Source organism: Panthera onca, chromosome X (assembly GCF_046562875.1).
Source record: "Panthera onca isolate mPanOnc1 chromosome X, mPanOnc1 haplotype 2, whole genome shotgun sequence".
In the NCBI taxonomy this organism is placed as follows: Eukaryota; Metazoa; Chordata; class Mammalia; order Carnivora; family Felidae; genus Panthera; species Panthera onca.
Genome location: NC_138357.1, coordinates 69,534,108 through 69,606,196, shown reverse-complemented (window position 1 = coordinate 69,606,196; position 72,089 = coordinate 69,534,108). Strand labels below are relative to the sequence as shown.

Here is a 72,089-nt window from a genome sequence, read left to right as displayed (position 1 = left end):
TATGCGTATATTATTTTTTTTTAGTGTATCACTTAGTTCTCTAAGTTTCCCCTCATACTCCTGGATTTTTTTATCCCTCTTTCTTTCAGCTTCCTCTTTCTCCATAACTTTATCTTCTAGTTCACCTATTCTCTCCTCTGCCTCTTCAAGCCGAGCCATCGTGGATTCCATTTTGTTTTGCAATTCGTTTAAAGCGTTTTTCAACTCCTCGTGACTGTTCCTTAGTCCCTCGATCTTTGTGGCAAGAGATTCTCTGCTGTCCTGTATACTGTTTTCAAGCCCAGCGATTAATTTTATGACTATTATTCTAAATTCACTTTCTGTTATATTATTTAAATCCTTTTTGATCAGTTCATTAGCTGTTGTTATTTCCTGGAGATTCTTCTGAGGGGAATTCTTCCGTTTGGTCATTTTGGAGAGTCCCTGGCGTGGTGAGGACCTGCAGTGCACTTCCCCTGTGCTGTGGTGTATAACTGGAGTTAGTGGGCGGGGCCGCAGTCCGACCCGATGTCTGCCCCCAGCCCACTGCTGGGGCCACAGTCAGACTGGTGTGTGCCTTCTCTTCCCCTCTCCTAGGGGCGGGATTCACTGTGGGGTGGCGTGTCCCGTCTGGGCTACTTGCACACTGCCAGGCTTGTGTTGCTGGGGATCTGGCGTATTAGCTGGGGTGGGTAGGCAAGGTGCACAGGGGCTGGAGGGGCAGGCTTAGCTCGCTTCTCCTTAGGTGATCCACTTCAGGAGGAGCCCTGTGGCAGCTGGAGGGAGTCAGATCTGCTGCCGGAGGTTTGGCTCCGCAGAAGCACAGAGTTGGGTGTTTGCGCGGAGCGAGCAAGTTCCCTGGCAGGAACTGGTTCCCTTTGGGAATTTTGGCTGGGGGATGGGCGGGGGAGATGGCGCTGGCGCCTTTGTTCCCCACCAAGCTGAGCTCTGCCGTCCGGGGGTTCAGCAGCTCTCCCTTCCTTTGTCCTCCAGCCTTCCCGCTTTCCGAGCAGAGCTGTTAACTTATGACCTCCCAGACGCTAAGTCACGCTTGCTGTCGGAACACAGTCCGTCCGGCCCCTCCGCTTTTGCCAGCCAGACTCGGGGGCTCCGCTTGGCCGGCGAGCCGCCCCTCCGCCCCGGCTCCCTCCCGCCAATCCGTGGAGCGCGCACCGCCTCGCCGCCCTTCCTACCCTCTTCCGTGGGCCTCTAGTCTGCGCTTGACTCCGGAGACTCCCTTCTGCTAATCCTCTGGCGGTTTTCTGGGTTCTTTAGGCAGGTGTAGGTGGAATCTAAGTGATCGGCAGGACGCGCTGTGAGCCCCGCGTCCTCCTACGCCGCCATCTTCCGGCACTCCCCCCCTGTACCACTTCTTTATCCATTCATCAAGTCTATGGACATTTGGGCTCTCTCCATCATTTGGCTATTGTTGATAATGCTGTTATAAACATTGGGTACATTGAAGTGCGTGTACCAGTTTCAATCTGTATTTTTGTATTTTGGGGGGTAAATACCTAATTTTTCACTTGCTGGATTGTACAGTAGTTCTATTTTTAGTTTCTTGAGGAACCTCCATACTGTTCTCCAGAGTGGCTACACTAGCTTGCATTCCCAACAACATTGCAAGAGGATTCCCCTGTCTCTGCATCCTCACCAACACCTGTTGTTTCTTGTGTTGTTAATATTAGCCATTCGGACAGGTCTGAGGTGATATATCATCATGGCTTTGATTTGTATTTCCCTGATGATGAGTGATCTTGAGCATGTTTTCATGTGTCTTTTAGCCATCTGGATGTCTTCTTTGGAAAAGTGTCTATTCATGTCTTCTGCCCATTCCTTAACTGGGTTGCTTGTTTTTTGGGTGTTGAGTTTGATAAATTTTTATAGAATTTAGATACTAACCCTTTATCAGATGTCATTTGCAAATATATTCTCCCATTCTGTAGGCTGCCTTTTAGTTTTGTTGACAGTTTCCTTTGTTGTGCAGAAGTTTTTGTCTTGATGAAGTCCCAATAGTCCATGTTTGTTTTTGTTTCCCCTGCCTTCAGCGACATGTCTAGTAAGAAGTTGCTATGGACAAGGTCAAAGAGGTTTCTGCCTGCATTCTCCTCTGGGATTTTGATGGTTTCCTGACTCACATTTAAGTCTTTCATCCATTTGAATTTATTTTTGTGTATGGTGTAAGAAAGTGGCCCAGTTTCATACTTCTGCATGCTGCTGTCCAGTTTTCCCAACACCATTTGTTCAAGAGACTTTTTTCCATTAGATATTCTTTCCCACTTTGTCAAAGATGAGGTGACCATATAGTTGTGGATCCTTTTCTGGGTTTTCTATTCTGTTCCATTGATCTATGTGTCTGTTTTTGTGCCAGGACCATACTTTCTTGATGACTACAGATTTGTAATATAGCTTGAAATCCGGAATCATGATGCCTCCAGTTTTCTTTATTTTTCAGGATTGTTTTGGCTATTCAGGGTCTTTTCTGGTTTCATACACATTTTAGGATTGTTTGATTTCACTCTGCAAAAAAAGCTGGTGGTATTTTGATAGGGAATGCAATAACTATGCAGATAGCTTTGGGTGGTATAGATATTTTACAATTTTTGTTCTTGAATCCATGAGCATGGAATGCTTTTTCATTTCCTTGTGTCCCCTTCAGTTTATTTCATAAGTGTTCTATAGTTTCAGAGTATAGATATTTTACCTCTTTAGTTCAGTTTATTCCTACGTGTTTTATTGGTTTTGGTGCAATTGCAAATAGTATCAATTCTTTGATTTCTTTTTCTACTGCTTCATTATTGGTGGATAGAAATGCAACAGATTTCTACACATTGATTTTATATCCTGCAACTTTGGTGAATTCATATATTAGTTCTAGAAGTTTTTTGGTGGAGTCTTTAGGGTTTTCTACATAGAGTATCATGTCATCTGCAAATAGTGAAAGTTTGACTTCTTCCTTCCCAACGTGGATGCTTTTTATTTCTTTGTGTTGTCTGATTCCTGAAGGTAAGGCTTCCAGTACTATGTTAAAATAGTAATGGTGATAGTGGACATCTTTGTCTTGCTCCTGACTGTAGGAGAAAGGCTCTCAGTGTTTCCCTATTGAGTATGATTTTAGCCATGGGTCTTCCATATATGGCCTTTATGATGTTGAGGTATATTCCATCTATCCTTACTTTGTTGAGGGTTTGAATAAAGAAAGGATGCTGTATTTTGTCTAATACTTTTTCTGCATCTATTGATAGGATCATATCCTTCTTATATTTTCTTTTATTAATGTGGTGTTTCACATTGATTGATTTGCGAATATTGAACAAACACTGCAGCCCAGGAGTAAATACCACTTGATCATGGTGAATAATTCTTTTAATGTACAGTTGAATCCAGTTTGGTAACTTCTTGTTGAGAATTTTTGCATCCAGGTTCCTCAGGGATATGGGCCTGTAATTATCCATTTTAGTGGGGTCTTTGTCTGGTTCTGGCATCAGGGTAATTCTGGCTTTGTAGAATGAGTTTGAATATTTTCCTTGAATTTCTATTTTTTGGAACAGTTTGAGAAGAATAGGTATTAACTCTTCTTTAAATGTCTGGTAGAATTCCCCTGGGAAGCCATCTGGCCCAGGACCTTTGTTTATTGGGAGATTTTTGATGACTGATTCCATTTTCTTTACTGGTTATGGGTCTGTTGGAAAATTTAGCACACTTACATTCAGAGTAAATATTGAAAGATATTAATTGAGTGCCACTGTCTTTTCTGTAGAGTTGGTGTTTCTGGTGATGCTCTCTGGTCCTTTCTAGTCTTTGTTGCTTTGGTCCTTCCCCCCACCCCTCCACTCAAACAGTCTCCTTTATAATTTCTTGTAGGGCTGGTTTAGGGTCACAAACTCCTTTAGTTTTTGTTTGTCTGGGAAACTATTTCTCCCATTTTGAATGACCACCTTGCTGTATACAGTATTCTTGGCTGCGTATTTTTTCCATTAAGCACATTAAATATCTTGCCACTCCTTTTTGGCCTCCCGAGTTTCTGTGGACAGATCTGCTGTGAACCTGACTGTATTCCCTTATAGGTTAAGGACTTTTTCCCTTGCTGCTTTCAGGATTCTTTCCTTGTCTGTGTATTTTGTGAATTTGATGATGATATATCTTAGTGATGACCAGCTTTTACAACAGTGGTCACAATGCCTAGGTATGGAAACAACTGAAATGTCTATCAACAGATGAATGAATAAAGAAAATATACAAATACAACAGCACATTATTTAGTCTTAAAATTGAAAGAGATGCTGCCATATTTGACAGCATGGATGAAGCTGGAGCACATTTTAAGTGAAATGCACCAGTCACAGAAGTATAAAATATGGCATGATTCCAGTGAAATGAGGCATCTAAAATAGTTAACAATCAGAGAGTAGAGGCTAAAGGGAAGAAAAAAATAAGGAGTCGCTATTCAAAGGGTATGAAAGTTCAGTTATGCAAGATGAATAATTTCTAGAGATTTTTTATCTCTAGATTGTGCTTATCATTAATGATACTATATACTTAAAAATTTAAGACTTCAGATCTCATGTTAAGTGTTCTTACCACAGTAAAATATATTTTACTTCTTTCCTTGTCTGTGTATTTTGTGAATTTGATGATGATATATCTTAGTGATGACCAGCTTTTTTTTTTTTTAATTTAATAGTAATTCTCTGTGCTTCTTAGATTTTTATGTCTGTCCTTCCCCAGAATAAGGAAGTTTTCATATATAATTTGCTCACATAAAACTTCTGTCCCTTTTTTCTTTGTCTTCTGGGACTCCTATGATATGAATACTATTATGTTTTAATAAATCGTTGAGTTCCCTAAGTCTGCCTTCATGATCCCTGACCTTTGTTTCCCTTTTCTTTACAACTTCAATATTTCCTTTAATTTTATCTTCTATATCACTAGTTCACTCCTCTGACCCCTCCATTCTGTTTTATGGCCTCCATGGGGTTTGCATCTCAGTTATAGAATTTTTAATTTTGGCATGACTAGATTTTACTTCTTTTATCTCTGCAGAAAAGGATTCTCTGGTTTCTTCTATGCTTTTTTCAATTCCAGCTAGTATCTTTATAATTGTTGTCTTAAATTCTAGCTCAAGGGCTCCTGGGTGGCAAAGTCTGTTGAGCATCCAACTCTTTTTTTTTTTAATTTTTTTTAATGTTTATTTATTTTTGACAGAGACAGAGACAGAATGCGAGTGGGTTAGGGGCAGAGAGAGAGGGAGACACAGAAGCAGAAGCAGGCTCCAGGCTCTGAGCTGTCAGCACAGAGCCTGACACGGGGCTCGAACTCACGATCTGTGAGGTCATGACCTGAGCCGAAGTCGGACGCTCAACCGACTAAGCCACCCAGGCGCCCCGAGCATCCAACTCTTGATCTCGGCTCAGGCCATTATCTCTCACAGTTCATGGGATGGAACCCTGCCTCGGGCTGTGTGCAGATAGCTGGGATCCTGCTTAGGATTCTCTCTCTCTCTCTCTCTCTCTCTCTCTAAATAAATATGTAAATAAACTTTAAAAAATAATAGTAAAAATAAATAAAGTAAATATGAGTTTGGACATCTTACTTATATCTGCATTGAGTAAATTCCTCGCTGTCATTTCTTCCTATTTATTTTTTGAGGTGGTAAATTCCTCCATCTTGTCATTTTGGAGGAAGAAGAAACAACAACAACAACAATAATAATAATAATAATAGAATTAACTAAATTAATTAAAAAATAAAATAAAAGAAATTAGATCCTAGCTGGGTTTTGGTCTGCTTGTTAAGAGAAGCTTGATAGAAAAAAGAGAAAATTTAAAAGAAGAGAGAAAAAAATTAAAAATTAAAAAAATAATAAAATAAAATAACTGGGAAAATTTTTGCTCTTTTGTATCCAAAAAAACAAAGGAAAAGTAAAACAACAACCACAACAACAAAAAACAAAGAACAGAAGCAACAACAGAACAAAATAACAAACAAACAAAAAAAAAAAACGAATGAAGGTAGATCCAGTTTCCAGTAGAGCTGAAACTTTTCGGGAGCCTATGGTCAGTAGACTAAGCTCATGGAAAGGATTTATGCTTCTAGGAGAAGCGCTTGCTGCTCTGATTCTCAGGCCAACTTGCCCTAGTGGAGTTGTGCCTAGAGGACATAGGGCAGGGATTGGTGTAACGGCTCTGTTCTCCACTCGGTGGAGGTGTTCAACACACTGGGGTTGATCACTATTGGTGGGCTAATGGTGAAAATGGCTTTATCCTATTCTCTAGTCTCCAGAGCAGGAAGTTCACAACCTCACGGACATACGATCAGTCACCCTTCCCGTGTCCCTGACTTCTCTCAGCTCCCTGCTTTCCCCTTGTCTGTGTCTGAGCTGTCCACCTACCCGGCAGTGCCTGTCTCCAGAGTTTTATCTCAGGCATGGCTGTATTTCAAATCCCTACACTTCAGATACCCCTGCAGTTCTGACCCTCAGTGATCTTCTGGGAGAAGGTCTCGCCACACTGTGGCCAGGGGCAGCTTGTCCCAGGAAACAGTTGAGTCAGTGTGCAGAGGCAACTGCTCAGAGTTTATGGTAAATCGTAACACAGACCCTGCTCCACTGTTTGCTGCCCTCAGCTGACATCTTTGTCCCTATGCAGGTAAACATGGTGGCTTGATGGCGCCCACCAGCTCTTTGCCTTGCAGGGTGGCAGTATCACTTCTACCAAACGCACTCCAACAGGGCAACGTCTTCTCCCTGAGCGACCTAGGGGATCCTCAGACTTCCTTGCCTGCTCCCTGGGCTCCGCCCTGCTTCCTCGCCTCAGCACCAGGAGGGGCTGAGCTCTGAAACCTCAGACTCTGTGCTCCGCTGTTGATTAAAAAAAAACTGGCAGTATTGAAACCTTCTTTTTCCCCATCAATGGTTTGGGGGAATAGTTTTCTTGTGCAGTCCCCAGTGCATGTTTTCACTCTTTTTCTCTAGCTGCTTTGGGGGGGGGGGGGGTGCTTTCTTGTGCAAACCTAATGTGCTGCTCTCTCTTCCCCTTTCTCCTCTCCGTGAAGACAGCTCCCTCCTCTCTGTGGCACTGCCCGTCTGTCCCCCAATTCACTTCTCTGCGCAACAAACCTGCTAAGCTCTCTCTCTCAAATTATGCAGATTGTTTTGTTAATCCTCAGATTGATTTCCTAGGTGTTCAAAATGCTCTGATGTTGATCTAGCTGTGTTCAAAGGATGAGATAAGCCCAGTGTCCCCTTACTACGCCTCCATCTTAATTCCTCCCCCCCATCTTGTACTTTCAAAAAAAAAATCTTTTTCTTGTATTATTGCATTAGTGAGTTTGATGTTAAATAGGAGGTAAAGGCAGACATGCTTACAGCTCTAATATTTATTATTTCTTTCATTCTGCTTATATTGGATTTACTTTGCTCATCTTTTTCTACTTTCCTGAAATGGAAGTTTATATAATTGCTTTTAGATCATTTTTCTAATACATGCATTTAATGCTATAATTTCTCTTCTAAGCACTAGTTTTGCTACATCCCACAAATTTTCATGAGTTGTATTTTTATTTTCATTTAGTTCAAAATATATTTTACTGTGGTAAGAACACTTAACATGAGATCTGAAGTCTTAAATTTTTAAGTATATAGTATCATTAATGATAAGCACAATCTAGAGATAAAAAAATCTCTAGAAATTATTCATCTTGCATAACTGAACTTTCATACCCTTTGAATAGCGACTCCTTATTTTTTTCTTCCCTTTAGCCTCTACTCTCTGATTGTTAACTATTTTAGATGCCTCATTTCACTGGAATCATGCCATATTTTATACTTCTGTGACTGGTGCATTTCACTTAAAATGTGCTCCAGCTTCATCCATGCTGTCAAATATGGCAGCATCTCTTTCAATTTTAAGACTAAATAATGTGCTGTTGTATTTGTATATTTTCTTTATTCATTCATCTGTTGATAGACATTTCAGTTGTTTCCATACCTAGGCATTGTGACCACTGTTGTAATAAACATGGAAGTGCAATATATCTCTTGGAGATCCTGATTTGAATTTTCTTGGATATATACTCAGAAATGGAATTACTGGACCATATAGTAGTTTCATTTTTTATTATTTGAGGAAACCCTATACTGTTTTCCATAGAAGCTGGACCATTTTACATTCCCACCAACTGTGTACAACATTTCCAACTTCTCCACATCTTCACAAATATTGTTTTTTTTTGCTTTTTCAAAAGTATTATTATAGCCATCCTAAGCAGTGTAAGGTTGCATTTCATTGTGTCTTTGATTTGCATTGCCTGGGTGATTACTGATATTGAATATCTTTTCATCCACCTGTTGGCAATTTGCATATCTTCTTTGGAGAAATGTGCATTCACATCTTTTATCCATTTTTTAATCAGGTAAATTGTTTTTTGATACTGAGTTGCAGGAGTTCTTACATATTTTGAATATTAATCCCCTTTCAAACAAATTGTTTCCAAATACTTTCTCCATTCCATAGATTGCATCTCACTCTTTTAAATGTTTGTTTGCTGTTCAAAAGCTTTTGAGTTTGATATATTTCCACTGGCCTATTTTTGCTTTTGCTTCTTATGTTTTTGGTGTCATAACCGAGAAATAATTGCCAAGCACAATGTCATGAAGTTTTCCACTTATGTTTTCTCCTAGGAATTTTAGTTTCAGATCTTATGTTTAAAACTTTAATCCATTTTCAGTTAAAAACTTTAATCCATTTTCAGTTGATTTGTGTTTATGGGGTAATACATGCACCCAATTTCATATTTTGATGTGGATATCCAGTTTTCCTGGCACCATTTCTTGAGGAGACTGTTCTCTCCCCATTGTATATTCTTGACACTCTTCTTAAATATTCACTCTTGACATATATGCATTTTTCTGCGCCCTCTATTGTATTCCTTTGATCAGTATGTCTTTTTTTAGTATACTATTTAAATTACTATAACTTTGTAATATATTTTGAAATCAGGAAGTATGATGCCTCCAGCCTTAATGCTAGCCTTATAAAATAAGTTTTGAAGTGTGTCTATCTCTGCAATTATTTGGAAAAGTTTCAAAAGGATTGGTGTTAATCTTTAAAAGTTTGGTACAGTTCTCCAGTAAAGAACTTTATTTGTTGGGAGGTATTTGATTACCAGCTCAATCCTGGACTTTTAATTGAAGGGAGGGTGATTACTATTTCAATCTCCACCCTAGTTATATTTCTATTCACATTTTAGCCCGGCTAGCTCAGTCGGTAGAGCATGAGACTCTATTCACATTTTGTGTTTCTTCATGATTCATTCTTGATAGGTTGTATGTTTATAGGAATTTATCCACTTTTTCTAGTTTACCAATTTGTTGGTGTATAATTGCTCATTGTAGTCACTTTTGACACTTTATATTATTTTGGCATTAGTTCTAACATTTTCTCTTTCAGAAATTTCTGGTTTTAGGGACATCTGGGTGGCTCGGCCAATTAAGTGTCCAACTTTGGCTCAGGTCTTGATCTCACAGTTTGTGAGTTTAAGCCCCACATCAGACTTTCTGCTGTCAGTGTGGTGCCTGCTTCTGACCCTCTGTCTCCCTCTCCCTCTGCCCCTCCCCTGCTCTCTCTGCCCCTCCCCTGTTCTTTCTCTCTCTCTCTTTAAAAAATAAATAAAATTTCTGACTATATTTCAAAATTTTAAAATTTCTCTTGAAACTTCTTTGATCAACATGTTATTTAGAAGTGTGTTGGGGCACCTGGATGGGTCATTCAGTTAAGCGTCCGACTTCGGCTCAGGTCATGATATCACAGTTCATGGGTTTGAGCCCCGCATCAGACTCTATGCTGACAGCTCGGAGCCTGGAACCTGTTTCGGATTCTTTGTTTCCCTCTCTCTCTGCTCCTCCCCCACTCATGGGCTGTCTCTCTCTGTCACTCAGGAATAAATAAATGTTAAAATTTTTTTTAAAAAAGAACTGTGTTATCTAGTTTCCAAGTAGGGAATTCCAGGTGTCTTTCACTTGGTGATATTTAATTCAATTCCGTTGTGGTTTCAGAGTATACTTATATTTATCTATAAAAATTACTTTTAATTGTTACTCTTTAAGTATAGTTCACATATATTATTATGTTAGTTTTAGATGCACAGCATAGTGACTGAACACTTGTATACATTATGCAGTGCTCATCACAATAAGTGTAGCTACCACCTGTTAACATACAAATTTATTAAAATATTTTGACTATATTCCATAAAATATTATTGACTATATTCCATATTTTTTATCCCCAAGACTTATTTTTTTATTTTATTTTATCTTATTTATTTTATTTTATTTTATTTTTATTCCTCTCCCTCTCTGTTTTTTTTTTTTTTTTAATTACAGTATATTTAACATAGAGTGTTCTATTACTTTCAGGTGTATAATTTAGTGATTCAACAAGTCCATACATCACCCAGTGCTCATTAAAACAACTGTACTACTTAATCCCCATTCCCTATTTCACCCATTCCACCCCACCCACCTCCCCTCTGCTAACCATCTGTTTGTTCTCTATAGTTAATACTCTGTTTCTTGGCTTGTCTCTCTTTTTTTTTTCCTTTGTTCATTTGCTATGTTTCTAAATTCCACAATAAATGAAATTATATGGTTTCAGTCCTTCTCTCACTGACTTATTTTGCTTAGCATTATACACTTCAGCTCCATCCATGTCATTGCAAATGGCAATATTTCACTCTTTTTTATGGTTGAGTAATATTCCATTGTGTGTATATGTATATACAAATATATATATGCAAATATACATGCAAATATATATATATATATATATATATATATATATATATATATGTCACAACTTCTTTATCCATTCATCTATTGATGGAAATGTGGGCAGCTTCCAAAATTTGACTATTGTAAATAATGCTTCTACAAACATAGGGATACATCTATTGCTTAGAATTAGTGTTTATATATTTTAGGGGGTAAATACCTAGTAGTGTGATTACTGGATTGTAGAGTAGTTCCATTCTTAATGATTGGAGGAAATTCCGTGTTTCCAGAGTGGTACACCAGTTTGCATTCCCAACAGTCCAAGAGAGTTCTCCTTTCTCCAAATCCTTGCCAACTCCTGTTGTTTCTTGCATTGTTGATTTTAGCCATTCTGACTGGTGTGAGGTGATACCTCATTGTACTTTTGATTTATATTTCCCTGATAATCAGTGATGTGGAGGATCTTTTCATGTGTCTGTTGGCCATCTGTATGACTTCTTTGGAGAAATATCTGCTCATGTCTTCTTCCCATTTTTTACTTGGATTATTTGGGTTTGGGGTGTTGAGTTTTACCAGTTCTTTATAGATTTTGGATACTAACCCTTTATTGGGTATGTCATTTGCAAATATCTTCTCCCATTCTGTAGGTTGCCTTTTAGTTTTGTTGATTCCTTCACTGTACACAAGCTTTGTATTTTGATGAATTCCCAATAGTTTATTTTTGCTTCTATTTCTCTTGCCTCAGGAGACATGTCTAGAAAAATGTTGCTATCGCTTGTATCAGAGACATTATTGCCTGTGTTCTCCTCTAGGATTTTTATGGTTTCAGGACTCACATTTAGGACTTTCATACATTTTCAATTTATTTTTGTGTGTGGTGTAAGAAAGTGGTCCAGTTTTATTCTTTTGCATGTAGCTGTCCAGTTTTCCCAACACTATTTGTTGGAGACATTACCTTTTTCCCATTGTATATTCTTTCCTCCTTTGTTAAAGATTAATTGATCATATAATTGTGGATTTATTTCTAGATTTTCTACTCTCTTCTATTGAACTATGTGTCTATTTTTGTGCCAGTACCATGGTGGCTTGATTTCTACAGCTTTGTAATGTAACTTAAAGTCTGGAACTGTGGTACCTCCACCTTTGTTCTTTTTTTTGTTTGTTTGTTTCAAAATTGCTTTAGTGATTTGGGGTCTTTGTGGTTCCATACACATTTTAAAATTGTTTGTTCTAGCTCCGTGAAAAATGCTGTTCATGCTTTGATAGGAATTGCATTAAATGTGTAGGTTGGGTAGTACAGACATTTTAACAATATTTGATCTTACAATCCATGAGCATGGAATGTCTTTCCATTTCTTTGTGTCATCTTTAGTTTCTTTCATCAATGTTTTACACTGTTCAGAGTATAGCTATTTCATCTCTTTGGTTAGGTTTATTCCTAGGTATCATTATTTTCAGTGCAATTGTCAATGGGATTATTTTTCTTAATTTATTTTTCTGATGTTTCATTATTAGTGTATAGAAATGCAACAGATTCCTGCACATTGATTTTGTATCCTGTGACTTTAATGAATTCAATTATCAGTTCTAGTAGTTTTTTGGTGGAGTCTTTTGAGCTTTCTACATATACTATCATGTCATATGCAAATAGTGAAACTTTGACTTCTTCCTTGCTGATTTAGATGCCTTTTATTTCTTTTTGGTGTGGCTAGGACTTCCAGTACTATGTTGAATAAAAGTGTTGAGAGTGGACAGTCTCATCTTTTTCCTCTTATTTTTTTCCTGTACTTAAGGGAAAAGCTCTCAGTTTTCTCCCTTTCAGTACAATCTTCCCTGTGGGTTTTTCATATATGGTTTTTATTGGGTTGAGGTATGTTCCCTCTAAACCTACTTTGTTGAGGGCTTTATTGTGAATGAATGTTGCAATTACTAAATGCTTTTTCTGCATCTATTGAAATGATCATATGGTTTTATCCTTTCACTTATTGATGTGATGTATCACATTGATCAATTTACAAATATTGAAATACCCTAGAGCATGATTTTTATTATATCAATTCTTTTAAATTTCTTATGGTAGATTTTAGTGTCCAAAATATGGCATAGCTTGCAGAATGTTTTGTGTGGACTTGAGAAGAATGTGTACTCTGCTGTTGTTAGATGACATATTCTGCACATGGTAATTAAATCTAGTTGATTGATGAGGTTGCTCAGTTCAACTATTTTCTTACTAATTTTTCTGCCTGCTGGTTTAGTTACTTAATAACTGTGGGGTGTTGAAATCTCCAACTGTAATAGTGGATTCATCTATTTCAACTTGTATTTTCATCTGATCTGCCTCAAATATTTTGGTGCTCTTTCTTAGATGCATATGCGCTAAGAACTGTTATGGTTTCTTAGAGAACTGACTACGTTATCATTGTGTAATGCCCCTTGTAATCTCTGATAATCATTCTTGCTCTGAAGACTGCTTTAACTCAAATTAACATAGCTGCTCCAGTTACCTTTTCATTAGTGTTAGCATATCATATCTTCCTCCACTCTTATGTTTAACCTATCTATGTCTTTAAGTGGGTTTATTGCCAACAACATATTTGGTTCTTCAGCATTTTTTTCCCATTATGACAATTTCTGTCTCTTAACTTGTGTATACCATTGCTGTTTAAAATTAGTATTCGTATTCTTGAAATATCTATTATATTTGTTACTGTTTTCTGTTAATTGCTCTGTTCCTTCTTTTCTTAAAATGTCTATTCATTTTTGAGAGAGAAAGAGAGAAACAGAGTGCAAGTGGAGGTGGGGCAGAGAAGAGGGAGACACAGAATCTGAAGCAGGCTCCAGGCTCTGAGCTGTCAGCACAGAGCCTGACATGGGGCTCAAACTCACGAATAGTGGGATCATGACCTGAGCCAAAGTTGGACGCTTAACCAACTGAGCCACCCAGGCACCCTTTTTTTTTTCTAAGTAAGGTCCAAGAACAGTGCAGAGCCCAACACAGGGCTTGAATTCATGACACCAAGATCATGAACTTATTGAGCTAAGATCAAGAGTGTGGCACTTAACCGACTGAGCCATCCAGGAACCCCTGTTCTTTCTTTTTGATTCTTTATCATTCACAGTTTTTCCACTTTCTCTGGTTAAAGTACTTATTTTACCTTCATTTATTCCTTCTGTAATGTTGTTTCTTTCTCTATCTAGGTCTGTTTCTGACTTACAAAAATTTCCCTCTTCATGAGGAACTTTTACCATTTCTTAAAAGGCATCTCTACTTCCAACAATTTCTTTCCATTTTTGTTGGTCTGAGAAAGTGATTATTTCTCCTTTACCTATGAAAGTTACTTTTGTTGGATACATAATTCTAGACAGGGGGTTTTCTTCTTTTATTGCCTTAAAATATTGTACTGGGCTTTCTTCTTGCTTGCATGGTTTCTGAAGAGAGATCCAATGTAATTCATATCCTTGGTGTTCTATAAATAAGTTTATTCCTTTAAATATCTTCAATATTTTTCTTTCCCTTTAATTTTTTTCCAGTTTGAATATGATACCCTAAGGTGTAGAAATTTTGCATTCTTATTGTCAGCTGAGATTCCTGGGTCTGTGGTTTGGTGCCTATCATGAATTTTGGGAATTTGTCCCAGTCATAATTTCTTTCTTTCTTTCTTTCTTTCTTTCTTTCTTTCTATCTTTCTTCTTTTCTTTAAGTTTTTATTTCCATTCCAGTTAGTTAACACACAGTGTTACATTACTTTCAGGGGTACAATACAGTGGTTCAACATGTCCATATATCATGCAGTGCTCATCACAAGTGTGCCCCTTAATCCCCATCACATATTTAACCCACCTGCTACTCACCTCCCCTCTGGTAACCATCACTTTGTTCTCTATAGTCAGGAGTCTGTTTCTTGGTTTTTCTCTCTTTTTTCTCTCCCTTTGCTCCTTTATTTTGTTTCTTTTTTAAAATTTTATTTAACTTCAAGATAGTTTACATACAGCATAGTATTGGTTTCAGAAGTAGAACCCTGTGATTCATCACTTACATATAACACCCAGTGCTCATCCCAACAAATGCCTTCCTTAATGTCCATCACTCATTTAGCCCATCCCCCCCTCTCCCCTCCAGAAACCCTCAGTTTGTGCTCTGTATTTAATTGTTATGGTTTGCCTCCCTCTCTGTTTTTATCTTATTTTTCCTTCCCTGCCTCTATATTCATCTGTTGTGTTTCTCAAATTTCCCATATGAGCAAAATCATATATTTGTCTTTCTCTGACTAATTTCGCTTAGCATAATACACTCTAGTTCCATCACGTTGTTGCAAATGGCAAGATTTCATTCTTTTTATGGAATAATAATATTCATATCTTCTTTATCCATTCATCAATTGATGGACACTTGGGCGGCTTCCATATCTTCAATATTGTAAATAATCCTGTTATAAACAGCATTATTCTATTTCTTTCAGTTAGTGTTTTTGAATTCCTTGGGTAAATACCGAGTAGTGTATTGCTGGATCACAGGGAAATTCCATTTTTAATATTGTGAAGAAGCTCCATACTCTTTTCCAGAGTGGCTACACCACTTTGTATTTCCACCAACAGTGCAAGAGGGTTCCTTTTTCTTCTCATACTTGCCAACACCTGTTTCTTGTGTTGTTGATTTTACTCATTCTGACTGGTGTGCGTTGATATTTCATTGTAGGTTTTATTTGCATTTCCCTTATGATGAGTGATGATGAGCATCTTTTCATGTGTCTGTTGGCCATTCTGTATGTTTTCATTGGAGATATGTCTGTTCGTGTCTTCTTCCCATTTTTAATTGGATTGTTTGGGTTTGGGTGTTGTGTTGCATCAGTTTTTTTATATTTTGGATGTTAACCCTTTATCGGATATGTCATTTGTAAATATATTACAATCCTGTACATTGCCTTTTAGTTTTGTTGATTTTTTCCTTCATTATGCAGAACATTTTATTTTGGTGAAGTCCCAATAGTTTATTTTTGTTTTTGTTTCTCTTACCTCGGGGTACATATCTAGAAAAATGTCAGCTGATGTCACACAAGATCCTGTCTGCTCTTTTCTAAGATTTTTACGGTTTCAGGTCTCACATTTAGGTCTTTAATCCATTTTCAATTTATTTTTGTGTATGGTATAAGAGAGTGGTCCATTTGTTGAAGAGACTTTTCCCCATTGGATATTCTTTCCTGCTTTGTCAAAGATTAATTGACCATATAATTGTGGGTTTATTTCTGGATTTTTTATTATGTTCTAAAGATATATGTGTCTATTTTTGTGTCTGTACTGTGCTGTCTTGATTACTATGGCCTTGTGATATAAATTGAACTCTAGAATTGTGATACCTCCAGCCTTCCTCTTCTTTTCAAGGTTGCTTTGGCTATTAGGGGTCTTTTGTGGTTCCATACAAATTTTAGGATTGTTTGTTCTAGTGCTGTGAAGAATGCTGTTGTAATTTTGATAGGGACTGCATTATATGTGTAAATTGCTTTGGGTAATATATATATATATTTTTTTTTAATTTTTTTTTAACGTTTATTTATTTTTGAGACAGAGAGAGACAGAGCATGAACAGGGGAGGGTCAGAGAGAGAGGGAGACACAGAATCTGAAACAGGCTCCAGGCTCTGAGCTGTCAGCACAGAGCCCGACGCGGGGCTTGAACTCACGGACCGCGAGATCATGACCTGAGCCGAAGTCGGACGCTCAACCGACTGAGCCACCCAGGCGCCCCGCTTTGGGTAATATAGACATTTTAGTAATATTTGTTCTTCCAATCCATGAGAATGGACTGTCTTTCCATTTCTTTGTGTCATCTTCAATTTCTTTCATTGACCAGTCTTTCATCTCTTTGGTTAGGTTTATTACTAGGTATCTTATTATTTTTGGTGCAGTGGTAAATGGGAGGGGTTTTCTTAATTTCTTTTTCTGCTGTTTCATTATAGGTGTATAGAAATGCAGCTGATTCCTGTACATTTATTTTCTATCCTGTGACTTTACTGAATTTCTTTATTAGTTCTAGTAATTTTGGGGGCAAGTCTTTCAGGTTTTCTATGTATAGTATGATGTCATCTGCAAATAGTGAAAATTTCACTTCTTCCTTACCAATATACCTGCATTTTATTTACTTTTGTTGTCTGATTGCTGTGGCTAGTGCTTCCATTACTATGCTGAATAAAAATGGTGACAGTGGACATCTTGTCTTGTTCCTGACCTTAGGGGAAAAGCATTCAGTTTTCCCCATTGAGTATGATGTTTGCTGTGGGTTTTTCATATATGGCCTTTATTATGTTGTATGTCCCCTCTAAACCTACTTTGTTGAGAGTTTTTAATCATCAATGGATGTCATACCTTGTCAAATATTTTCTCTGCATCTATTGAAATGAGTCATTGTTTCATTGTTGATTTTCTGTTTAGATAATCTGTCCATTGATGTAAGTGAGGTGTTAAAATCCCCTACTATTATTGTATTATTATAAATTAGTTCCTTTATGTTTGTTGTTTGTTATTAACTTTTATGTATTTGGGTATTTTCGTGTTTGGTGCACAATATTTGCAATTGTTGTATCTTTTTTTAAAGTTTATTTATTTATTTTGAGAGTGAGAGAGCACACGTGAATGGGGGAAGGGTTAAGAGAGAGGGAGAGAGAGAATCCCAAGCAAGTTCCGCGCTATCAGCAGAAAGCCTGATGCAGGGCTCAAACTCACATACCATGAGATCATAACCTGAGCCAAAATCAAGAGTTGGAAGCTTAGCTGACTGAGCCACCTAGAAGCCCCTACAATTGTTATATCTTTTGTATGATTGTCCCCTTTATGATCAGATAGTGCCCCTCTTTGTCTCTTTTTACAGTCTTTTTTTTTTAATTTTTTCAAGTTTATTTATTTTCAGAGAGACAGAGACAGCACAAGTGGGGAAGAAGCAGAGACAGAGGTAATGAGAATCCCAAGCAGGCTCCATGCTGCCAGCACAGAGCTTAATGTGGGGCTTGAACCTATGAAGTTGTGAAATCATGACTTGAGCCAAAACCAAGAGTTGGACTCTTAACTGACTGAGCCACCCAGGGTCTTTGTTAAAGTCTAGTTTGTCTGATATAAGTACTACTACTCTGGCTTTCTTTTCACATCTTTTTGCAGGATAAATGTTTCTCCATCCCCTGACTTTCTATCTATAGGTGTCTGTAGGTCTGAGTATCTTGTAGGCAGCATATAGATGGGTCTTGTTTTTTATGCACTGTGCCACTGTATGTCTTTTGATTAGAACTTTTAGTCCAATTACATTCAAAGTAATTATTGAGAGATATATATTTATTGCCAGTTTGTTCCTTTTCTGTTGTTGTTTCTGAAGATTTTCTCTGATCTTTTCTCTGCTCTCTTTCATGGTTTTGCCGAATTTTTTTAGTGATATATTTGGACTTCTTTCTGTTTATACTTTGCATATTTATTAGTGGTTTATGATGTGTTGTTACCATCAAGTTTATGTTTATAACATCATCTGCATATAGCAGTCTGTATTAAGTTGATGGTCCTTTAAGTTTCAACTCATTAGTTACTCATCTTTCCACATTTTAGGCTTATGGTGTCATATTTTACATAGTTTTTAAAAAATATACATCAAGTTAGTTAATATATATAGTGTAATAATGATTTCAGGAATAGAATTTAGTGATTCATCACTTACATATAACACCCAGTGCTGATCCCAACAAGTGTCCTCCTTAATACCCCTCACCTATTTAGCCCATCTCCTCACCCAAAACCCCTCCAGCAACCCTCAGTTTATTCTCTGTATTTAAGAGTGTCTTATGGTTTGTCTCCCTCCTTTTTTTTATTATTTTTGCTTCCCTTTCCTATGTTCATCTGTTTTGTATACAAATTCCACATATGAGTGAAATCATATGATATTTGTCTTTCTCTAATTTCACTTAGCATAATACACTTTAGTTCCACCCACATTGTTGCAACTGGCAAGATTTCATTCTTTTTTATTGCTGAGTAATACTCCATTGTATGTATATACCACATCTTTATCCATTCATCAGTTGATGGACATTTGGGCTCTTTCCACACTTTGGCTATTGTCAATAGCGCTGCTATAAACATTGGGGTGCATGTGCCCCTCCAAATCAGCACCCTTGTATCCTTTGGATACATACCTAGTAGTGAAATTGCTGGGTTATAGGGTAGTTCTATTTTTAATTTATTGAGGAACCTCCATACTGCTTCAGAGTGGCCGCACCAGTTTGCGTTCCCACCAGCAGTGCAAAAGGATTCCTCTTTTTCCACATCCTGGCCAACATCTGCTGTTGCCTAAACTGTTAATTTTAGCCATTATGACAGGTGTGAGATGGTATCTCATTGTGGTTTTGATTTGTATCTCCCTGATTGTGAGTGATATGGAGAATTTTTTCATGTGTCTGTTATCCTTCTAGCTCTCCTTCCATTCTGAATGATTGCCTTGCTGGATACAGTATTCTTGGCTGCAGATGTTTCCCACGCAGCACTATGAATGTATCATGCCACTCCTTTTTGGCTTGGAATGTTTCTGCTAAAACATCCACTGATAGGGGCACCTGTGTGGCTCAGTTGGTTAAGCATCCAACGTCAGCTCAGGACATGATCTCATGGCTCATGAGTTCAAGCTCTGCTTTGGGCTCTGTGCTGACAGCTCAGAGCCTGGAGCCTACTTGGGATTCTGTGCTCTCTCTGCCCACTGTCTCTCTCTGCCCCTTCCCTGCTCGTGCTCTGTCTCTCTCTTTGAAAAAATAAAGCAACATTAAAATTTTTTTTAATTCAAAAAAAAGGAAGAAAAATCCACTGATAACCCTGTGTGGGTTCCCTTGTATTGTAACTGTCTTCTTTGCTCTTGCTTCTTTTAATATTTTTTTCTTTATCACTATGTTTTGCCAATTTAATTACAGTATGTCATGGTGTGGATCTGCTTTTGTTGATTTTGTTGGGGATTCTCTGTGCCTCGTGGATCTGGATATGTTTCCTTCCCAAGATTAGGGAAGTTTTCAGGTATTATTTCTTCAAATACATTCTCTGTGCCCTTTTGTCTCTTTTTCTCTGAGACTCCTATAATACGAACATTATTACATTTGATGGAGTCACCGAGTTCTCTAAGTCTATTCTGGTTTTGCACAATTCTTTTTTCTCTCTTTTGTTCAGCCTAACTTTCCATCACTCTGTCTTCTAAGCCATTAATTTATTCCTCTGCTTATTCCATCCTGCTGTTCATTCCATCAAGTGTGTTTCTTATTTTTTTTTCATTGGACCCTTTATCTCTGTTTTGTTATTCCTTATTTCTGTGTTAAGGGTCCCACTGATGTTCTCCCGTCTTTTTTCAAGTCTAACGAGTATCCTTATATCATTGTTTTGAATTCTTTATCAGGCATATTACTTATTTTTGTTTTGCTTACATCTCTGGTTGTGGCCTTGTCCTATTCTTTTGTTTGGGACAAATTTCTCTCTCTTCTCATTTGTCTAAATCTCTGTGTCTGTTTCTGAGTGTTAGGAAAGTGATCTATATCTCCTATTCTTCACGGTAATGGATTTATGAAGAAGAGGTCTAATGGTTCCCTGTAGTGTAGTGTTCCCTGCTCCCCAAGGCCTGGTGCTCATGGGAGTGTCTCCATTGTATGTTATGGGCTCTGCTATTGTGTCCTGACTGCTTTATCATTCAGGCTAGTCTTCTACAGAGGCTCTCTTTCTCTGTTATGGGCAGTGTTTGGTCCCTGGCCTGAATGTGGTGGGGTTTATCTAGGTGTGCCCTGGTCTGCTTATGAAATGAGACCTGTTACCACTGCCACTGGAACCGAGGCTCCATAAAATTCCTGGGTCAGAAGACTTTGTGTTGGCAGCGGTTTGAGGTGGTCTTCTGGGGGAGGAGGCCCACCAGGCTGGGACTGAGGCAAGCATGACTGGGAAGGGTGGTTTTTCCAGGCTGTGGGTGGGGTAGTCGTGGTGTAAACAAGTAGCAAGGGTTAGCACTTCGCTTGTTCCTGCACGTGCTCCGTGGCTCCGTGCTTATGCTGAGGGGTGGGAGGCAAATGGCATCTGCCAGTTCCTTTGTTCCCAGAATGGCCTCTCTGTGAATGCTGCCTCTCTGGGACATGCTCTGAGGTGAGAAACTAACCTTCCCACTGTGTGCCCCAGGTACTCTTCAGATTGCTGTTTCCATGCTGTATGTTCACGGGCTGTTTGCCCTGCTTTTTCTCTAAGAGCAGCCCCAATTTCTTCCCAGTTCTCCCAGAGCCAAGAACATTGACCTTTAAAACTCCAAGCTTTAAGCCTTATTGGCTGCCAGAACTGACAAAATTTACCCCTTCTCACTTTCCAAGCCAATTGCTGTGGGTATTCATTTTCCCCTTGCAGTCCACTGTGTGCAAATCTGTCTCTGGCCTTTCTCTGCAACCATGGCTCTCTCCCCACCATGGCAGCTATAATCCATTTATCTCCCAAGCTGGTCCCCACATTTCCTACTTTCTTTGATGTGGCCTCTTCTCTACCTTTAGTGGTGGAGTCTGATCTGCCAGTCGTCAAATCAGGTTTTTGGATATTTTGGACAATTTGTTATTTAGTTGTATTTGTAGGATGAGGTAAGCCTAGGGTCCTCCTCCTCCTCCACCACCATCTTCCCCTGTGTATCTCCCTTTCTTGAAGGTGGTGGTTATTTGGTGATCCTGAGCTTTTCCAACTTTCTATATAAAAGTATGTGCCACCTTTTGGGATGAGCACTGGGTGTTGTATGGAAACCAATTTGACAATAAATTTCATATATTGAAAAAAAATAAATAAAAGTATGTGCCATACCTTTTCAACTCTATCACCTACCATTCTTACTTTCTAGCCCAATGATTGGCAAAATTTATCTGTAAAATGCCAGATAGTAATTATTTTAAACTTTTGGGTGATATGATTTCTGTTACAACTATTTAGCTATCTTGTTTTGTATTATTCCAGTTTCCTTTAATCCCTTTTCCTGTCCATTCAGAGACTGAAGGCCTTCTGTTCTCCAGCTTCCTCACAATCTTCTTTCAAAATATGATCTTCTCTTAAAAATGTATCCTTTAGTGCTAGGACAATAAATAAATTTCATCTTGCATGCCAACTCTTAAATTACTAATAGTAGTTACCTGAAATGCTTTGTAAGAAGGATTGTGGGGCTGCATCCAGTTGTTTTGAGTTATGGGAAGAAGAATGGGCTACTGTAAGAATGAAAATCAACACTTCAATGGTGTAAACAAATATTCTTCTTCTGACATGATGGTCCCAATGTAGAAAATTCTGGTCAGAGGGGCAACTCTATTTCTTAGTCATTCAGGGACTTACTTTCTTACCAACTCATTATATTTCCATCTCGTAGGGAATGATTGTCATCTGTATGGCTGAAGGTAGATAGCTATTATGTCTATATTGCAGCTGGTGGGAAGAGGCAATTATACACTAAGTCTTAAGAGCCAGGCCTACATAACGTTCACTCACATTTTAGTGGTTATAACAATCATCTGGATACACATAAGTGCAAAGTAGGCTGGGAAATGTAGTCTAGCTTAGCATCCACATGTTAAGCTAAGAAGGGGAGACGGTAATTTTGTGAGCAACTAGCAATCTCTAGGAACTAAGCTTACCAGGAATAAGTGCAAAAATTGTTTAATACTATCTTCCATGGGTTGGGAGAAAGAAACTGTGATGTATTTGCTGATCTTGCTTATGTGTGGAATGAAAGTCATGTTTTCTCTCCTAGAGTGTTCTGAAGTTTAAGTCAAATTCAACACATATTTGTTGAGCATCACCTATGGGCAAGGCACTGTTGTTAGATTCTGGCAGGTACAAAACCAAAATAAACATAGTCCCTGCTTTATCACATATTAAAGAATCAAAGACTCATCTCTAAATAATGGGATTTCAGACAGCTATGAGGAAGGGACTTGAGTAATGAGGCATTCTTGTCCCTTGGAAGTCACACCACACAGGCAATATACAGCTTTCCCTATATGTAAGCATAGCCCTATAAAAGCGAGATTGTGGTATTCCAGAGGTATTAAGAAATGAACAGAAAGCACTTAGCAAGGTAAAAGCTGTAAATACCAACGTGAGAAAGGATCAGAATACAGGCAAGGGTTATAGAAGCAACTAAAAGGCATTGGTACCTGGTTAATCAGCCTATCAAATAAACGTGCAGACTCTCCTCCCCAACAAATTAACATGTTTTGGGCTTCTAGCATATGGGAGTCCTTGCTTGATAACAGGGTCCTTCTCTGTCTTGCTTTCCTAAAGCCTGGTGCCCATTCTGTGACTTCCCTTACAGGCTTATGTCCTCTAACACTGGCCATTTCTCCAGCATGTATTATTCCAAAGATACATAGGTAAAAAACAAAACAAAACAAAGCAAAGCAAAACAAAACAAAACAAAACAAAACAAAAAAACCTGATGGAGGAAAAAGTGTACAGGGATTGGCGTTGGAAAGAGGGAATTGAGCACTGTTTTTGGCTCAATTAAGAATGGCATAAGATGGGACAAGTGCCTGACGTAACATAATCATTGATATTGACTAGAAGCATAATCATAATATTGACTACTCTATTTCTTTTTCTCCACGTGGTATATTTATACACTGTTTAACCTAAGGGCTGCTTGTAGATCATCCAGACTTTCTTCTGGTCATTGCACTCTCCTTAGCAATGTAGGGAATGGACAAGAAATAGAAGGGACAAAATAAAGGGACTTCTGATTCCAGATTAGATTTGGAAGGGAAGTCCATGGTTAGGGCTTTGCTTTGGCTTTTTATTAGCCTTTCCAGAATAGCTAATGGTATGACTATTGTACATTTGAGTGCTAGTAATCAATCTAGTGCTTAAGTGGGCCGTTGTTATTAGAGCTATTTTCTGTGAACCATGTAGAATTCCAGCACACTCTTTTTTTTTTTTTCTGAAAATGGCAGGATTTATTATTTATCCTGAATTTTCCCCAAAGTCAACTTGCCATCTATAGTAATCAATGGTAATTTCTATTTGGCAATAGTTAAGTCCCAAATCTTATGTCCAGCTTCTCAAGCCTTAGCTGACCATGACCCCCTTCCTAGAACCCAAAAATAATGTCTAGTTGTAATATCAAGAAATAGGTAGTATCTTTTAGAGAAGGTCTCCCCTTTCAGAGTGTGGATGAGCCAATATCAGTCAGTCACAGCTATATTTTTTCTCCATTCCTTTTTGAAGGCAAGAGCTTAGTAAAGACAAGATAGCTCAAACCACTTCTGTATCTTTCACTACATCTTGGAGCTCAAGAATAACTTAATTCCCAGCTAAGCCCTATTCTTTCTAATGATTATTCAAGCAAGAAGGGGTGATGTGAGAAGATGTATTTGGGATCATAAAACGGTTTCATGCAAGCTACTCAGACAACTACCTCTTTCTCATGGTCTTACTACCTCCCTGCAGACTCAGGTTTAAACCTTCCTCCTACACACCAAATACCATTGGTTGGATATTCAACCAGAGAAAGCCTCCAGTTCTTCAGGCAATAGCACCTGAGAGTACTCTAGCACAATGACTCTCACCTGAGCAAGTAAAAGGGTGTCCCTCAGACTGTTCTCAGTTCAATTCTTGCCTACCCGCAGCCACTTCTTGTCCTGTTTTGTAGTGATATAACAGTAAAAAAAAAAAAAGTATATAAAAAGAGATGTAAAAATGAGTAAGTGGAGCGAGAAAAAAGAATTTGATAGTTTCAGCCGCCTAGTAGTAATAGAAGAAAAATTATTTTTTGCTTGCTTCAGACCTTACCCCTTTCTGAACGAAAGGAAGTATGGGTCAGGATAGGAGGAAAGGGGATGAAGAGAACATTTTACCTTCCTTCAAGCTGTTCAGATTTCTTTGTATTAGGCACCAATACAAGGAACCACAACCACCCTGACTCAGCAGGGCAGGAGACATCATTTGCAGGACCCTCTAGTGTCTGGGAGATCAAAGGTTATGATCCTCTAATAGGGGATCTTTAATCACCCATTTTTGTCGATGTCTTCAGGGCTAGGAATTTATATAAATGCCAAAAGGAGATCCTTCATAACCCCTTCCCTTTCAACTACAGGTTCAATCCTGTTCCAAGATTGGAAGATTCATCTTAATTAAAGGTGCCTCATTCTCATAATTTGGAGGTCACTGCATTTTTTCCCACTTGATCTTTAACAGGATTTGCTAGGCAGTCTCCTGCATCTGCTTTGAGTTGAGGTAAAATATGAGTCCCCCATGAAGAGATATAAAAAATACTTTAAGTTTTGAATCTTGTCCTTTATAAAAGACTAACATATTTTTCACAATTCTCTCATTTGAATAGAATCTGTCGCCTTGGAACCATGTTATTACACACAGGAAAAATGGTAACTTCTTCCTTATAGATCTAAGATGACCATGTGCATAAAAATAGCCTTAAAATCATAGGCAAAATGTGGCTTCTCCAAGGCTTTTTGGCCTATCCTTTGGAAAATCCTCGCCATATGTCTTTCAACCCCCAATCCCAATAAGAATTAATTTATAATGAGCCAGGGTGAATTACCAAAAAGTAGTCATACCCACTTCAACCTTATAGTTAAATTATTATTTCTAGCATTCATTTGCTTACTATGTGGCAAACACTGTTGTACTTACATGCATTTTCTAATTTAAAACCCAGTACAATTCCATGAGATAGGTACTGTCATCATCTCCATGTTGAGAAAACAAAAGCAGAGATTTAATGACTTCATATTCAGTAAGTGGCAGCAGCAAAATATGAACTCAGGCAATGATCCCCAAAAATGTTGTACAATTGCTATAATGCTTCTTTGGGTAGTCTGTAAAATTTTATTTCTCCATAAACATAAGGACATGAAGTACTCTGCTGGAGGTTAGTTGTAATTAGGGAGCACTATTTCCAACGATAAGGTATCCATAATCCAAAGTCTATTCTCATAAGAATGTTTCCCTTCTCATAAAAGAGGCTATATGGAATATATAGTGAGAAAAGCACTAATTTAGACATAAGTGATCTTAGATCTGGATTCACCGCAGCTAGATTTCTATTGTGACACTAAGTTCCCTGGACTTCTGATGCCTCATCTTTATTATGTGCATTTATATACACAATATTTTTAGTGTTTTTTTTTTTTTTTGAGAGAGAGACAGAGACAGAGACAGTGCAAGCAAGGGAGGGGCAGGGAGAGAGGGAGACACAGAATCTGAAGCAGGCTCCAGGCTTTGAGCTGTCAGCACAGAGCCTAATGCTGGGCTCAAACTCGTGAACTGCGAGATCATGACTTGAGCTGAAGTGGAACGCTCAACTGATAGAGCCACCCAGGCACCTCTATATACAATTCTAAATACTCTGAGAATTACATGGCTAACACCCTCCTGTACAAAATCCAATGGAATTTAATTGAAGTGAGGGAATAAAATTTCCACACTGCAGATGCAACTATCTGCAGTAATAAAGGAGCAGTTTCTTAACCTCCAGCATTATTGCCAAATGTCCCCTGATAATGGGAGGGCAGCATAGTTCACCATTATAGATGGATCCCACATCTCTTCCTCTATTCTCAAAATGTAGATGTCATTCCAGGGATATTGTCAGAATCATTGACTTAAATTTTGGGGGGAAAGGAAAAGATGAGGGGATTTATTCTAAGTCTAGGAGGATGTATCTAATCATTTCCTGTAGATTATAAAAGTGAGGCCCTCAAAAGTCATCCTATCTTTAACATTCTTCTTCCATGTATTTTTCTTCTGAGAAACAAAGGTTTTTTTTTTCATTATACCTGTAAATTCTGCTTCCTCACCACCAAGTTCCCCACAGAAATGATAGGTTTTATGTAAGTAGTTATCCGCAAGTCTGCTTAAATCCAACTTCTTTCCTACCTTAGTCTACATTCCCCTATTCCTTTGATATTCTCTTATGCATTCAAATGATGAGAACTTTCATCACTTTAGCACTTTAGAGAAGTTATTATTTTGATCCAGAGTATACGTGGAAAAGAAATCAGAGTGGGTAAATGGAACATCGCCACTAGGAATGCTGGTTAGTACTGGAAGAAAGACTGTGGCAAAACCCAGGAGCTGAGGGCAATAAAAACCCCTCAAGAATTACCTTTATACAAGATATGGAAGCAACCTAAGCACCTACCATTGACAAATGGATAAGGAAGATGTGATATATGTATACAATGGAATATTATACAGCAATAAAAGTGGTGTGATCTTGCCTCGTGACAACATGGATGGACCTAGAGGGTATTGTGCAAGTGAAATAAGTAAAACTGAGAAAGACACATACCCTATGAATTCACTCATGTGGAATCTAAAAACAAAAAACAAAACGAAAAACAAAAAAAATGAATAAACAAGCAAAAAGCAGAATCAGACCTATAGAGAACAAACTGATGGCAGCCATAATGATGGAGGGGGGTCGGGAGATGGGCAAAATGGGTGAAGGGAAGTGGGACATACAGGCTTCATATAAAATGAGTAAATCACTAGAATAGGGAACATTGTCAATAATATTGTTATAACATTATGATGATGAATGGTAGCTCACTTGTGGTGAGCATAACATAATGTATAGAGAAGTTGAATTACTATGTTATACACCTGAAACTAATGTAACACTGTGGGTGAACCACACCCAATTTTTTTTAAAAGATCTCCTTTATCAAGCCAAGAGAAGCAATGTAGTTAAAAGGTTAAAAGTATGGAAACTGTTCCTAGGTTTCCCCATTTACCATGTAACTGTCTTAATGCTCCATCATTTGGCATAATTCCTAAGAACTGTATCAAGGTCCTTCAGTGGACTTTCACGGCCTCCATTTTTTTAAAACCCAGTATCTTAAAAGACACAGCACCACGTGGACCCTGTTCTGATGTAGAGCCACTCCACCCTGTTGATAAAAAGCCTTTGGCTGGCACCTGCAAGGTCTTTTGTCCTTGGAGAGGCAATAAACCCTCTTCCCATAGTACTCAAGGAAGGGGATTGTTCTCTCCCAGTGCACCCTTGAGAAACGCTACACCTCGCCTGGCGCGTTCTGGGGCCAGCTCCCTCCTCCCCAGGAGTGTGGCTGCTCCAGGATTCTCTCCGGAGGAAGTCGCACACTTTTGAAACCTCTGAGTTTCAGTTCCTAAAATTGTTTGCAAAATAAATGTATTCTCTAGACCAGTAGCTACATACCAAATGAAGTGTTTTTAACTCGCCCTCACTGATGAGGATTAAAGAAGGTTGTTTGCAAAATGGAAACTGGCACTCTCAGTATTTCTCATTCCCCAGTCGTGGTCCAGAGGTTTCCCTCTTGTGCTAACTAGATGCCAACTTTTATAAGCCCTCGCTTTTGACTGCACAGAAAGCGTTCCCTCCCCTCCATGCTTATGCTGTTTTATCTGCAATTCACATACACCTTGATCCTGCCAAGCCTTCTCCCTCCAAGTGTGGTGATCTTTCTGCCTCCGCAGATCAATTTCCTGGGTGTTCCAAGTGATCTTACCTCAATATAGCTGTGTTTGAGGAACAAGGAAAACGCCAGTCCCCTACTTCTCTGCCATCTTAAATCCCCTCTTCCTTCATCTTTTTAAAAGCTGCACCTATAACTAGCAGTTTTTATGCCCACTCATTGTGAACAAAATGGCTGGCTCGATTTTAGGCCCAACTTAAATTACACAATGTTCAAACTGAAATGCTAGGTTTCCTAAGTCTACTAGTTCCAGTAACACTACCTTTTCCAAAGAAATAACTGAGGAAAACTTATAACCAAGGGCAAAATAGCGACCTATTTAGGAGGATCAAGTTAATCTTGTTTGGCCTGGAACAAAACAGTAGAGGAGCACACAGTGATCACCTCATCCTTACCCCACAGAAAATATGAAAGGTGGAAAATACTACCAAATGCTTTGTCATTTTCTAAATATTGCTGCTGCCTCATTAAACTTGGCATATCTGACCTTTTTTCATTAAGCAAGACATGATGTTTTTTATTCCCTCTCCATCAGAGGATTGTAACTGAAAACTTTGAGGACCAATGGTACGACAAACCCAGGAGCAAGCAGAGCAAAATGACAGGGAGACTGGTAAGTCAGCCCATGAGGGAATCAGAGCTACCAAAGGAAACAGAGCCTTGCAGGACACCCAAGAATAACCTCAGGGAGCTCTTTCCTAACCTCTCCAGTTTCCCCACCAGCTTTCTCCCTGTCCCACACACCTAGTCTTGCAGGGAAATGAAAATAACCACTAAGGGCTACCTACGTACATTCCCTTTCAGAAGCAACACATCAGGATATGGGCCAATTTTATGATCTGACACCATACTCATTTATAAGGTTAAATGAGTTTCCCAGGCATCAGTATTAAAAGCACATGTACTGAAGTCACTTGGCCCATAAGGACTTAAGACTTTCTTCAAACACAATATTTATTGCCTGTAAGCACTGCAGGGAGTCATACACCTATGAAGTCACCAATCTAACATTTGAGTATTTAATCATTCAAAATTCTAGGAACACCAAAGATCTCTTCACCTACTCAGGGATTGGGACTGTAACTTCTTTAATTATAGTGATTTCCTGCCCAAATACATCCTACTTCCCACATCCTTACAAAAAGTTTTGTTATACCTTACTCCTATACCACCCTGTACCTCAATAATTTTTTGCTGTTCACATTTTTTTAATTGGGTTTCTACTTCTCAGTGTCGCTGACCAAAGCAACTGAAAGAATAAAGAAATGAGACCTCAAACCATGTATGTAAACTGGGTAATTAAGGTAATAAAAAAAAAATGAGATTACTAGCATACCTAGGAACAGTGAGGTAGAACTTGTCACATCAAAATACAAAATTTTCAGAACAGTACATTTTATTTCACATTAGACAACACATTCCCCAATTTGTCTCAGTTGTGACATGTCGATAGCTTTAGATTGCTTTTGGTGGTCACCCATGCTGAGCAAGATTTTTAATCTTCAAAACACTCAAAAATCAAAGATTCTGCATTTTCACATCAGTTCACAAGTCAAAGTGTATCTTCCCATTTATTGGAACATTTGGCATAGATTCCCTTTTAGGCAGAAGGGTAGAGATGAAGCCATTTCCTTTATAAATGTATTTGTTCATAATTTCATTTGTGCCATAAAAATTCAGATGATAGTATGTTCTTATTCTTATCAATAGCAGTAGTCTTAGGATGTCAGGAACTGTGAAAGGAAGGCTTTTAGTTACTTTCTCCTGTCTAATTTCCAATAATGTACTTCCCGACCCCAACTTGAAAATAGGGGTGTTACAGAATCCATCTGATACCACAGTATTAAAGGCCAAACAGTATTTCAGATATATCTGATGCCTAAATAAAAATGTACAAAGTGAAAACCAGAAACATCACACCCAGTTTGTCTTCAACTTTGTTCCCTCCACCAATTATCTTTTGCCATTCACCTATTTCCTTCTTCATTTACAGATGTAAACTAAAAGTTATATAAATTACTGTGAACAATAAAGTCCTCCTCTTTTGCAGTGAATGTTGACTTTAAAACTACCTTCTGATGGAGGTTACATTGATTTAATTAACAAATCCCATAATTATCTAACTCAAGGTTTAGTTGATAACTAGCTCAAAATTGTTGCTCAAAGACTTACAGAAATTAGTGGGGGACAAAGTACCATGTCTTCATCTCAATAAGGACTACTGATCGGAATTGCATTAAACTAAAAAAAGCAATCACCTAGTTAGACTTGGAGGTAGTAATGTTCTTAAAACCAATACAAAACACAGGCAGGCTGCCCTTAGAAACTGGTTTGACCTTTTCTTTCACTCTTCCTCCTATCCCACCCTCTGTGAGTGATTTAAAAATAGAAAAGGTCAAAACCCAGTTGGGCCTAGATTGAGGATTGTTGTTGATTCCCTCCAATTTTTGCCAATTACTTCCAATTTCTATTATTCTGAAATTTTAAACATGATAAAATTGTTAAGCTATTTTAATTAACTGATATTATTCCACTATTAAGAAGTCCTTTCTTGAACATGTTTTGATTGTGAGATTTCTAAAGGTTAAGTTGAGATACTATTGCAAAAGAGAAATCATGTCTCCATCTCCAATTATGTTATGTATTTCAAAGAGATCTATTTAGGCAGCACATATTTGTCAGAATGTAAAAATGTAAACAATTAAAAACAGACAAAACTGGTAAATGCATTTTAAAACCAATTGTGGCTAGAGTATAAGTGTTTCTCCAACGCTGGTACCAATGAGACTGGAATTTGGGAATTGTTTGTCATCCCCCCTTCTGTCCAGCAGTGGTCACAGTCATTTTTCATTAGGGATGGGCCAGGAAAAATAAAGTGTCTATTATAAAGAACGTTCCTGAAACTTAAAGAGCAAGCTCAATAGAAAACCCTGCTTATTGTAGTGGCCAGAGTGGTAGAAGAAACATGGAACAGCAATTAAAACCCACAACGTTATTTACAGACTATACCATGCCCCTAACCAGAAAACAGGCCAAAAGGAAAGATTTAAAAGTTCTCTAGGAAAGCATTTATTTTTTGTTTTTGTTTTTTTCATGTCTCTGGGGCTATCTGGGAACATAGCAAAGAGCTTTATACATAATAGGCATTCAAATGTACTTGTAGAATGAATAAATGAAGAAATGAACAGTAATCTCTTATATTCTAGTCTCAAAGCTAACTAAAAAGTATCTTTCAGTCAAGATCTTTTTTTGTTTTCTGTCTAGCAATTAACACAATGCCTTGAAATAAACACTTCCATTTAAAGAAGAATTTCATTCCTTTTTGTTTTGTTTTGTTTGTTTTTGTTTTGCCCTATTGCATCTCCAAGACACAATAAGTGCCTTTCTTACCAGATCTGTTCCAATTTAACATCACCTTCCTCAAAGTCTGTATAAAGGAAAAGTTCTCTCTTATTCCCACTCTATAAAACATGCCAAAGAGAAGGTGATCATTTGTTCTCAATGTCTTACTATCACAGCTGCTCAATAAACTGAAAGAACTGCAGTCTCTTATTAAATTAGTTCCTATGTTTCCACCATAAACTAGTGAGATTAAAGTACATTTTGGTCTAGGTCCTTTAAGTCTCTTCATTCTCTGCATTTGAGAACATTATACAGGGTAAATAAATTTTTACAAAATACAGAAAATCTAGAAAAAAATCTTTACTGCTCAAGTGGCTTCCTGACTCTATGCCAGGCCAATAAGCAAATATTTTTAAAACCAGTTGTTTTATCTTAATTCTCATCTTAAACCATTCATCTATAATCAAAACAGAATGTTAAAGTAATGAATTAAAGGACAAACCCTAAGCTCCCTTATTATCAGTCTTCTGGCTTCAAACTAGGTCAATGAGCAAGTGAAAATTAGAAAGAATTAGGAAAAAAGTCTTCATTTAACTTTAAAAGAATCATGCCTTATTTTTCTATTTTTTTTAATCTCTAAGGCATGTCAATAGGTTTTCTGGACCAGGCCAACTCAACTAATTTATCTAGCGTAATACTGTCCAGAAAACAGGCACTCAAATATCTACTTACAAATCAATGATGTTTTCTTATCTTCATCTATAATCTGTATTCTGATGCCCTTTTGACTTAGCCATTTCACTTCTCTTAGGACCTAAAATGATGTATTCCACATAAAAGATGCTCTAGGTTTATCATATGAATCTAAAATCAAACCTTAGCCATTTAATTTTAAGCCAGGCAGGGTGGATCTCATTCACCTCCACCTTCAGCATTCAACATTTTAAAGACTGATAGAGAACTATAACATCTTCTTTTTTAAAAATATTTCCCATCTCTTCAGTCTAGCTAGAGAGCAAGGACACCCTCTGATTCAGATATTATCTTTCCACAGAGTTCAGCATTTAGCATACTGCCTGGCACAATTCCATTTTTCCCATGTTTTTATTAAATAAGCTTAGTAGTGCTTAAGTAACTTTTAGTCTGGATCTCACTTATTTCCTTATTTCTCACTGGATTTCTTTATTTCTTCCTATGAACACCTCATAAGAATAAAATCATTTTTATATCCTAGGGCATGGCATAGTTCTAAGCCTCATAGAAAGTAATCATTCATTAAGCCAAGTTATTTCCTTATATCTGTATAGAACAGCAGGCTTGTAAATTTACACAGATCTCTGTTGTAAGTTCAATAATAATGATAATTTCTGCATCCCCGTTTGTTGTCTCCACAGATAAGAGAGAGTAAATAATCAATGTTAATTCAGCAGATATTGCTTATACATGTATGGCAGTTTAATACTTATAAATTGATTTTATACATTATCTGCTGCTACCCAGGACACAATAAAGATGGTTTATCTTCACATCCCTAATGCCTAGCAAGGAGACTGGCACGTAATAGACAATTATTAACCAGTTTTGCATTTACCAAATATTTAATCCTTTGCATATTATATTCAGAGTGTTTAATAGTTAAGAACTCTTCCTCAGATTTTTCCAACTTTTTTCATAGTATAATAAGTGTGATATAATTTTATAAGCCCAGTACTCAGCACCAAATCAGAAAATCAGTAGTTACACTTATATGATGCTTTAGAGTTCCCAAAATGCTGACACATGTATCGGCTTATTCTCAGCTGTAAGCACAATGAAATGATAAATCTTCGTATCTCTTTAGTGCCTATAATAGTGAGTCCACATAGTAAGTAACTGATATTCATTCATTCATTCAACAAGTATTTAAACCCTCAGTTTCTATAACTATTTATATTACCTTTGTCATAGTGGATGTCAGGAACACAATGAGAATTTTCTGGAGACAATGCCTATCTCACAGAAAGTTTTATTCACACAGAAAACAGCTAATGTCTTGTATTTATATAGCACTTTAGAAAGTGCAAGTGCAATCTCAATCATTACATTTACCTGTTACCTGGTAAAATATACTGGTGATAATTTAATTTGACATGACCATTAAAGTCTTGATTGATTAAAACAAGCAATGTCCAATTCTTTACATCTAATCTAGGACATAAGCCCCCCTCTTATTACTTGGAAGCATTATCTTAGATTTCAGAGTACCCAAAATATACCTGGCCCATAAAAGGCAAATAATATTCATAAACATATAACACACTGGTATCTATACAGTGCTTTAGTTTACAAAGTACTTTAATATGCACCTCATAATCTGACATTTTTAATTCCCTAATGAGGACACTGTTTTTCCCTTTGACATCTGTAGCACTTAGCATGGTATGTGACATGTTATAAGTTTTCACAATAGCTTAATCCCTTGTGTTTGCAGTATATTTTATGCTTTAAAAGCAGCTTCCATGTGTTTGCTTTTCTGCTACCTGGAATACTGTATTTTTACTTAAAATTACCAGAGCAGCAGAAACATGATGGCCACAAATATATGAATTATTCATTTATCAAACAATTCCTAATATCTGCATAGTATTACATACTTCTGACAAAGTACTTTATTCAGGCTTCTTTTAATCTTTGTATTCACAGTGTCTAGTAGAATGTACAGTAGAATGTACATACTGTGTAGTCAATATTCATTCATCAACTCTGAAACTCATAAATCTTTAAGTGCTTTACAGTTTACAAAGCACATTCACATATTTTTCTTCAGGTCACCTGGATGTAATAGTACATAATTATTGCATCCTTAAGTGTCTAGCTCAGGGACAGGCACACACAAGTATTATTCAGCACACAGTCCCTGGTATGTATATCAGGGATGATAGTATGGCCCACAGACCAAATCTACTTGGTTCACATGCTAACAGTAGTTTTTCTTTGTAAAGCGTTAATTTAAAAAAATGTGTCAGAGACCATATGGCTCACAAAACCTAAAATATTTACCATTTGACCCTTTACAGAAAGGGTGTGATGACCCCTGATTTACATAATGCTTCACAACTGACAGTGCACTTTAAATGTCAGCTGTGCATGGCTGCTGATATACTATTAATGAGAATGCCTTGCACTTTTTTCTCTGCTTTACAATGCTTTCACATATATTCTCAATTGTTTAAATTTTCTTCTCTCATGGTAAGGGGGGGAAATCAAGGAAAGGATTAAACCTGCTAAGTAAATATTCCCAAGTTCTCTCACCTTTAAACCTTGAGGTGGGTATTAAACCCAGGAGCAGTACTGGCACAGTCTACCAAATTATTAGGCCACTACTATGAGCAGGGAGTTCAAACTGCCTCCTTGGGGCCTCACTCTGTCCCAGGACCAATCATCTGTTTTTTTAACCATCACTAGGGAATCCCAAACCCCAGGAATCCTGCTCACCCAAGCTCAAAGAAGTAAGGTGTTTCTGGCTGGTGCTTCAACAGTCTGGCACACCTGGGTATTTCTTGTCTAATTCTTCTCATTGGCCTGGAACATCTCTTCACATTTTCTCTACATAGCCTAGCACCTTTTTTCCCACAACAGCCTGATGCTTGCCTTTGCTCATCAGCCTATAGCTCCTAAAGAAAAGGGACAACTGAAATACAATGTTACCTATATGTCTCTCTCATGTGAATTGGAGGCAAAGACAAACGGAAATTTAAAAAACAAACAATAAATGGCCCAAAACTGTGATAAAAATTGGCTTAAGACTGGACCAAGCATAATACTGCCAATGTAAAGATATGTTTCCTTAAGGTAATGGCAACATCTAAAAGGACATCTCAAAAAAGTAGGCTTAAATGGAAACATAAGAACTGTCAAGGGAGAACTGAAAATGTCCAAGAGCAGGAAGGATGGCAATAGAAAAAAGCTGGGGTTTAGCGTTCTCATCTTGGGATTTCCTTTGGTCTTGGGGCTTCTATCCTTCTTGGATTCTGTGTCATGGGCTTCTAGCTTCCCACCTAATTTAGCCTTGAGATAGATTTCTCTCTTTGACCTTCTGTCCATCTAGAGGCTGGAGTCCTGGGTCTTTATGTGTGTCTGGGGCCTTCCATCCTTGGATCTTAGATCTTCAAGCTAAAGTTTTTATCTTAGGTCTTAGACATGGTGTCTTATGTCTCAGGCTTTCGATGGGTCCCCATTCTTAGGCCTTCAGTCTCCTACTCTGGGTCTTTGGACTTCTATCTAACTCAAGTCTTGAACTTTCCATCCAACTCAGTCAGGTCTTCTATCCAACAAGGGCCACCTTTTTACATCATGGCTGTCAGGACTTTGGATGGTCTCAAGCCTGAAGTTTCCATCTATCTTGAGACAGGTTTTCCATTTTTGTCTTTAGGTCTCAAGTCTCAAACCATCTGTCTTTTACTTTGGGCCTTCTCTCCATTATGGGCCTTCCACTTTCTGTCCATCATAGGTCTTGGGTCATTTCACGGGGTGTCCTGGCATAACGAACAGCTCTGCAATGTGTATTTTGATAGTTGACACACTGTACCTATTGGGAAGGGGTTAGGAAGCCCCTTTGTCACAAAGACACACACATGATCATACAAATGCACAAAAATATGCAAGGATAGAGTACTGCATAAAGTCAAAGAGGGGGAAACACAGACTCACAAAGAGGCTGAAATACTCAAAGGTGAGTAGAAGGGGAAAAGCAGAGAAGAAACAAGAGAACAGAGATGAATGCTGAAATGGAAAAATCACAAAGAGCAAGGAGACACTGAGACAGAGCAGAAAAAAAAAAAACAGAGAAAAAGAGACACTGAGACAGAGCAGGAAAAAAAAAAAACACAGAGAGAAAAAGAGACACTGAGACAAAGCAGGACAAAATAGAGAGAAAATGGCCCAAGAGAGGCAGAAATTTGAGATAATGAGTAGAAAAAGCAGAAGGGAAGGCAGAATGAGAAAAAGGTGAAATGTGAAACCAACAAGAAGGGTAAGGGAAGACAAAAAATCAGAGTTCACAACAGAACAAGAAGAGAGGTATAGGCAGAACAAGAAATGAACAAAAAGCACACATCATGTGACACAGAGACACAAAGGGAAGAACAGTGAAAGAAGAGCCAGATCTAGGAGAACAAAGAGAATCACTAACAAAATGAAAAAACTGGAGAGAGACATCCAAGACAAGGCACAGACAACTCTTAGGAACAAGAAAATGAGACAAAGATACACAGAGAAGAAACTAACAAGAGAATCATGGAATGGCTGAGACACACTTTAGACAGAGAAGGAAGACCAAAGAGATTCAAGAAAAAAAAATAGACAAAGAAATACACACTTATGAGTGAAAGAGGTAAGCAAAGGTAGACATTCAGAGGAAGAGGGTAAGAAGTAAAGACAAGATAAAGTAAGGGGCACAACAGGCATATGAGAAGCATCACAAAAAGAAGACAACAAAAGAAAACCAAAAAGTGCATTAATAATTACAATAAGCTATCATCAGTACCAATACTACTTATATTACTAACAATAATTATTATAACAACCACCACCAATATAGATGTTTTCTATTTACAAACTTTTACCTTACAAATTTCTTACACAGAATCAAAACATGCCACTAGACGGTATTAATGGTCACCTGTATTGTGTCAAATGAACTTACAAAACTTCTTGGGTTGCCTTTTACTTACCATGTGCCAGACACTGTACTAAACACTTTACATACATGATTTCACTTAAGCCTCACATACGAGTCTAACCACAAACTAAATTGACAAAAGCCATACACCTATTGAGTAGCAGAAGATTTAAACAGAATGTGTACCTTTTAATATCCTGCTTCAATTGTTTACAAGGATTTTCAAAAGAGCCAAATAAGATGCCACGAGTGAATATTATGATATAGGGCCCTTAGAGAGCATCTAGTCAATCCCCTCACTTTATTTCATCACCTTTCTCCATCCCTTTAAAAAACTGACTTCATTTTCATACCCTTCCCAATTACAATGGCAACTTCAGGGACTGGGCTTCCTTTAACACTAAATCTTAACTGTAGTAGATGCTTTCACAAGAGAAGGTGAGAAAGAACCATGGAGAAAAAAAAAATTTCAGAAAAAAAACATTTTTTTTTGTTTTAGGCTTCTATAGTTTACATCTCTAAGAGTATTGAGGCATTTATGTGGTGAAGACAAAGAAAAAACAAGATGAGACTCAATTACTCTGACACAACTGTATGCAGACTGTAATACCTTTGAATTGCTTCAGTGAACCTAGTTGGTAATACAGGTTATTGGTTATCCTCGGAACTCACTTTTGGCACCCCCTGCACGTTAAACCATCATACTTCATCCTATACAAACCTGGAACAAACAACTATTAGCTTTAAAGTGATCCTCACAGGATTATAACACTAACAACTTACTTCATTCTGCTGTTCTAAAATGTTAGCATGCCAGGCATGTTGATCATCCTTTGATGTGTTCAAATTTCTTGCTCTCTGCATTGCTTTGGGGATACAATGATTTGGCAGATAAGAAGGGAACAATCAGAAGCTATAAAAAATGAGAGGGAAACAATGTAAATGCCATAAAGAAGTATTAACTGAGTACTAGGCAAGAGTTATGGGAAAATTCAAATTAATGAGCTATAGAAACGGGTCTCTACAAAGCTTAGAAACATAAAGTTGAGGTTTTTATGTCTTTAGAGATAAAACTAACACACGTTCTTCATTCAACAGAACAGGAAACTATGGCAAAAATAGGAAACTACCTTGCCTAATAACACTCACTGAATCACTGCAAACATCATCAATCCCCTTATTCTTTTGGTTGAATAATCTGTACAAAACCTATATAATCAGGGCTTACTACTTACTGATGCTTACCTCCATCTCCCAACCTACATCCCCTTAATCAGCTTCTCTTATCACCAACCTAGAGTATGCAGGGTCCTGGTTCTTTAGATCCTACATCCTAGATGTGTGGCGACAGATAACTCTGTGCCATTTCTGGTCAGGTTCCATCAACCAGCAAGTACAGCATAAAAAGATACAGCTCCTATGTATCTTCGCAAACAGTTTGTTTTTGCATTTTATCTCAAAGACAGCCCAAGGCATCTTGAAATATGTAAATGATTGTCAAGATTCCCCAATAGGGCCTCAAGAAAGACTCTGGGGACCAAAGGGTCCAAAATGATGATATGCCATGATCAATGGTGCAGATGCAGCAGTTGTTTCCCATGCTCTCCTTAAAGAAAGAACAATTTATGGGAGCCTGGGTGGCTCAGTCGGTTAAGCATCCAACTTTGGCTCAGGTCATGTCCTTGCGGCTGGTGAGTTCAAGACCCGCAACGGGCTCCATGCCTATAGCCTGCCTCGGATTCTGTGTCTCCCTCTCTCTCTGTCCCTCCCCTGCTCGCACTCTGTCTCTCTCTCCCTAAAAAATAAATAAACATTAAAAAAAAGAACAATTTAACTATAAGCCTCTACCACACACTAGTCCTACCCTAAACATCCTAACTCATGCAGCCTACTACTGTCTTCACATTATTTTCAACCATCTCACACCCAGTTGCTTCCCAGGTTAGTTAGGAAGCTGTTTTGACCAAAACATACACAGTTGATAATAATGGAAACAATGTTAATGGAAAACTAAGTGCAACGTAAAACAAGATCAAAATTAAAAGCTACTTATTATGCTTTTAGGGACAACTTACCCACCTCTGATGTGTGGTGGTTGTTGTGAGACTTCATCTTCCTACCTGGGCTCAGGAAAGAATCTTGGTAAAGCCTCCTAGCCTAGGGTTGTTGCCCAGTGATAGTGAGCTTTTCCCCTGGAGGATCCTCATGCCCCATCTCCACCTAGGGATCGTCAAAGGGAATGGGTCACTAACACTGTAGAGCAACAAGCCTATTCTTCAGAGGAAGATCTGGAGAAGAGATAAAAGAAAAATAAGTTACTGAAATGTAGAACACTGGAAAAGTCTGTCCCAATTAGCAATTAGTCATTAAATTAAACCTTGTCTGCCCTTTTCTTCAGATGGATTGAGGGGTGAAAATTTAAAACTGTGTAGCACTCCATATCCTACCTACCAGCCTAACAACATGCAAATGCTTTTATTCATTCCAGCTCCATTCCTTGCATTTCCCTTCATCTCCAAGAGCAATTTAAAACTGAATAACTACCCAAATTCCCATACCATGCTTTATTCTACAGTATCCACTGATGAGCATTTCTCTAGGGTGTATTATTAATATCTTGTTATTCTCATCATAAAATAGGATGGGGTTCAAGAAATCAAGGGCTTGAAAGTAAGAAAGGTAAAGTTTTCTCAACCAAGTGAGCCATCGAGTCACTTAGAAAAACTCCCACGTGATCTGACTCTGAGTTCTTTAAGAATTCTTCACATTGCCTCAGGCTTTTAAAAAGCACTATTTTAAGAACTGAGCAATCTACCTCAATCAAAGTGCCTCTCCATCTAGTTTTATATAGCATTTCCCTCTTTTAATTTTTATATCAAATATTAAGATACTGTAACAATGCCAAGGTAAACAAAACTGTTTTCTACTCAATCCACATAGTACATTTTCTTGAACAGCTCATATAAATGGGGCACCGCCAGAATCCCAGGATATTCAGAGAAATCAATAATGGTTACAGGCATATAAAACACCGGTTATAACAACATCTAAGCATATCTATGCAAAAGGAAAAACAAGATACAGAAAGCTAGGAATCCAGTAAATAGCTTACACAGGCCCTTGGGTCTCTGTTATTCTACCTTTCAGCAATTTTATGGTTCTTCAAATTAACAAATTCTCAACTTTTTAAAACAAGGGAATGACAGTGGCAATGGAATTGGGACTGCCAAAACAGGGCTAGGACACATATCAAGTTGGTACTATGCATCAACAAATCCTCAACACTTACCTACTAGTCTGTCAAAGGAATGTGGAAATAATTTCAATTTCAAGGCTTGCTAATCAGAATGGATAGGTTTGTTCTATCTTTCCTACTAAGTAGCTATGATATGCGAAAGGAAGTGATTTATTGTTTTGCGTCTCTCATTCTTTGTTTTTGAAATGGGGATCAAGTATGCTTGCCCTTATAGACCTCACTGGAGCTTAGCTCTGGAGGGATAAATGAAATAATAGGCCACACTCATCTGTAAAGTCAAAATATATGTGTCTACGACCAAAAAAAAAAATGTAGGAACTGATAAAAAAAAAACAAACTGGCTCATGTTCTGTGTTAAAAGCAGAGCTGCAAGAAGTTAAAGTCCATAAAGCCAAAGACAGAATTCCCATAATGATGAGCTCCCCAAACTACCTTTTTTTTTCCAGGTGGCCTGCAAGCCATCATCTTAGGTTATTTGGAGTTTATCCAGATTCTCAAAAGGAAAGATCTGCTGAATGTGAAGCTGCTTAGAGCTACTTGCAGTTCTCAGGTTTCACATGCTCAGAACATCCTTGAGAAGAAAGACAGGACTCAGGAAGACACCAAAACTGTTGAGAAATCCTCAACAATAAAAACAAAGCACTTTGTATGGTATGGTGTGGAAAGCACCAGGTATGGCTTCCAGATTCCTGATCAGGAATTACTATATGATAAGTACCTTTATATCAGTATCAAACAAATTCTAACAGAAGTATGTGAAAGATCACTTATTCAACTCTACTCTTTAGATAAGATATCCAGTGAAACCAAACCGGTGTTCTATGATGTTCTTTCTCAATATGAGCAGAATAGGCTTCAAAATCTCTTGGCAACATCCTTTCCCATCCTTATTTAAGATTAGATACTTTATCCCCTAATACAGGCTTCCAGTTAAACATGGCAATTCATGCATATCTATACATATTTATTCTGCTCCTTCTTGAAACCCCATTAATGATGGTAAATGGGCATTCCATGTACAAGTAAATTTACTCAAAGAATTTTTAAATTAATGGATTGAAGTACAAATTCATTTATACACACCCCAGTTAAGATACCTAAAAAGAAATGACTAGTCCAATCTCTCCAGATCTTCTGATCCACTCTGAACCATATTTACTGAGTATGGCTGCATTAGACCAAAGCCTTCTAGTTTTGTTATTACACTGATGACATGTTCAAGAAGCATTCCCTTTCCATTAAAGGGAAGCTAAAGCCAGAGAAAGTGATTACATTTTGGAACTGGTAAAAAAAAAAAAAAAAAAGCAAAACAAAAAAAACCATATTTTAGGATTCAATACTCATTGACAAGAATTTTAAGACTCTCAATCTGTCATCTCATAGTTCAACAAAACGTCAACATACTTTAGACCTAAAACCCTAGAGTCATAGCTGGCCAGCTGGTACAAGTACTCCAACACTAGCCAAGTCACAGAATCATCACAGCTAGAAGGGGTATTATTGATCATATAATTGGACATTTTCATTCCCTAAAGAAACTGGGAGCCCTGGAAATGAAATTCCATCAATGTTATACAACTAGTTAGTAGGTGGCCAAGTGGTACTTAAACCCAGGTTATCTCTCAATTCAGAGGTCTTTTGCCTGTGGGGTATGGGCAAGGACACTCAGGAGTATAGGAGGCTTCTACAAAATTTTTTACCACATTTATATTTCACCATAAAAATAGTCTAGATCATTTAGATGACTACCTTTAAATGGAAAAATTCCAGTGCCAAATTAGTGGCAAGTGGTACTACTTTTGTTGCCTGGAGTTTAAAGAAAAGGACAGAGGAAAACAATATATCAATGAATATTGTACCAAATGAAAGACAAATAGCACTGCTATGTGCTATAACAAGATCTTGCAGCAGCTTGAAAAGGGTAATAATTTGGTTAAGGGTATTAACAGCACATGAGAGAAAAGACATGCCATGCTGCAAAGAAGCAATACGATAATAGTAACATTTTCACATTTTAGTAGCCATTTATATACTATTACTTTGTATACTTGCTGTGTTTTACAGTTTTATTATCGAACTAAGCACAAAGACTTTATTCTTATTTTTTTCATGCTCTTTAGCTTAAAAATTATTTCCATGAACTCAGAAGGGGCATAAGAATTTTTTAAAGAAAAGTTTAATCAAATACAGCAAAATGATAATTGTAGAATCTAAGTGGTGAGTATATTGGTGTTCACTAAACAAATTTTTCAACTTTTCTGAAAATGTTCATAATAAATGTTGGAGGGGAAAGAGGAAAAAATTGAGACAAGAGCTCCCTACTGTCAAACTTGTTGTACAGATTTCAGAAACAGTGTCTCAAATATCTAACATAAAATATAAAAATTATGCTCAATAAAAATTAACATGTTACTACTCCATATGCAATACAAGTGACACATCAATCAGAACACTTAAAAATTAGCACACCAATTAGCTTGAATAAAATTCAGTAAAATTACAATGTTGAAAATTGCATTTGGGTTACAAATTGCCAGGAAAAAAAATCTACTCCTTGGGTCTTATGTAGGTACTTTGGACAGCTAGCTGGAAGTCACTAAATGGATTTTCTCTATCTTACATAGGAACATGCCCTTCTCTTCCCTCCCCGCCTCCAGTGTTCTCAAGGTACTATAGTTTATCACAAAAAAAATACTGAGAAAATAAATGCATACCCAAGAAACAGATTACCTAACTTTATTAGAGTAATTTAACCTGAAAATGAGGTGCAAAATGTGGAAATTGGGATAGAGCCTAGTTGTTAAGAAAGGTTTGTTTCTGCAACCTATTGTAAGTTTCAAAACTTAGAGAAACATTTAGGGTAGAACAGTCATATTTAATTTCAGAAACTTTTAATCAACCTATAGCTAAACTCTCCCTAAACTCAACCATAGAGGCAACTGTCAATGTACTCACCTACCCTAACATGAACATAAAAAAAAAAAAAAAATCCCCTAACCAAGCCAGGCTGTTGGAGTAGAAAGTAACAGATAATGCACGAGAGAAGACTATAATGATTCATGGGATAATGGGCTATAGTTGGAAATCTCTGTATAAACCCATGTTCAGCTGAAACTAGAGATTATTACACATATAAATACTAATAGATATGTACATATACATGAGTTAATATGCATATATATATATATATATATATATATACATCTTTTTGCTCTTATCAATTCAGAAGGTATAGAAGCAATAACACCCCAGTAGCAATGAGCACACATAGCACCCACATCTCAATTTCTAATACTGCTCTCCAATAAAAAGAATAGAACTCATTGGAGAAATGGTAGATTCTGGGATGAGAGACATACACATGAGCCTGCAGCATCTTGTAGTGCCAGAAAGAGCTCAAACAAAAAACAAAAACTCACAAGGATGAGGTTATATTCAAGGAACCAACTGAAAGAACTCCCACTGGCCAAAGCTGAAACAATATGAACCAAAATAAGTAATACTGAATCATTATCCAGCATATAAAATAAATATTCATGAGTCCACATTGGTATATGTGAATTATTAAATAAATACATAAACTGGGGGAGAAAAGATACATTTTCTATGCAGAAGAATTCCAAATAACTTATGTAGATACTCAACCATCAAAGAGGTGGAGCAAAACTCCCCATTCTTTAAGCATATAGTGACTTCCTTTCAAATACACTATGATAAGGGAAAAAGTAATTTTTTTAATATTTATTTATTTTTTGAGAGAGAGCGTATGTGAGTGAGAGTGTGAGCATGAGTAGGAGAGAGGCAGAGACAGAGGGAGAGAATCACAAGCAGGTTCCACACTCAGCACCGAGCCCAATGTGGGGCTCAATCCCACGACCTTGAGATCAAGACCTGAGCCAATATCAAAAGTCAGACGTTCAACCAACTGAGCCACCCAGGAGCCCCAGGAAAAAAAATAATTTTATATGTTAAGTGGAGAAACTTGGCAAACAGTACCTTAGCCAAGTGATAAGGATCAATATCAACAATGATATGTCATATTGATAGTATGTACTCAAGAAGTAAAAATGGCAGTCTATTTCTGTGGTCTTCCACCCAAAAACTCATGCTGAGTCTTGTCATGAGAAGAACATCAGACAAATCCCAATAAAGGGACATTTTACAGAATACTTGACCGTTAGTCCTCAAAATTGTCAAGGCTATCAAAAAATAAAGTCTGAGAAACTATCATAACTAAGAGGAGCCTAAGGAAGACATGACTACTAGATAAAATGTGGTATCTTGGACGGGATCCTGTAACATTAAAAAAGCATTAAAGAAAAACTGAGGAAATGTAAATAAAGTATGGACTTTAGTTAATAATAATGTAGCAATACTGGTTCACTAATTGTGACAAATGTATCACAGCACTATAACATGTTAATAGTAAGGAAAAATGGGTGTGGGGTATACAGAAACTCCCTCTGTACTCTCTTCAAAACCATTCAGTAAACCTCTAAAATAAGCAAGTTTTTTTTTTTCTTTTAAATCTTCCAACCAGATGCTGAAAGCTTAAAAATCGCAGGGTTTTTGTTTTGTTTTTTTTTTATTTATTTTTTTAATATGAAATTTATTGTCAAATTGGTTTCCATACAACATGTTTTTTTTTTTTTTTAAAGCAAGTGCAAAATGGACCTGAGAACTGGTAATTCTGTGTTCCAGATTTTGCTGCAGTAGGTATCATCATTGTTGGCAAATCTGGCCTAAAGACTTGCTTTTTCTTTTCTGTTTATAGGGATTTAATTGTACTTAGTTTTAAAGTTGAAACATATGAGGCCCAAATATGAAGAATCCATAATGTCAAAGTTATTAAAATTAGCAATTAAACTCTTATTCTTGTTCATCAGACTTTATGGAAGGACCCAGTCAATCCATTACAAAACGAAGACAGTGAGTCATAGACAGTTTTCAGTCAGGGAAACATGTAAGGCTAGAAAATTCTAATGGTATATAGATCATAGAATAATTGCATACCAATGCTAAGCAATGGCAAGCATACTAACAAACAAAAAATATTGTATGCCATAAGTTTTCAAAGCTATGAATTAAAGTAACCTAGGTATTTGATAATGAGTCCAGTAATGTAATAGAGTATGACAAAAGTTTTCACCTCTATGGATAAGGTAACCTAGAAATTTTATGAGACGTGGTAATGTACACTGATCTCCCAGCAATATCCTTACTTCCAAACTGTTACAAACATTCAGTTACAGGGGCGCCTGGGTGGCGCAGTCGGTTAAGCGTCCGACTTCAGCCAGGTCACGATCTCGCGGTCTGTGAGTTCGAGCCCCGCGTCAGGCTCTGGGCTGATGGCTCGGAGCCTGGAGCCTGTTTCAGATTCTGTGTCTCCCTCTCTCTCTGCCCCTCCCCCGTTCATGCTCTGTCTCTCTCTGTCCCAAAAATAAAAAATAAAAAACGTTGAAAAAAAAAATTAAAAAAAAAAAAAAAACATTCAGTTACATATTTTATGCAATAAGAAAGTATTACTTGGATCTGCTGCATAGCCTCTAACATTTCTGGGGAAATTAGAATAGCATTCTAGTTGGTCAAACAAAATAATAAGTCTACCCAACATCTAAGAAATCTAGCACTGGCCAAATTTAAAATTTGCTTCAATCTCTCATCCTATCATGAAGAAATCAAAAGCTCATTTCCAACGTAGTCATCAGAATGAAGGATAGAGTTCTTTATCAAATTCATTTGCACAGGGAGCACAAGGAGCCTAACATTCGATGTCTCAGTACTCTAATTTGGAGAGATCAAGGAAAAGCAATCAAGTAAAACCTAAATCACCAATAAAAAGTCAACACAATATCATCAATATAATGATATATAACTGTGCATGGCCATTGAAGTTTAACTTGTTAAATTCAGTGGGTCAGCCAAGTCTCAAACAAATACTTAAGATTCAACTTGAGTTGGATTTTGAGGGAAACCAGTGTTAAGTGCTATTTGTCTATGCCAAAACTATGGTACTGAGAATATCAAGTTTTCTTCCAATCCAATCTGCAAGGCTTGAGGCAGAGGAAGGCATTAGCTCTGTTTAACCATACACCATCAATACTCTGTCACCAACCAAGTTTATAAGGTTTGGGGGAACAGTTACCTCAGTTCAGATATCAATTTTCTTCTCTTTAATATGGTAAATTCCCAGAACACTTTCACAAATTAGAATATTTTAGCAGACACCACAGATTAACTTTTTAAATTATTTACTTCAAGTCAAACTCCCATGCAGGTGTACATTTGCTAACCAGGGCCCAGATATCCTGAAAAAAAATTATGAATGCTTAATCATAGCAGCCCTAGGTCTTATGTTTTTCTACAATTTAGGGAGGTGGTTAGAGAAATGGGTAGATAAGTTGTAGAAAGGTAGAAAAACTAAAGGGGCATTTGGGAAAAGATGCACAAAACAAGGATCAGAAAACTTCCTCCAATCCTACATATTAAGGTTCTATAAGAAAGAAAGTCAGAAATGAAATCACAATAACCACTTAGAGAAATACCCAAAAAAAACCTTAAGTGCCTTCCAATTTTCCAAATGACAAAATGTCATTTTCAGGGATTGAGACATTCAATTCAAGTCTCTGTCTTAATTTATCAGCCATCCCTAGACTGAAGTTGAGACAGATGGTGATTTTATCCAAGGACCAGGACCAAAGGCTAAATGTTCCTATTCCCACTTCTGAACTTTTTCATAATTTTGCCAGCATCTCATTCCTTCTGTCCCCAAACTCATGAAAAGAAGTGACTCTAAGAAAACATGTGCTTCATTAAAATACACTTGCAAAAAGCAAGAAACACTGCAGTTGTGTCTATAAGCCTTTAGCCTACATATCCCGAGTAAACTGACCAAACTGCTCCCTAGTCATACTTTGCATTTTCCCCTTGCCATCACTTTGCTCAATAAGAGTGTTTCTTTCACTCTTCTTCCTCTGTGCCCCACAGAACTTCCCAACATGTTTATGCTACTCATCAAATTGCCCAACACCATAATTATTTGCTCATTTTAGCATCCTTGTTGACAGGAATCATATCTATGGTTTTGTTATTTATTCCAGTATATAACCCAATAAGTATTTGTTGAGTTAACACAAAGATTATATCAATTTTGAAGATGCCCACATTTTCAGAGCATCCCATTTTATAAATGCTAGAGACTTTATTTCAAGCAATGAATTGAAATATAATATAATTAATTATAATATAATATAATATAATATCCAAGATTCACCTTTGGATGCTGTCTAGTGCAGGCTTCAATCCACTTAAAATTGATCCATCCTTCCTCTTCAGTGGGGGTATAGAACCAGCTCAGAATTGATCCCTTTAAAACAAATTCCAATAAATATTTATAGTTGTATATCAATGTTGAATAATTTCATTAGCAACAAAAAAAGGTCTCAAGCATAGACCAGTGTTTCTCAAATTGGGGTGATAAGAACCCTGGGGGTTTGTGGATATATTCTCCGGGATCCCCAAATCCTACATAAATTATATAAAACATCATATACCTTTAATAAAGATATCTTAAAATTGGAAAACATGTTTACATTTCAAATAACCTTGTTAAGTCACTGTTTCTCAAAACATATATTCTTTAGGATCTCAAGAAATTTTGTTCCTTTAAAACACATTTTATCCTGACTAATTCAGTTTGAGAAACAATGGCATAGACCACATCTCCAAGGTGGCTCAGAATCATTTGTTTACTACTACCAATCAGTCAGACTGGGGGATGTCTTTAGGCATCAGTGGAAAACAAGCCATGAGGAAATATTGACAGGAATTAAAATGAGCAGTAAGAGAAGCTCCACTCATTAATATGGTTATTCTTGCTCCTGCCAGGATGCATGGCTATGCACAAAAGTTTCGAATTTGATGTTAATATTTTTTTCAGCTGGACCTTTTTCAGTTTGTTTCATACCAGGGAGGCTAAGCTTTTTAGCTTATCAAGACATCTGCTGAGAAAAGGGGAAGGGGAAAGGGTATATTTAACTTCATAAAGTGGGCAATGCCATGGTTTTCTTATAAAACTTACATTTCTCCATTGCCTTCTTGCAAAGTAGGTTCTACAGATATCTCTAAAAAGCCATCACTACTCTCATGTTTTGGGGCAGAGATAGAATAAAAAGGTACAAAATGCCAACGTATCAGATTTATACCCCCAATCCCTGAACCTTGAAAAGTTCAAGCTTATAATGAGATTTGACAATCAACAATTCCCCAGCCTTGGCATATAGCCAAACACAACAAGCTAGGCCTTGTCTCTTTATTCACTTTTCAAAACAAAATGACACTAAAATAAACCAACTGGACTACACATATGGCTGCAATATTAATCATATCCTGGACCAAAGAGAAAAAGTAAACCCACCTCCCTCTTTAAGTTGATCCAACTAACTTCAAAGCCTAGTGGGCTCCCTTTTTAAAACTCTATAACTTACAATTCACACCACACAGCACTTGATTATCATTCCCTAAAGGTATTTCAAGTGTGCTTATATTAGCTTCCCAGCAATACAACCATTGCAGAAATGAGATTATATAGGACTACATCATTTCTACCCCTCACTTCAGTGTAAACTAGCATAGAGTGGGGTATACAATAGTTCTGTTGGTTAACGCATATGGTGATATATATATATATATATATATATATATATATATATAATTGCAGATGAGACAGGAACAAGGAAGGAGACCCTCTGACTTTTTTACGACTAGCATTTAAGAGAAAGAAAATAGAACATGGAAAAGATTACTTAATAGCTACAAAGTAGTACTTACAGTATTCTAAAGAGCCAGAGACTCTTCTTACAGCTGTCCAAGGAGCTAGTAGTGCATATTGCACCCTGAGCTGGGCGATCTTTTGACATCCTTGTCAGAGGAATAGTATCCTTTTTCAGTGATTACAAAGAACTGCTGTTGTGACGACTAGTTATTTGCTTCAAGAGTTCCATATTAAACACTTATCTGCCACACCCTGCACACTAGAGACTAGGATATTATTCTTTTTACCAAGCAGCTGTTGAAATTCATGTCCAGAAGAATGATTAGATCTTGGCTTATTTTTCAATATAAAACAGGGAAACTGGACCCATCATTTTTAATCCCTCACTTCACTGTAGTGCTTCAGGCTAGTTTAAATTAGCAGATTTAAATAGTGTGCATTTTATTTATGTAATAGATTAATCAAGTAAGATGAATTATGGTTTTCAAAAGTGCCTCAGCGTATGTTCTCTCATTTCATTCTTTTACAGCAATCTTCTTGAAATAAGTAAGGGGTGGTAGATGCTTCAGATGAAGAAATTTAAGGATTAGAATGTTTAGGTAGTTTTTCTAAAAGTGAACAGTGGTAAAGCCCAAATAAATAATGGGTTTTAAAATGGTGGTAGAGCCCAAAGATATTGCTCTTAAGAGTTCCACTCTAGAAGTCTTTTGGGAATACCAAAATAGCAAGAGTCACAGTGGTCTATCCACAGACCCAGCACCCTTAGTAAAATGAGAGACACTGGTCATCAGGTACATGGTATAAATGGGTTTTTGGACCTCAAAATTCAATGACCAGGTTTACAATTCCACCTTGCAAACAGTATTTTTTTTTAATTGTACGCTGGCAACAGGCACGGTACAATAGTAATATACAAGAGGAGAAGCGAAATTCTTGGCCAGGCAATCTGCTCTGGAAGGAAGAATACACAGACAATGCTACTCTTTCTTCCTGGGAGACAATTTTCAACTGATACTTATACTGGAAATCTAAAATAAAAGGTGGCAATCCAGCTTTCTAGGCCTGACTTGCCTTGAGCATTTTGCTCAGTAAAGCAGTAACAGAAATGGTCAGGGATGGTTCCTATCCCAGAATGTAACAACTGGAATTGGGATTATTAACAAATGCAGACAAAGGAGTGAAGGTCCATCCACCTAATTCAGGCCTGCTTTGGGTAGTCAACACTGCACAAACACATCAAAATGGTAGGAAAATCTTGGGCTGATGACCTGAAAAAAATGGGACAATCAGTACTGTGTTAATAACACAGAAGAGACTTTGGGTACTCAGCATTACTCAGAAGCAATGCAAAGAAGTGGAGGGGTCCATGTCTGATGGGAGGGACCAAGGATAGTGCAACTGAGGCATTACAGCAATACAAAGTGAGTAATGCAATGACATCTGGGATTGTTAATGTTTTAAATCCAAGAGAAAGGGCCTTGCCCAGTCAACATTCCCCAGCAATAATGCAAAAGGGGCAGGGTGGCGTTTGGAGGGAAAAAGGAACACAATCTTATTTAGTGGCCCAATACATGAACACCTGAAATTGTGAGAATGGTGCTTATGCACCTTGGATGGGTCCAAGGGTGAGCAAGGGGTGGGAAGAGGGAAGGAAGGGGAAGATCATGACTACTTGGAATTTTATACAAAGAAGCAATACAAAAGGAGAGGGAGTATGGGGTACTATTTGATGGACAAGTTCACAGCATACTGCCATGTTTATACTTTATTATGCCAGGGGAAATTGGTGCTGGGAGTGTTTGCCTAACAAGGCCAGGGAGGAAAAACCCATTGTTAATTGCCATTGTGCCCACTAATAGTTTAATAACTCTAAACTAATAGAGTTTTGTGTGGTCAGCAACCCCTGCATTAATGCAAAGGGGGTTTAAGGGAATGTTATCCTAAATCTAACAGAAGGGAACATAGACAATTGCACACTGACAGTCCAAGAAAGGGGCCTTAGTACCCCTGATGTATACAAAGCGGGTACAGAGGTCCCATCATTGCTAGTGGTGCACATTAATTGTCCAAGAGCTGAGGTCATGATAGCACTCCTCAGCAGCAATCCAAAGATAGTGGTAAATGCATAGGGCATCCTTTAGCACTGCACAAATCCACAGACACATACAAGTCTGTACAATTATAATCTCAAGAGAAGAGCTCATTTATGGTTAACACACCCTTGATACAAAGGGGGTTTGAGGGAATGCAACCCTAGTCCAACAGAAAAGATGGACAATTGCAATTATGCACATTAGAGTCTAAAAGAAAGGGCATTAGGTAAATAACATCTCCTTACTCCAAAGCAAAGAGGGGTTCTAGTATAAGACACACTTAGCAAACTGCATTTACACACATGAACTTTTCAAGTGAAAGAGTCTTAAGTAGTGGACACTACCTGCTGAACCTGGTAAGGAAGTAGGCAGGATCCTTAGCGCACAAAATAGGAAAAAATGCAATTGCACATATTACCACTCCAAAAGAGGGCCTTGGTTGATCAGTACACACTGCTGTACTGCAGAGGGAAGCTGAGGGTGTATAACTATTTCAATTATGAATATTAATGGTTTACTAGAAGGAACTTGGGGAGAAAACAGTATCCCCTGCAGCAGTGCAAAGCAGGTACGAGAGTTTTGAAAGTGATAGGGTTGTGGAAACTACAATTCTGCACATTAACCATCCAAATGTAAATGTCACAGCAGTGGGCACCACCTACTGGAAGGCATAGAAGTAGGGGTGGAGGATGTCCTCATCTAGTGCACAAGAACCCAGACTAATGCAATTATGCACATTAACAGGATAAGTTAGGGATCAGCAACCCTGGCATACAGCAAATGACATACAATAGAGTAGGATGAACTAAGTTGCAATTATGTACATTAATGTCCAACAGATATGGTATGATCAACTAAAACCATGTATCTTGTACAGATACAAGGATCTTAAAATAATGGGCACTCCTTGCTAAAGATAAAGGGAGTGGGGAGAGGGGTGTCCTTATTTGGTGTACATAAAAATGTACAAATGCAATTATGCATAATCACAAGGCATGAAAAAAAGGCCTTAGTGATCAATACCCCTTCTGGGGTCTCAGAAGGTAGTATCTTATTCAAACAGGATGAGCCTGTGCAATTATGCACATTAATGTCCATGGTGCATGGCTGTGGTCAATTACAATTGTCTTCCTTGACTGCTCAAGTGTAACAGTCTTGTACAGGGCACGGTCTTGTACAGTGGGCACTCCCTGCTTGAAGATACAGGGAGTGGAGAGAGGTTTTCTTCTCTAGCACATAAGAACCCAGATAAATATAACATGCATCTTAACAGGCCATGAAACAGAACCTTATGGGTCAGAATTCCCTGCAGTACTTCAAAGGGAGTGTAAAGGGGAAGAATCCTAATGTAATTGTCATTGTGCTCATTAACAGTTTGAGAAAGGGGCCTTAAATGGACAGTACCCCGTGCGGTAAAGCTTAGAGGCTGTGAAAAGACTCAGGGACCCAAGTTAACTCAAAGGACAGTGGACAACCAATACTACACACATCCAGAGTCCCAAAAGTCCCACTTTAAGGTGGTCAGTCACTTCTGCTTCAGTAATTGCAGGAGTCTTGAACTAAAAGGTACAGTTGTGGACAACTGAGTATGCACAAGACAACAAAGGCTGTGCACATTAACTGCATTAGTGTGTAAAATCTTAAGTAGTAGGCACCTCTTGCTGGAATATAAATAGTATGGGGAGAATCCTTATCTAGGTATAAGAGTGAATTTAAGTATGCACATTAACAGTCCAAGAGAGTGACTCTTGTCTAGTCAGAAGCCCCCACAGTAATGTAAATTGGGCAAGGAAATGAGATCCCATTCTAACATAAGGGACCATTGGCTACTGTAATTATGCACATTTAAACTATAAAGGAGAAGCAGTTATAGTTGGTCAGCATGCCTGACACAGAGAAGGTGTGATGGGGATGGGATCTCCAATTTGGGGATGTGCAATCTGGCACATTAACTGTCCAAAAGAAGGACCTTAGGTGGTTAGTACCCCCTGCTATAATACTAAGAAATAAAGATATTAGCTTATCAAGAGGGTATATGCACATTTAGAGTCCTAAGAGAAGTACTTTGAGATACTAACATCCCCTGATGCAATACAAAAAGGGTGGGAAATTAGTTAAAAGTGAAGGACCATAAACATTGGAATTTTGCTACAAATAATCCCCCCCAAAAAATAACTAAAGTAATTAATACAGAGAGTACAGGGGACTTAAATGAATGACAGTGTGGTCAATTACCATGGTTCACTTTATTGTAGTACAAAGGTCTCGAATAAAGGGCATTCACTGCTGAGTACAAGGGAAGTTAGTGAAATCTTACCTACTGCAGAGAAAGATGAACAAATGCAATTATGCACATTAACAATGCAAAAAAAAGGGGGTCTTGGTATTCAGCACCCCTTACTATAATGCTAACAGGGGGTCAGAGAATGAGATACACCTGAACAGTCTCAAGTACCTTCTGTGGTAATGCAAAGGGAGTTGCGGGGCAAAGGCCAAGGGATGAAATCATAGACTAAAAAAGGGACCACTGTTGTAACTGAGCATAAAAACTGTCCCAAGCACCCTCTCTGATAATGTACAAGGAGTTGGAAGGCATGAGATCTGAGACTAAGAAAAGGGACCAAATCTGCATTTGAGCACATTCATAGTACCAAGTACCCTCAGCAGTAACCCAAACAAAGTTTGAAGGGCATGGATCTCAGACTAGGAGAAAGGACCACACCTGCAATAGCGCCCTTTAATGGTCCCAAAAAACCTTCCCAAGTATTGCAAAGGGAGTAGAAGAGAATGGGATCCTAGACCAACAGAAGGGACCACAGCTGCAGTTAGCACCTTAACAGTTCCAGATGCCTTTCTAGGTAATGTAAAGGGGCTGGGAAGTCATGGGATCCTAAACTACAAAAGTGACACAGCTGCAATGAAGCACTTTAACAGTTCCAAGTACCCTCTGCTATAATGCAAAGACAGTAGGAGGGCATGGAAAAGTATATGAACAGAAGGAACCACAGCTAAAATTAAGTACTTTATAAGTTCCAAATACACTCCCAGATAATGTAAAAAGGAGATGGTGGGCATGGGATCCTACAAAACAGAAGGTACCACAGCTGCAATAGAGCATTTGACAGGCCCAAGTACGCCCTGCTGTAATGCAAATAGAGATGGAGGTGTGGGATCCTAATCAGAAGGGAACACAGGCTGCAATTAAGCACCTTTCAGTACCAAATCTGATCCCAGGTAATATAAAGGGAAGAGGTGGTCATGACCAGCAAAATGGACCACACCTGTATGTAATGCACATTTACAGTCCCAAGCACTATCTGCTATAATGCAATGGGGGTTGGAGGACATCGGATCCTAGACTAACAAAGGGGACCCACAGCTGCAAATAAGTACTTTAACAGTCCCCCAAATCCTCCCAGATAATGTAAAGGGAGTAGAAGGGGATGGGATCCTAAATCAACAAAAGTGACTACACCAGGAATTAAGTACTTTAACAGCCCCAAGTATCCACTGCTATAATGCAAAAGGGTAGGAGGGCATGGGAAACTAGACACACAAAAGGGACCACAGCTCCAATAGAGCATTTAAACAGTCCCAAATACATTCTCAGGTAATGCAAAGTGAGTTGGAGAACATGGGATCCTAGACTAACAGAAGGGACCAGGGCTGCAATTAAGCCATTAAAAGTCCCAAATATCCTCTGCTATAATGGAAAGGGAGTTAGAGGGCATGGAATGCTAGACTAACAGAAGGGACCACAGCTGCACATGAGCATATTAATTGCCCCAAATCTGTTACTAGGTAATGGAAAACGGGTTGGAAGGGACTGGAAACTAGATTAACAGAAGGGACAACAACTGTAATTAATAAGCATGTTAACATTCCCAAATCTGCTCCCGGTAATGTAAAGGGGGAAGGGCAAGAGATCCTAGACTAACAGAGGGGACCCCACCTGCAGTTAAGCACTTTAACAATCCCAAGTACCATCTGTTGTAATGCAAAGAGAATAGGAGGGCATGGGAAACTATACTAATTTAATTACGTGGTCTCTTTTAACAGTCCCAAAAATCCTCTCAGGTAAACAGAGTAGGAGGGGATGGGACCACGGAATTACAGAAGGGACCACAGCAGCAATTAAGCACTTTAACAATCCCAAGGACCCTCTGTTATAATGCAAAGATAATAGGAGGGCATGGGAAACTACTAACAGAAGAGACAACAGCTGCAGTTAAGCCACTTAGAGTCCCAGATACACTCCCAGGTAACACAAAGGCAGTTGGAGGGCTTGGGATACTAGACTAACAGAAGGGACCACAGCTACAGTTAAATCCACTAACAGCCCCAATGACCTCTGCTGTAATGCACAGGGAGTTGGACAACATTGGGATCCTATAACAGAAGGGACCAGAGATGCAATTAAGCATTTTTAGTCCCAAATACCATCTGATAATACAAAGGTAATACAAAGGATCTCCTAAACTACTGGGACCACAGCTAAAATTAAACATATTAAGAGTCCCAAGTAGCCTCCGCTGTATGCAGAAGGAGTTGGAGGACATGGGACCCCAGACTAACCAAAGGGACCACAATTGCAAATGAGCACATTACTAGTCCCAAATCCACTCCCGGGTAATGCACTGAGTAGCAAGGGATAGGACCCTAGACTAAGAAAAGGGACCACAGCTGCAACTAAGCACTTTAACAGTCCCAAAGATAATACAAAGGGCGTTGAAAGATATGAGATCCTAAACTAACAGACAGGACCATGACTGCAATTAAGCACCTTAAAGGTCTGAAGTACCCTCTGCTGTAATGCAAAGGAAGTAGGAGTACATGGGAAACTAGATTAACAGAAGGGACTATAGCTGCATTAAGCTCATTAACAGTCCCAAATCCTCCATCTGCTCTAATGCAGAGGAAGTGAGAAGGCACAGGATAACTAGATTAATAGAAGGGATTGTAACTGCAATTAAGCACATTAACAGTCCCAAACGCCCTGCCATTAATGTAAAGGGAGTAGAAGGGGGATGGGATCCTAGACTAACAGGGGGCACCACAGCTACATTTAAGCACCTTAAAGGTGCCAAGTACCCTCTGTTCTAATGCATAGGGAGTTGGATGGAATGCTACATTAACATAAGGGACAGAGCTGCATTTAAGCAAATTAACAGTCCCATGTACATTGTGTGCTAATGCAAAGCAACTAGAAGGGGATGGGATCCTAGACAAATTAAAGGGACTCTGGTGGCAATGAAGCATGTTAACAGTCCCAAGTATCCTCTGCAGTAATGCAAAGTCAGTAGGAGGGGATAGGATCCTACACTACTAGAAGGCACCATAGCTGCCTTCAAGGACCTTAAAGATACCAACTATCCTCTGCTGTAATGCATAGGGAATTGGAGAGGATGGAATACTACACTAATATAAGGGACAGGAGCTGCATTGAAGCATATTTACAGTCCCTTGTACCCTCTGTGTTAATGCAAAGCAAGTAGGAGGGAATGGGATCTTAGATTGACAGAAGGGATTGTAGTACCAACTACCTACATTAAGAGTCCCAAGTATCCTTTGCAGTAATGCAAAGGAAGTAGGAGAGAATGGGAACATAAACTAATAAAAGGGGCCATAGCTGCATTTTAGCACCTTTAAGGTCCCAAATGCCCTCTGTTATAATGCATAGGAAGTTGGAGAGGATGAAATCCCTATGCTAACATATGGGCTGTAGCTGCATTCAAGCACACTAACAGTACCATGTACCCTCCATGATAATGCAATGGAGTAGGTGGAGATGGAATCCTAGTCTAACAGAAGGGACTATAACTACAATTAAGCATATTAACAATCCCTTGTACACTCTGTGATAATGTAAACTCTGTAGGAGGGGATGGGATCCTAGACAAACAGAAGGGACTATAGCAGTAATTGGGCACATTTACAGTCCCAAGTGTACTCTGTAGTAATACAAAGTAGGAAGGGATGGGAACATAAACTAACAGAAGGGGGCATAGCTGCATTTAAGCATCTTAAAGATCTCAAGTACTCTCTGCTGTAATGCAAAGGGAGTTAGGTGGGGATGGGATCCCAGACTAACAGAAGGCACTGTAAGTATACTTAAGCACCTTGAAGGTCCCATCTGCTATTAAGCATAGGGAGTTGGAGAGGATAGAATCCTACATTAACATAAGGGATCACAGCTGCATTTAAGCACATTAACAGTCCCAAGTCCCCTCTGCAATTATGCAAATGCATTAGGTGGGGATGGAATCCTAGGTAAAAGAAGAGCTGCCTTTAAGCATAAACAGTCCCCTTGTACTTTTTGTGGTATTGCAAACCCTGTAGGAGGGGACAGGATCCTAGGCAAACAGAAGGGATTATAGCAGCACTTATGCACATTATCAGTACCTTGTACCTTCTGTAAGTAGGTAGAGGATAGGATCCTAGACTAACAGAAGACACCATAGCTGCATTTAAGCACTTAATTGTCCCTTGTGCCTCCTGTAGAAATGCAAACGTTTAGGAGGGGCTAGGATTATAGACAAACAGATGGGACTGTAGTGGCAATTAGGCACATTAACAGTCCCAAGTATCCTCTGCAATAATGCAAAGTGTAAGTAGGAGGGGCTGGGAATGCACTAACAGAGGGGTTGTAACTGCATTTAAGCATCTTAAAGATTTCCAGTACCTTCTGCAGTAATTGAAAGGGAGTTAGGTAGCAATGGGATCCCAGACTAACAGAAAGCACCATAGCTTAAAAGCACCTTAAAAGTCTCAAGTACCTTCTGTTGTAATGCACAGGGAGTTGGAGAGGATGAAATCCTACACTAACTTAAGGGACCATGGCTTCATTTAAGCACATTAACAGTCCCACGTACCCTCCATGATAATGCAAAGGGAGCAGGTAGGGATGGGATCCTCATCTAACAAAAAGGACCACAGCTGCATTACAGCACATTAACAGTCCCAAGTAGCCTCTGCAATAATGCAGAGTTAGGTGGGGATCGGGTCCTAGATTAACAGGAAAAATCTTAGTTGCATTTAAGCACATTAACAATCCCTTATACCCTCTGTGGTAATGCAAACAGTGTGGAATGGGACAGGATCCTAGATTAACAGAAGGGATTGTAGCAGCAATTAGGCACACTAACATCCCAAGTATCCTCTGCAGTAATGCAAAGCAAGTAGGAGAGGACAGGAACATAAACTAACAGAAGGGGCCATAGCCACATTTAAGCACCTTAAAAGTAGAAACTACTCTCTGCTGTAGTGCATAGAGGGTTTGGCAAGGATGAAGGGTACAATGTGTTCACATGCACATTACATTACATTAACATGTACATATCCTACATTAACATAAGGGTCTGTGGATGCATTTAAGCACATTAACAGTCCTGTGTATTCTCCATTAAAATGTAAAGGGAGTTTGTGAGGGTGGGTTCCCAGTCTAACAGAAGGGACCAATGCTACAATAAGTTCATTAGTGTCTCAAGTACCCTCTGCAATAATGCAAAGAGAATTAGGTGGGGATGGGAACCTGAGTTAACAGAACAGACGGTAGCTGCATTTAAGCACCTTAACAGTCCCTTGTATCCTCTGTGGTAATGTAATCCATGCAGAAGAGGGTGAGAATCTAGACAAACAGAAGGGACTATAGTGGCAGTTAGGCACATTAACAGTACCAGGTAGCCTCAGCAGTAATGCAAAGGAAGCAGGAGGAGATGGGAACATAAACTAACAGAAGGGGCCATACCTGCTCTTAAGCACCTTAAAGGTCTCAAGTATTCTCTGCTACAACACAAAAGAAGTAGGAGTGCATGGGATTAACAGAAGAAACTATAGCTGCAATTAAACTGATTAACAGTCCCAAATACCATCTGCTCTAATGCAAAGGAAATGGGAAAGCATAGGATCTTAGACTAACAGAAGGGATTGTAAGTGCAATTATGCACAGTAACAGTCCCAAATGCCCTGCCATGTAATGTAAAGGGAGTAGAAGGGGGATGGGATCCTAGACTAACTGGGGGACCACAGCTATGTATAAGCATCTTAAAGGTGCCAAGTACCCTCTGCTCTAATGCATACAGAGTTGGAAAGGATGGAATCCTACATTAACATAAGGGACAGAACTACCTTTAAGCACATTAACAGTCCCATATACACTGTGTGCTAATGCAAAGTGAATAGAAGGGTATGGAATCCTAGAGTACTGAAAGGGACCACAGCTAAAATTAAACATGTTAAGAGTCCCAAGTAGCCTCCGCTGTATGCAGAAGGAGTTGGAGGACATGGGACCCCAGACTAACCAAAGGGACCACAATTGCAAATGAGCACATTACTAGTCCCAAATCCACTCCCGGGTAATGCACTGAGTAGCAAGGGATAGGACCCTAGACTAAGAAAAGGGACCACAGCTGCAACTAAGCACTTTAACAGTCCCAAAGATAATACAAAGGGCGTTGAAAGATATGAGATCCTAAACTAACAGACAGGACCATGACTGCAATTAAGCACCTTAAAGGTCTGAAGTACCCTCTGCTGTAATGCAAAGGAAGTAGGAGTACATGGGAAACTAGATTAACAGAAGGGACTATAGCTGCATTAAGCTCATTAACAGTCCCAAATCCTCCATCTGCTCTAATGCAGAGGAAGTGAGAAGGCACAGGATAACTAGATTAATAGAAGGGATTGTAACTGCAATTAAGCACATTAACAGTCCCAAACGCCCTGCCATTAATGTAAAGGGAGTAGAAGGGGGATGGGATCCTAGACTAACAGGGGGCACCACAGCTACATTTAAGCACCTTAAAGGTGCCAAGTACCCTCTGTTCTAATGCATAGGGAGTTGGATGGAATGCTACATTAACATAAGGGACAGAGCTGCATTTAAGCAAATTAACAGTCCCATGTACATTGTGTGCTAATGCAAAGCAACTAGAAGGGATGAGACCCTAGACTAATAGAAGAGATTGTAGCTGCAATGAAGCACATTAACAGTCCCAAGTAGCTGCTGCAGTAATGCAAAGGAAATAGGAGGGGATGGGAGCATAAAACTAACAGAAGAGGCTATAGCTGCATTTAAGCATCTTAAAGGGTCCAAGTACCCTGTGCTGTAATGCATAGGGAGTTGGAGACAATGGAATCCTACAGTAATATAAGGAACCACACAGCTTCCTTAGAGCACATTAATAGTCCAAAGTACCCTTTGCAATAATGCAAAAGGAAGTTAGGTGGGGACAGGATCCCAGATTAACAGGAGAAACCATAGCTGCCTCTAAGCACATTAATGGTCCCTTGTACCTTCTATGATAATACAAACTGTGGGAGGGGATGGGACAAAGAAAAAGAAAAGGGAAAGTGGTAATTGGGCACATTTAGAGTCCCAAGTATCCTCTGCAGTAATGCAAAGTAGGAGGGGATGGGAACATAAATAGAAGGGGTCATTCATAGCTACATTTAAGCACCTTAAAGGTCTCAAGTACCCTTTGCTATAATGCAAAGCAGGAATAAGTGAGAAACTAGATTAACAGAAGGAACTATAGCTGCAATTAAGCTCATTAACAGTCCCATTGTACCCTTCATGATAATGCAAAGAGAGTAGGTGAGGACAGGATCTAACAGAAGGGACTGTAACTACAATTACACACATTAACAGTCCCAAGTACCCTCTGCAGTAATGCAAAAGAATTTAGATTGGGATGGGAACCTAGGTTAATAGAAGAGACCATAGCTGCCACTTAGGCACATTAACAGTCCCTTGTACTCTGTGTAATGCAAACTCAGTAAGAGGGAGGAGATTGGGATCCTAGACAAACAGAGAGGACTCTGGCAGCAATTAAGCACATTGTAGTCCCAAATATCCTCTGCAGAAATGCAAAGGAAGTAGGAGGGGGTGGGATTTTAGACTAACAGAAGGCACCATAGCTGCCTTTGAGGGCCTTAAAGATCCCAACTACCCTCTGCTGTAATGCATAGGGAGTTAAAGAGGATAGAATCATACACTAACATAAGGGACAGAGCTGCATGTGAACACATTAACAGTCCCATGTACAATCTGTGCTAATGCAAAATGAGTAGGAGGGTATAGGATCCTAGACTAATGGAAGGAATTATCGCTGCAGTTAAGCACATTAACGTTTCCAACTATTCTCTGCAGTAATGCAAAGGAAGTAGGAGGGGATGGGATCCCAGACTAACAGAAGGGACCATAACTGCCTTAAGCACCTTAAAGGACCCAAGTACCCTCTGCAATAATGCAAAGGGAGTTAGGTGGAAATGGGATTTTAGGTTAACAGTAGGAGACATTGGGGATTGCAATTTTGCACATGAACAATTTTAGGAGAAGAGCCTTAGATAATTAGCACTTTTTAGATATAGAGATGGTGCAGGGTTCCTGATACAAAAGGCTCAGTCTAGCCAATTAATATTGTACACATAAAACGTCCTAGTGTATTGTTCTTGGGTAGTAAGGGTCCCCTGCTAGAATACAAAGGGAGTGGGTGTGGCTAGTCCACAGAACATGTGCCAATGCAATTATGAAAATTATCAATTCAAGAGAAGTGTCTTTGAGTGATCAGCCCACATTATAGTATGCAAATGGAATACAGTGGCTCTTTCAAATGTACAGGACTCTGCACAACTCCAACTGTGCAAATTAACTGTCCAACAACTGAGTTCCTGAATAATCTGCACTCCCTAGCAATATCCCAAAGTGGTTAGGACGGGGTGGGATTCCATTTTTTATTGCGCAGCACCATGGACATATGCAATTATGCACATCAACTGTTTAAGTGACCTTGGGTAATCAGAACCCCTCATAAGCAATGGCATAAAGATAAAGTTATATCCTAGACTAACTGTTGGGACAGTGGGCAATGAGGATTTTACATATTAATGCAGGGTAGTAAGTAGTCTGCACTACCTAGGAGTAAAGAGAAGAGCATGGGTGGGTCTTACCTTTTAGGCAGGATCTTGAATATTAATGATTGTATTCATTAATATCCCAAAGTAAAGGACTTTGAAGATGAGCCCATCTGCTATAGTGCAAAGGAGTTGCAAAGGACTTGTGTAATGAACAGGCGTGTGGACAATTGGGATTATACTCATCAATCATTCAAGGAACATGGTCCCAGGTAGTCAGCACTGCCTAGTGGCAATGCAAAGGGGATGAAGGGTCATTGATTACTGGGCAAGACAACGTACAATTACAGTTTGGTACTTTAATTGTCAAAGAACAGCAGGCCATCCCAGAAGCAGGACAGAAATGGTAGGGTGCCTTTGTTTAATGGACAAGGCTAATACAATTTGGGACTGAGCATGTTAACTATTGAACAAAAGATTCGTGTTTTCTGCACCCAGTCCTGAATTCAGCAAAAGGACTGGGATCTAATCCAATGGGCAGGACAATTAAAATTTCACTCAGGGTAGAGTTCAGGTGACCAGCACAATATTATGAGCACTGCCCAGAAAACTGGGACTGTGACTACTGCAGCAATGACAAAAGAATGGTTTCTCCTTCCTTAAGGGCAGGTAATAGAGATGATGAGTAACTAAAATTATGAACAATAGTTATCTGATATGAAACTCAATTAACATTTCTAACATTGACACAAAGGTGAATAGATTGATTGTTCTAACGTGGGACAGTGGACAAATGGGATTGTGTACATTAATTGAAAATGATAACTCAGGTAGTCAACTCGGAAATTCAGCAATGCTAGAGGCACACAGGGTTATTCCAGTCTTATGGATGAGCAATGGACAACTTTTAGCACCAAATCAATGCAGATTGGAGTGACTTTAGGGAGAAGCAGGGTTAGGGTAATGGCTGGGGCTAGGGCTGGGGCTGGGGCTGGGGCTGGGGCTGGGGCTGGGGCTGGGGCTGGGGCTAGAGCTGGGGTTGGGGTTGGGGCTGGGACTCGGGCTGGGGCTAGGGATAGGGCTGGCGATAGGGCTGGGCAGCTGGAGCTAGGGCTGGGGCAGGGCTGGAGACAGGGCAGGGGCAGGGCTGGACACAGGGCAGGGGAAGGGCTGGTGCTAGATTGGGGGCGCGGTTGCTGGGAGCAGGGCTGGGGAGGAAATGGGAACTATGGAGGCAAGGCACCACAGAAAATTGAAATTATGGGCATTGACACTCAAATATAACGTTTCACTAAAGGAAACAAGTCCACAGTAAGTCTAGTTTCCTGCATGATAGGTTTTACTCAATTCGTGCAGCATTCAGGATGGGAACAAAGCGAGGCCTGGATTGGAGTGGACCTTCAAATATTCCTTATTACATTTGGTCGTAAAGCTAAAATTTTAATTAACTACTTCTGTACTATAAGACTCTTACAAAATCCAAAAACATGTAGTTTATTAAGTCAATTTCAGAGTAGAAAAGTAGTAAAAATTTTTTAAATAGCAATTTGAATTTGAATATCTAAAGCCAAAAAAAGCTTAAAGAATTAGTAAAAATTGAAAATTTTAACTTATTTTAAGGAACTCAAAAATAAAAACTCATTAAATGTAATTGAATTCTACAAATAAGCAAATCTCCTAAATACATTTCCGGAATAGTAACTTAAAACCTAAAACTAATGCTAGCAGACCACATAATCAAACTACATAGGACTGTCATCCAAGAAATAAATCAAAATCAAAATCCGACCCCAGCAGTAGCCACGGGGTAGATGTTCCTCTTGAAGAAGGCAGGGATTCCTCTTCTGCCACCTGCTGGCCAAAGATCATCTGTGATCCATTCTGGTTCTTGCCAGGACTCACCACCATGTTCACACCCTGCAGGCTTGGAGCACTGCCCCTGGCCAAATTGCAGAAGAGCAAAAGCGGTGGGGGGGGGGGGGGGAGGGGGGCGGCGGGGGAGGGGGAGGGGGGCGGCGGGGGAGGGGGAGGGGTGGGGGGAGGGGGGAGAGTAAACTAGCCTTGGGCCATGGCACCAATGCAGAAAAATGGAGGTAAGGTTCAGCCAACAGAGCCAAATATTCAACACTGCAGGAGGCAATGCTGGAGGGGAGGGAGCAAGTGAGAGGGGAGGGAAGTGTAAAAAAGAAGTGTCCTTGGAAAGACCTTGAGTACCACCCACTGGGAGAAGACATACAAACATGGCTCCTCTGCTTCCTCCTGACTGGATGAATAAAGACCGCGATGAAGTGCTATGCTAACTCACACAATCTAACTCCATCCTCCAGTAATTGGCTGTGCCCAATCCTTCCACCCTTTCTGATTGGGTGGGTCATGCGGCAATCCAACATTGTCCATCCCACCTTTCTCTCACTTTTCGCGGCAAACACGACAAAGCCCGCCATCTTTAACAATGCGGCAGGCCCATCTGGTGCAAAGCCCGCCAAGAATGTACCGGTAAAAATCCCCGCCAAGACGTCCACGTGACAAATTGCCATGACATCCAAATGACAAGGTCTGCCATATTGTCCCTGCGGCAAAACCTGTTAGGAAATGCACACGGCAAAGACAAAAGCCCGCCATGTTTTACACTGCGGCAAGTACTCCAGCCGCCATCTTTTACTATGTAACAGAATATTTGCACCGCCATGCTGTGCACTAGAACAAAGACACCACCATGATGTGGCCTTCCCGCCACATGAACACTGCGGCAAAATTGGGTCCGCCATTTTGGACACTCTAACAAAGCAGAGAGCCATGCTGAGCAATACCGCAAACCCAAAATCGCCATTTTGAACCCTATGCCTTAACCTTCTCCCTCTCATTTTTGACCATCCTCTTGTAACATGACAGAAGACCATCCTGTTTTTCTACCTCATGATACCACAGTTCATGCAAAGCTCCTAACAAGCCCCAAATCAGCTCATTCAAAACATGTAGCTAATGCAATGCACGTAACTGCCTCTGCCTGTCCCGCTAGCCATCTTAGCTCCCTAATTTATACTTGGCACAACTAACTCTCAGCCAAGCGGCTGAAGTGGCCGCCATCTTTCCTCCCCAGCCTAACTCCTTGGCCTAACTGCTAAGTCATCTCCCAGCTAAAGCCGTAGGTCCACTCACACAACACCAAACGATTGATTAGCAGCATAAATTTGTAGACATTCCGTACAGTACAACGAACCACAAAAGCCAACATTTCCATCCATAAAAGGCCCCGATGGGCCATGAGAAAAAAAAAAATCTAAGCAGGTATCCACAGCCCCGATGGGCAAAGGAAAAAAATAAATAAATAAAGCAGGTATCCAAGGCCCCGATGGGCAAGGGGAAAAAAAAAAAATAATAAAAGCAGGTATCCGAGGCCCCGATGGGCCAAAAAGGAACTTTTTTTAAAGCAGGTATCCATTGCCCCGATGGGCCAGAGGGTTAAAGGGGAGGGAAGGAGACACAGCAGGTATCCGAGGCCCCGATGGGCTAAGGATGAAAAAAAAAATTAAAAGCAGGTATCCGCTGCCCCGATGGGCAAATTAAAAAAAAGAAAGAAAAGAATTAAAACGCAGGTATCCACAGCCCCGTTGGGCGAAAAAAATGATAATAATAAAACCTGGTATCCACAGCCCCGATGGGCAAAATGTAGAAAAGAGAAGGGGGGGGGGGGGGGGGGACTAAACCACGACAAAGCAGAGGCATCAACCAAAAACCATTCCAGTGAAAAATTCCTTTAAAATGGAAAATTACCTAAAAATATTCCAAATACCTGAAAAAATAGGGAGGAGATGTCAAGAGAACACTCGGAGAAAGTTTAGAATTGTTAAAATATTTTATGGAATTTTCGTGAATTTTTTAAAAGAAATACGCCATAAGGAGTGGTCGGGGCTGGAAAATGTTCCAGAAAGAACCACACGGGCAAAGATATCCACTGTTAGCAAGCTTCCACCCCGGGAAAGGAAGAAATATGGCGGCCGCAGCAAATTGCAGTGCTTTAAGAAGTGAGGGGGAGGGGACCTGAGGGCGGGAAGGAGTAGAAGAGGAGTGGCCTAGAAGATTGAAAGCCAGACATCTTTGTGGTTTAACTGGTTCAAAATTTAACCAGTAACAAGAAAAAAGGGGAGATTTAGAGAAAACAGCAACATATTAGAAAGACAACACTAGGCTAGAAGTAGGCTTCATTTATTGACCACAACTTCAATGGGTTTTCAATGGGTTCTTATCTATACATAGGGACGTTAGGTAAATCAAATTAGATAACGGATGCTAAAATTCTCCACAAACAGCATAACAAATGAAAGGGTTTTAGTTCAGCTTGGTTTTGAAATGGGAAGAAGGGGGAAGTAAAGCTTTGATATGCTGATAAAGAATCCCAATACCTCTTTCAGCCAGAATGTATAACTACCCCACCAAACTCTTGAACCAAGGAAGTTAGGAAGAGCACTACATTAAGGTTAGAACCCTCTCTGAGGGACTTTCCCTTCCATTATCTAATGAGATACCGGTTTATTCCTGTTTTATAGATAATGAAGCTGTTACCTAATATGCGTATGGTCACACAGCAGTATTTTGAGCCAGTGTCTTTTCTACTCCAGAACTCAGCCTTTGTATGGCCCCTGATCGTAGAGATTAGAAGTAATCTAATCAACTGATTTTAAGTCAGTTGGTGAGCAAGACAAAGGAAAGAACAGAAGGTAATTCACAGAAAGTAATTTTGACCCCTAATTAATCAAGACGCTATACTATTTGTGACCTGTTTGTAATTTTTTAACTGTGAGTCCTTAATCTTTAGTATTTCCCTACTTCCTCCATGAATCTGATGACCCCCAACATTGAACCAATTATGAGGGCACAGAAGTGAAGTTCACCCACTGGCAGTATCTGATAGGCAAAAGCTCATGTAAAAGCCAAAGCTGACCCCACAAATCTGGCTATTTCAGTGAGAAGCATTTAATCTCATAAACTCTCCTATATTGTTTATCAAAGAAACAATGGAGAACCAGAGGGAGACAATGTAAAGTATCACACAACAACTCCTAGAAAGTCAAGGGATACATTTTCCTCCTACTGGCTAAACTGTAAAATGTAACTATTAAGGCAAATACTACCAGGTAAGCATGTCCTCCAGTCTCCAGATAAATGATAAAGTATGTAAAATTTTCTTCCTTTAGGATACACTCCATCCTCTAAATGCTCTTGGTTCACACACAAAAAAGTATCCGACTTGTTATTCAAAATGAGGGAAATTGTGTTGTACATGTGGTACCCTTGAGAAGACAATGTTTAACACAAAGAGAATCTAGTAACAGAATTTCAGTCTGGAAGATAATTTTCCACAGGAACCTTCCTGAATACCCAAAAATTAACTATGGAGCAAACCCCTACAAACAAGACCTGCTGTGCTTTCCAGATTTGGGGCAGGAAGTGGGATTATAATTCTGAATGTCTTTAAGATTTCATTCTAATTTAAGCTTTCACAAGTTTCTAGTGAAAGGAACAGGGGTAAAGGAGTCTTATTTTATAGGTTAGTAAATTGAGATTGAAGGATGTTGATTTCTTTGCATTTGGTTTAAAAGCTAGTGACAGCATGAGGATCCCAGAGTAGAGGTTCTGGGACTCATAGCTTTGGTGGTGCTTTAGTAAAACAATTCTGTTAACAAGACTGCCTTGTGTATTAGATCTCTCTAGTGAGAATTGTGTAATTTGTGTGGAGTTCTAAATCACTTTAATGATCATGGTATATTTGAAAAATAACAATCATACCTATAAAATTTAGTAGCTACAACCACTTTGATATCACTCAGTCATTAGAGAAAAATATATGATTAGTATTCCCTTAACACCTGGGCTCTCAGCATAGACTAACCAGTAGGACTTAAAAAAGCAAGCCAATTATCATCAGCAGCAATGCTATCAGGTCACCTGGACAAATCTTAAACTCTTTCTCTATAGGCCATGAACTAACAGTATCACCAGGAATCTGACTCCACTCTAGAACTTACCTGTTTCAGCTTATTGTGTCTTTAGCCTAGGCTACCAATCATTAGGATAACTAGACCTGCCTAATACGGCTCTGTCTGATAGAATTTTCTACAATTGTGGTAATGTTCTATACTTTTTAGACCTTGGGTTAAAGAAATTTTTCTTAAACAAGACTCAGATCATCAACTGCAAAAGACTGATAAATTTGACTTTCTGAAATTAAAATGTTTTATTTCACATAAACACCTTAAAAGGTAAAAAGACAAGATATAAACTGGTTATCCTGGAGTTCTGCAGCCAGGCCCTGGTTCCTGGAGAGCAGCCAGGCTAGCAGATTACTCCCATTGGCTCTCATAGTAATTTCTTTCAGGGGATTGGATGAGATTAGGCTGCCAAAATGGTGACAAAATGATGATTCTGGATGACTGTCACTCACATCAGACACAGGACATTTTCAGGCTCTAGGCTACTAAGAACAGTTGATACAGATAAAAGAACTGCAGAGGCAAGAAACTATACTATTTTGATACAAACAGGTCATTGCATTGGATGTTGTCACAGTGTTGCTACTTTTTCTTTTAAAGGGAGGTATAAAATTAGCCAGGTATAGCACATTTGACAGTAAAGAACTTGAACAAGTGGTTTCTGGACCTGGAAAGGAAGAGATGGTACAAGGACATTCGGAAGAATTTTCACATGAACTGTTGAATAAACAAATATGTAACTACCTCTTTCTACCCATTATTCTATTTATTTATTTATTTATTTATTTATTTATTTATTTATTTATTTTTGAGAGAGAGAGAGAGCACACACACACAGGAGAAAGGGGCAGAGGGGAATGACAGAGAGAGAGAGAATCTTTTTTTTTAATATGAAATTTATCATCAAATTGGTTTCCATACAACACCCAGTGCTCATCCCAAAAGGTGCCCTCCTCAATACCCATCACCCACCCTCCCCTCCCTCGAGAGAGAGAGAATCTTAAGCAGGCTCCACGCTCAGCACAGAGCCTGACGCTGGGCTCGATCTCACGATCTGATCTGTAAGATCATGAACTGAGCTGAAATCAAGAGTCAGACACTTAACCAACTGAGCCACCCAGGCACCCCACTACCCAATATTCTAAATATTCATTGCTACACCCCACTACCCAATATTCTAAATCTTCATTGCTACAGTAACTACTATACCTCACATGGGCTCATGAATATTATAATTTATATTATTTTTTAAAGGTTTATTTTGATGGGGGAGGGGCAGAGAGAAAGAGAGAGAATCCCAAGCAGGCTCCATGCTGTCAGTGCAGAGCCCAACGTGGGGCTCAATATCATGAACCATGAGATCATGACCTAAGCCGAAATCAAGAGTCTATGCTTTGACTGAGCCACCCAGGCAGCCCTTTTATAATATATTTAATCAAATTACTTAAATAGGAAGAGACTCTCTGAATTTTTTGCCTAAAGTCCCATGTTCTTTGAAGAAACCCTGCTCTCTCCTGTCATTTATCACCTTTGGGCTTTACTTATTCCTCCCCCACCCCACCCCACCCCCTCTCCCTGAGACTTCAGTCCTTCACTTCATGTTCTTCCGTTGCCTTTACTGCTACTTGGCTTTGTCTTATAAACTTGTTGGGATAACAGCTGTGGAAAATAACACACAAAAAATAGGTGACTTGCTCAAATTCAATTAGCTAGTCAGAGTTGGACCGAATGGGAATGTTCCAGTCACATTTTCTGCAGCTATACCCGCGCTGTCTCCACATTACTTCTACTTTGGGCTCCCAAATGCATGGCATACAATAGGAATTATATGGAGTGAAGAAATCAAGACCTCTTCCTAATAGATCTCAAATATACCACTTCTTGCCTTGTCATTTTGTTGACCTATACTTCCTCTCCTCTGCTCAATTAGTTCAAAAAGCAAAAAACAAAACAAAACAAAAAGGCAGGAACTACCTGATTTAGCCAGCAGATGGCAGCATGAAATTATCAAAGAAATACTGAGCCAGACTGCAGGAAAGAAGCCAAGTTCTTAATACCAACCTCAACTAAGGTCTGAATTGAAGGGGGAAATATCTTATTCATACAAGTTCAGTAATAGAAGAAAGAGTGAAAGAAAAATAGTCAAATCCCTCTAATTTGAACAGTCCCCTGAGTGGGAGTTTGTCCTTGGCTTTAATGCCATGCCCCTCAAAGAGGATTTTCATAAAGCATTCAAAACCAAATTTACAGACTGGTGGGGGGACCCTGAAAGTCATCATTAGTGAAAAGCAATTAAAGGAACTAGGACATATTGTGGACATGAGAATACTTGGGGAAGGACTCTTTACAATTCATAAGGACTGTCTACAGTGGGAGAAAATGATTAGATTTGTTTTGTGTAACTTTATATAAAAAAGATGTCTGAATACTCTGAGCTATCCAAAGATGGAACAAACTACACCCAGAACTGGTGAGATGCCAGTCCTTGAAGGTAGGAAAGCCAATGATGTATTTCATAGGTATGCTATGAGGAGAATCATTAGATAGAAAAGTTAGGCCCCATGCCCTGTAAGGATCTTCTTCCTTTTTTTTTTTAATATGAAATGTATTGTCAAACTGGTTTCCATACAACACCCAGTGCTCATCCCAACAGGTGCCCTCCTCAATGCCCATCACCCACTTTCCCCTCCCTCCAACCCCCATCAACCCTCAGTTTATTCTGTTTTTAAGAGTCTCTTATGGTTTGGCTCCCTCCTTCTCTATTTTTTTCCTTCCCCTTCCCCATGGTCTTCTGTTAAGTTTCTCAAGATCCATATAAGAGTGAAAACATATGGTATCTGTCTTTCTCTGTATGACTTATTTCACTTAGCATAACACTCTCCAATTCCATCCACATTGCTACAAAAGGCCATATTGCATTCTTTCTCATTGCCAAGTAGTATTCCATTGTGTATATAAACAACAATTTCTTTATCCATTCATCAGTTGATGGACATTTAGGCTCTTTTCATAATTTGGCTATTGTTGAAAGTGCTGCTATAAATATTGGGGTACAAGTACCCCTACCTGTAAGGATCTTCTAACTAGCTCAAGATCCTATGTATGGGACCTTACCTTTTTTTACTTTAGTAAGGTTGTAATAAGTGATTACCATTATCACATAATAAGTGACCACTATGATCACATAGTAATAAGTGATTCTTATGATCAATTGAAGATCAAAGATTTATTTATTAATTTTCTAAGTGTATATATTTAGAGAGAGACAGAGACAGCATGAGCGGGGGAGGGGCAGAGAGAGAGGGAGAATCCCAAGCAAGCTCTGCACCATCAGGACAGAGCCCAACGTGGGGCCCAAACTCAAGAAACCAGGAGATCATGACCCGGGCCGAAACCAAGAGTCCAACACTTAGCCGAGTGAGCCACCCAGGTGCCCCTTAAGGCCAAAAATTTAGATAACCTAGATGAAAGGGACAAATTCCAAGAAACACACAAACTACCAAACTTGCCTCAAGAAGAAATGGTAAATCTAAACAAACCTATACCAAGTAAGGAAATTGAATCAGTGACAAAAAACCTCCCAACATAGAAAAATCCAGGACCAGAGGGCTTTACTGGGAAATCTACCAAAAGTTTGAGAAAGAATTAACACCAGTCATTCTCAAACTCTTCCAAAAAATAAAGGAGTAGGAAACATCTTCTAACACCAAATTCATTCTATAACACCAAATTCAGACGAAAACACCACAAAAAAAGGAAAGCTACAGACCCATATTCTTTATGTACATAGATGCAGAAATTCTCAGCAGAATAGTGACAAATCAAATCCATCACCGTATATAAAACATTTATACACCATGACCAATCAGAATTTATCCTGGTAATGCAAAAGT

General features: G+C 38.8%; 2 long non-coding RNA genes across 7 annotated transcripts; one reads left to right on the top strand and one right to left on the bottom strand.

Moving 5' to 3' along the window:
• Nucleotides 1-29,607: 29,607 nt before the first annotated feature.
• On the bottom strand, nucleotides 29,608-58,593 carry LOC145714000 (uncharacterized). Of its 6 annotated transcripts, XR_014136760.1 has the most exons (7): nucleotides 49,316-58,593; nucleotides 47,760-47,852; nucleotides 41,570-41,767; nucleotides 40,916-41,057; nucleotides 39,306-39,518; nucleotides 38,014-38,143; nucleotides 29,608-36,926 (listed from the first exon to the last, which is right to left on the bottom strand). It is a non-coding gene; the product is annotated as an uncharacterized LOC145714000 (long non-coding RNA). The 6 variants fall into 6 exon arrangements; XR_014136758.1 differs by lacking the exon at nucleotides 41,570-41,767 and having other exon boundaries at nucleotides 31,298-36,926; nucleotides 40,916-41,094; nucleotides 49,316-58,582; XR_014136759.1 differs by lacking the exon at nucleotides 41,570-41,767 and having other exon boundaries at nucleotides 31,298-36,926; nucleotides 39,310-39,518; nucleotides 49,316-58,579.
• Nucleotides 58,524-60,939, top strand: LOC145714001 (uncharacterized). The gene is made up of 2 exons (XR_014136762.1): nucleotides 58,524-58,626; nucleotides 59,434-60,939. It is a non-coding gene; the product is annotated as an uncharacterized LOC145714001 (long non-coding RNA).
• Nucleotides 60,940-72,089: the final 11,150 nt, after the last annotated feature.